The sequence below is a fragment of the Athene cunicularia genome (genome assembly GCF_003259725.1).
Source record: "Athene cunicularia isolate RWA chromosome 2 unlocalized genomic scaffold, athCun1 chr2_part1, whole genome shotgun sequence".
Lineage (NCBI taxonomy): Eukaryota > Metazoa > Chordata > Aves > Strigiformes > Strigidae > Athene > Athene cunicularia.
The window spans coordinates 73,900,307-73,972,395 of NW_020799095.1; the positions used below are offsets into that span (position 1 = coordinate 73,900,307).

The 72,089-nt window shown below is 41.1% G+C and overlaps 1 protein-coding gene across 1 annotated transcript; it reads left to right on the plus strand.

The window, feature by feature from the left end:
* The first annotated feature begins 12,928 nt into the window (after nucleotides 1-12,928).
* Nucleotides 12,929-59,586, plus strand: ANKH (ANKH inorganic pyrophosphate transport regulator). The gene is made up of 12 exons (XM_026841386.1): nucleotides 12,929-12,970; nucleotides 13,994-14,210; nucleotides 22,395-22,513; nucleotides 23,650-23,733; nucleotides 26,230-26,400; nucleotides 26,990-27,124; nucleotides 30,144-30,236; nucleotides 34,062-34,157; nucleotides 53,177-53,306; nucleotides 54,348-54,471; nucleotides 55,062-55,161; nucleotides 57,235-59,586. The coding sequence occupies exons 1-12, from the start codon at nucleotides 12,929-12,931 to the stop codon at nucleotides 57,349-57,351; spliced, it is 1,428 nt and encodes a 475-aa protein (XP_026697187.1). The 3' UTR covers nucleotides 57,352-59,586.
* The last annotated feature ends 12,503 nt before the right edge of the window (nucleotides 59,587-72,089 follow it).

Here is a 72,089-nt window from a genome sequence, read left to right on the forward strand (position 1 = left end):
GGATCATCACTTCCAAATGACCGTGCTTTGGAGAACCATCCGACAATACTCCTACAGCTCTTAGACTGCCGTTTCTAAGCTAGAGCACTTCTTGCATTCTAGAAGAATATAACCTGATTTTAGCCGCAGTTATAAATTTTCCTTTGAGACCTGTGACTAGTATGAACAAGTTTCTTATTTTAGTGTGCTCAGAACAAACATATTAGCTTATCAGCAGGAACATGACCAAAGGGAGTAGTGATTAAAACCATCACGTGGCATTATCTCAAAGAAATTTTCATTTTCCTTGCAAGCATACCTTCCAGCTTTTGTTATAAGATATCAGCCAGTGTTGACTGCTTAAAAATAGTTCAGATGTTTGCTCCCATTACCACTCTACGAGGTTTGTTCCAAAACCTCTTTCCCTGATGTCCAAAAGAACTTATTTGTCAAGACGAGCATAGATTAATTTGTTCCTGACCTGCACTTGGAGACTCAGGAGTCTTTGTGCCTTCCTCGCACTTGCTTCCCAGAAGTGTTCCACAGTGTCGGTGGATATCCTCATTTCAGTTTTTCTACCATGCAAGTAAAAAACCAGAGTTCTGTCAGGATCACTGTGTGCTGTTGGCTTCATGCATGCGTCTGCAATGTTTGTATTCTAGTATTACAAAAGCTTAAACATTATATTTGCCCCAAGGTGGTATGCCCATTGCATTCCAAGCTGGTGGCCTTAGCATCATGACATTTCAGAAGCTGTTTTGGGAGCACTTAATGCTTTTGCCCAACTGCACTCCAAGCCTTAGCAACAAAAGCCCAGCAGCCTATAAGGGCTAGTGTTTCACCTGCACAGAAACTGGAGTCTGTATGAGCAGAGCATCCACTGGTTTCTATCAGTCCATCTCATCATGCTTTGAAAAGAAAGTATCCACTGTGGATATTATTTTCAGTAGAAAAAGAGTACTTCGAAATAAACTGATGAATGAGGATAGAATATGTGTGCAAGAAGGGTTTTAAAACCCCAAGGACGAAGCCATTATAGTTTCTTGTGCTACACTTTTCCATGGACCTGCAAATACAACATAAGTTGTTTGCTGAAATGTGTCCTTTGTTTCCTGTTTTATTGCTAAGCCCTACAAGAGTTGTCAGTACAGTCAGAGAATGCAAGCAGTTTGGGTAGATTATCATAGAAAAATACCATGTTTAGGTTTGTGTCGTCTTCCCCCCCTCCCCTTCCAAGTTTACAAGTTTTGTTAGGGAAAATATAGCTAGTTACAGAGACCATCAACTTGTCCATACTAATGTCGGTCGTTTTATTACATGTACATCCAGGACTTTGCAAATTAGTCTTTTTTTTCTTCAGTTATTTTCAGCCTTGTACCTTGTGTTTTGTCCTCTGGCACTGAAGATTTCATCAAAGAATAAACTGTAATCTATTGTTCTTGTGGACAGAGAAATGTAGTGAAGACTTTGCTTATAGGCCATACTACACTATCAAAGCAAGCCAGCTCAATTTTTTGATCCCGACAACAGCAATAGTGTGACACTCAACTCTACTCTCTCCCTGAAGAATCTTGGCAGAATGCCCATCTGAAGTCAATTTTGTATTTCATATTAAAGCAGCTCAGAGATAAATTTTAGCTGTGCTGGATTAATGTTTTACATCCTGTGTACTTTCCTGCACATCAGCAAGAGGACAAAAAAAAAAAAAACAGGTATGGAGAAGATAGAAAAGAGATTGTGTCTCCTCTGTCTTTGTGGAAATAGGGTGTTAAATGCCTCAGAAAGCAGAACGAGACTGGTCTGGGGCTGGGGGTACTGTGACAGGAGGCTGTTCTCCCAGTGAAACCTCTGGACAATGTAGAGTACTACTGTGAAAAAATGGTAGATAGTCTATCTTCATTGCATTTCTTGCCACTTTTGAAATCCAGGAGTAAGGGAATCCATTATTTAAAACTGGTGACTCAGAGAACCTACTAGGCAAAATTACCTGTTGCACTATGATGTTCAGCATCAGTTTCACTTAAACTTCTGGGAATCCCTTGGTGGTTTTGCCAAACTTCATAAGTCAGGGTCTTGTGCTTGTATAAAACAAATTAAAATGAGCTGGTAAGTTTTAACTATGCAATTCCAGTTGAGGAGTTAGAGGGAGTGGGGTTAGTACAAAAATGTTAATTGCTATTGAAAGAATCACTTCTAATAAGAAGGGATCATTGAATCAGGTCATAAGGAATGCAAGAATGAAAGTCAGTAAAGACAATTTTAAGCCTGGAGTTAAGTGGTGTAGGCACAAGGTAAGAGAGCATTGTTCTTATATATCAGGTGTCTCATGACGGTGGGTCCTCTGTTGCTGAAGGTGTCTGCAGAGATGCTGTTGGACAGCAGAACCCATTTAAGAATTACTGTGGCACCATTTACAGTTCCTCAGTCAGTGGAGGAACCCATCCACTGTGTGTTGGATCACTTCTTCAGCTGAAAAAAAATTAAATGGTTTTTTTCTTTTAATTTAGATTTTGTGACTGAAGGGGTAAACACCTCGGAAATGAGATTAAGCTTCAAATTATACCACATATTTGGCATAATCAAGAACACTCACAAAGTCGCTGCAAAAGTGTGACTGCACTTCCCTGAAGAGAAGGCTGCCTAGATACTGCTTAAGGAATTCTGAGTAGAAGCATTAGCCAAGGATTTGGTGAAGATGTAATAGGCAGGCGTTAAGATGTGACTCTAGTGAACCTCTGGCTCTAGGATTTGTATGTTCCAGTATATTCAGAAAGAATGCTCTTTTGTGTCCCTGTGTAACTTAGGTGTTCCCAAGAGGTACAGAGGAAAAGCTTGAAGTGTTGCTACATTTTCCAGTTTTCCCTTTTATTACTAAATCCAGTAAGGACAGAGCCTATCTAGCCTGGTTGCATTTCAGATTAATTGGTGTTTTATTATAACAGAAGCAATTGGGCTCCCAGCTGCCATGAGATCACATAAGCAAGAGTAATCGGGTTCTCCCATGGCCTCCCACTCTTCTAGGTCAGAGAGTGTATTTTCAGCCTTGCTCATGTAGAAATGTTACTGTGCTTCCCCTCGTGAAAGACAAGGGGTTTAAAAAAGAGTGCATGATTTCAAGAGAAACTTCTTAGTTATCTGTGCTCTGTACACCCACACACCTGGAAAATCCCATGTGCAATAATTTCATTGTGAGATGACCTGTTCACTTCATGTTATTGGACACCAGGAGAACCAGTTGAGCTATTTTTAAAAGGAAATGTTAGCCAATCCTGTCAACACCACCTGCAGAACTGGGAGAGAAGTTCAAGGTTCCCAAAGCTTAGGCTGAGAGCACAGATTAGATTTTCTGAGAAAAAAAAAAATACTTTGGAGAAAGTTTACCCATTCTCCTTTCTGTCTTCCTCCACTCCTACATCTTTACCACCCACTTCTCATTTATTTTAAACGGATACATTAGGTCAAATTCTAGAGGCAGAATTACCAGTTTAGTGAGGCCATTGCTTTCTGCAGGTATTGGAGTATTGGAAAGTGCTGTAATAGCTGGAAGTGCTTCAAAACATGTTTTGCAATAAATTCACCAGCTCTAGATAAAGGAAATCACTGTCACTGTCCACAGTTTGTTTCCAGTTTGACTGCATAATCTCATCCTAATAAAGCTGGTACAGAGGATAAGAATGGAAGGGAAAGAAAAACAGATACAAGCGAAAGGTTTTCTTACCGATGTTATGAACTTTGTTTGCAATGGGTGTGTCCAGTAGCGGATACACCAACTTTGTATTTAGGCTGGTGATCTGGGTGCCCTCTATTTGTCTCTTCTAAGCCATTAAGACATGAGCTAATCTGGCAGCTCTGTACTTGCAGTCACAGACACTCACACCTAACAAACCCTGCTTTGTGTAGCCCAAACTCTGCTTTGCCTAGCCAGCAGCATGCTGGAGGGAACAGCTGCTTAATGATGGACCTTAACCAGCTGTGCTCCCTGCTCCTGACACAACAGCTGATGAAAATCACGGACCTCAAATGGTAACAAGTCCATGCTGGGCCACATGAGGAGGTAAATGCTTTAAGAGTAAGCTAATGGACAGCAGATAATTGCATAGTGCACTAAGTACGCGTAAAGGTAGGTCTGTACTACATGTTCAGGACCAAGCTCGGCAAGCTTCCACTTCTTAAGTCAGGCACAGAAGCCTTATTTGATGGTAATTTTTTGTAATCAAAGTAGCTTTGACATGTACTTTATAGATTGTTCTCTTTTTTTTTTTTTTTGACATTGTGCAGTACTGAGGAGGATGAAAGACCAAACTGTCATTATTTGCCTTTCTTGTTAAGTCCAGCCGTAGGAAAAGTCAAGAATTTTGTGCATTTGCTCAGCAGGCTTCTTACCTATCCTGTCTGCAGTGAGAGACAGAGAACGTTTGTTTACGCAGGCCGAGTGAACAAAACCTCTAGAGACTTGCTTCAGTTTGCTTTAGCCTTTCATCATGTACAACTACTGTTCATTAAATGGCAGAGACTTGGTTGCTTTACATATTTTGCCTAGCAGACATGTGTGATGACACTTCCAGGGAGCTCTGAATGACTAGGGGAGCTCCAGTGGCAACAGAAGGGTTGCAGTTTGCAAGCTACACTTACTTTGGTCTGCTGCTGACTACTGATGAATTTGAACTACACTGGGAGAGACAACAAAAGGTAGCCCCCCCCTAATTCTGACATTTTTGAGTGACCAACTTGCACTTTAGTCACATCTGAAAGTGATTTAAGGAAAAAGTCTGTATTTGCACAGTGACTGTCTTCCCTTAACAACCCCAGTATCTGAAACTGTTTTAGTCCCATCCTGTATATGGTCACTGAGGCTGAACTTCACCATCTTCTGCAATCAAAACAACCTGGATGTATACCACTGAACTCAGTGTCTCAAGGATTTACTTCCCAAAGAGATCAGCTGCTGATTTAACAGAAGGTTCCCCTTGCAGAACATTCATCTTGGGAGGCTCTCACTTCTTTGTTACACCAAGCCCCAGAATACCTGTTTGCATGGCCATAATCCAACAAGTAACCCACCTCTCCCAGCTGACTACCAGTTCTGGCTATGGCAAAATTAGTAAATAAATGATAGCAACAGTAGCATAGTCTCTAGAGCAGTCACCAAGTGGTAGGATAGTACGTGCAATGATACTAAAATATTCTGCTGCAGTATTGACAGCCCTCAATTTGATTGTTAGCTTTCAGAGTTTGCTGGGCATAATTATTACATCCCTTAAATTCCAGATGGAAAGGTAATAGAGAGGAAATGCCAATTATTTGTCTTCCAAGTAGGAGGACATGGGATCTTAATCACTAACAAAATGTGGAAAGTGTACAGAAATAAGAGACATGAAGCAGTAAATTTTACAGCTCTGGCCTCTGGGGTCCTTTTCACAAGACCTAAGATAGGAAAATAAACCACCTCACAATTCTTGAGAGAAAGAACTCTTAGTAGGGTACTGCAGCTTCAGTTAATGCAAAGAGAAATGCTCTCCCTTTTGCTTTGAGTGGATGATACTAGTGTTTCCTTGTCTCCTGTTACCTTAAGGACTTGGACCTATACAGTGTCTGTTGTGTGGTGCTTGACCTTCACTGCTCTAAGCTTAATGCCCAGGAGCACACTCAGCACAGCTGAAATACTGACAAGATTTCTGTGCAGTTACAGTAGTTGAACAAGTTCTACTGAACCTGTGCAACTCATACTTTGAAGATGCTTGACCAAGTTTTGGTCTGTTTTAAGGGCACTTTTGATAGCCCTTTTCAAATTTCAGAAGTTTTCACCAAATGCTGTATGCATTAAGATTTTTTTAAGATGAAAATTTTAAGGAAAATGGTTAAAAAAACTATAAAGCCAGGGAACAAACCTTATTAATTTCCCTTATTCTTGCAATTGGTAAAAGTATTTTTGTAGATATAGTAAAGTACCTGCTTGGATTTATTTTTTTTTCATTTTAGGACTTTCCCTAGGCTGATTTTTTTAAGGGGGAAAAATGGACTTACACTACATACAGGATCTATGAAAAAGCCAGTAACAGCAGAACAGGAAGGGTGAAAATGGGAAGGCAAGTGAAGCTAAATAATTTCTTGCCATAAGGGAAAAATACAGGTGAGTTATTGTCAAGGACAAGATCTTTGGTGAAAGTGAGAAGTGGTACAGAACATGTCTTTGGAACGGCAAGAAGTGGTACAGAGTGATGAAGCAAAAGATCTTTCAGGAAAGGAAGGGGAAATGTGTTTTAATGTGCAAGGGAGATGGCCATGGATCTTCAGATGCCAATTCTGGTTATATGTTAAGGTTCAGGGCGAGGGTGGCCTCTCAGGGTGGTTTCCCAGGGAAGGTGAATGGTCTTGTCCACAACAGCTTGGAGACGTTCAGCCCAAGGCAGTGCTCTCAGCTGGCCCCCAAGGGCCCCTTCCAACCCAAACCTGTCTGTGCAATTTGGAGCCTAGTGAGAAGGTGTCATTGTGGAGAAAGTGGCAATCTCCATTTCAGGAGGAGAGCGCAGTGAGGAGTGTTTCAGCAGAGACTGAGTTAATGCTAATAAAAAGGCAAGATGCCAGAGTTGTGGGAGACTGACAGGTATGGGACCTGTGTAGATTAAATTTGCTGTGTGCATACAAACAAGTCTTCTAACAGTCCTTGCAGAAATTTAATTTATAAACATGAGAAAATGTGATTTTATGAAATATGCAACTGATAGTAAATCAGCTTACTTTTTACTTTGGGGCATAATGTGAGGAAGAGAAGAGAGCCTGTTTCTGTAAGAAATTAAAATCAAAAAAAGGAGCATGCTGCAGATACTGTATCACTTGTGATTAAGGCAAATATTCTTTGTGTGTAGATACCTGTGATACACATTTGTATCCTCCCCAGTGTTTTCTAGCACTTAAAAGTAATCAAAATGGAATTTGGTGAAGAAATGATAGCTATTCCACTGGGCATTTTGAAGAGACAGGGAGCTGACCTTCTCCTAGTTTTATGTGTCTCAATTTATGTCTCAATTTTATTTGTCTATACTCATAGACTTAGGAACAGAAATAGCTTTTGAGAGAAAATGAGTCTCTAGCCTCCACGTGAAGAACAAATAACCTCAGCCTGGAGTTTACGATACTTCTGTAACGTAATCACAAATGCTTCTCACCTTCGTGGATGTGCTCCAGGGAAACCTGAATGAAAAGTTTGCGTACTGCTTTGAGAGAGCAAAGCATTCCCGTGCAAGTTTCATTTTAAATACATTTTGGACAATTGATTAGCATCACCTAGAAGATACCAGGAAGGTCACAATGCAGGGGAATATGACATGTTGCTTCTGTCCTGTGCTCCTACAAGTACTGCTTGCCTGAAGAAGGCCAGGAAAAGTTACTGGCTATGGTCTCACCTCTGGGGACAGGTTTCTCCACAGCCATTGGTGGGAATGGCAGTGGTCTAGGTCTCCTTCACACAGGTGTCAGCCATCCCCGTTCAGTAGGCACTACCTGGGGAATGTGTCCTGAAGGCCTTCCCACTGTCATGGCTCGTAGCTCTCTTGGCTTCAGGATCAGAGTTCTCCACATCACACAGAGAGGCAACCATCTGCAGCAACTGATTCACCCCGCCAGGATTGCTCCCTGTGATAAATACTCTGGCACTTTGTCAAATACAGTTTTAAATGAGGCACGTTTTGGCTTCATCCAGTGTTTTTTTTTTCCTGTGGTCCTGTGCCATTATCTTCTGAAGTCTCCCGTGGGTTTTGTATTATTCTCTGCCTTGTTGTGCTGGTTGTTGCTCATGAATCTACACACAGGCAGTACATGCTCTGAAGTAGTGTGCCGTAACTACTCTTCCAGCTTCTTGACATGTTGTCCTCTGCCTTAGTTCTTGCAGTGGGAAGGATTTCCCATTTTCACTGCTTTCACTGTTGCACTGCTGCCCTAATTATTCCTATACCTCCTGGCTGTGCCTGTTACAAAAGTGCTGTTCCCTGATGTATCCTAGGTCAAGGGAAAGCTGTGAGCTCTCTAAAATTACATTATGTTGGATTTAGATTCTGTATTTAAACTTCTCCCAGGACACACTTTCATAAAGCCTTGACATTGGATAATGAGCGGATGGTGTCAATAACTAAAACTGAGACCCTGGATCATGGTCACAGAGTAATAGGCTTTTCAGGTAAGAGTAGGAATCTTGAAAAAATGGTCATTCTTCCTTTTCTTTGCGGCTCAGTAAGATGAATGGGAAAAAATTGCTACTGATTGCATTCTAGATTTCATGGCTTGTTTTTTGTTTCCCTGCATATATGGGCTTTCTTCTAGGCCATATTCTCATTACTTAAGCAGGCAGGTTAAATTTGATTGAAAGTTTGGTATGCTGACTTTTTTTTAAGATAAAACCGTGACACCTGCCCTGCATTTGCAGTTTCTTTTGAATTCTGAAGCAGCAAGGGACAGAAAAATTTCAGCTCTCATTTTCAGGGCAGTCCTAATGCTTTTCCAAGGATGGTCTCTCCAGAGATAGGCCACATAACGCAGTGTGTCTAGGTGTCCCTCTGTCAGGATAGGCATCTCTTCTTCCTTCAGACCAGGGTTCAGGGCTGCGGTCTCTTGTTGGGGACTGGGATTATTTCAGTGGCTTGAACCAACTTGCAGCGCTGTGGACAAGGGATGACAAGCTGTTCTCTTACAGCCAGCTTTAGTAACGGAGCAGGGGGAAGTAAAGTATTCTAATAGTGGGCTAATAGGAATTGACCTCAGATGGCATTTTGGTCATCTGACTCATGTTCTACAACAGATGTTGACCCAAAATTCGAGATACTGAATTAGGGTAAAAGCATTGCAAAACAAACCCCCAAACCAGAAAGAAAAGATCCAAACCAATAAACACTCCTCAGTCATCATTTTAAAGCTACAAGATCAGACTCTTCTACCCCTTCAGGGCTGTCTCTTCATACACCAAGTTTGGGCAGTCTTCTTGAGCCAGAATAAATGTGCACATGCTATTTTTACACCATTTTCTCCCACCTCTATGTCTGTGTCCATGGAAGTCTTACACACACCTGTGTCAGACCACTAGCTATTTCCCTCAGTTTGCCTGCCAGTGGCTCTTGCCTTTACAAGAAATTCAGCCAGAAGCAGAGATGCAGATGCAGTAATGCCCATGTAGCACTGACACAGTGGTCTGATTATGCCATGCTTACAGAGCTTGGGATCTCTCTAGCAGTGCAGTTCCTGCAGCGGAGACAGGAGGAAGCAGGACAGCCAGAGCCCGTTGGTACATTTGATACTGAATATTTCAATGTGACAGGATTTAGTAAATGAAAATTCAGCCAACAATCATCGGGAGAGAGATTATTTGACATGGGAGAAAGACTGTCCCCTACGTCAGATTGCTTTTTATCTGGATACTTTGGCGCTCTTCCATTCTCTTAGGGGAAGGCAGCTAGGAAGAAAGATGCAGGGGGAGAGGGAACATGTTACAAATGTTTGCTGAACCAAACATACATTTGGCCAAGTTACTGCCAAATTGAGCAGGTTTTTATGTCACCCTTGGGTAGGTAACTAGCTAGAACAGACTTGAAAACATCTCAGGCAGAATCCCAGCTTCAAACAAGCCTCAGGAACATGCCAGCTTCTACTAGGTCACAGTCTGCTCTTCCAGAAAAAGCAAAATTGAGGACTGACAAGAATTACATTTCTTGGATTTTACTTGCTCTTATTTGAAACACATGCACTGGTCAATAGTTAACTTCAAATGAAGTAGAAAAATTGTCCTTCTAGTTAGATGTAGACTATTGAAATTCTATGCAGTACATGGGTAATAAAACATTTTTAAAGCAGAAGATGTATACAATAGGTGTGGCGTTCTCACTGGATTTTTTAATGCTTTTGTATGTCTAATCCAATACAAAATAAAACATCAGTCATCCAGTAGTCTCAGGGAAGGGAGGATCATATGAGAAATGGTCAAACTCTGTAGAACCAACTTAAAAGACAGACTTTGAATTTTTGACAACAGGGATGTGTAGCTGTAGATTGGAACTAAACCTTTTCTGCCAACAGTAGTGAATAGTGCTGAAAGCTCATGCAAAATAGGACAAGGTAGACCCTTGACATTCTTCTCACAATTGTTACTTTTTAAATCACTGACTATGCATGCAAAAGTTTGTTCGATTCATCCATTATGCATGTCCTAGAAATTTGATAGAGTTCTCATATGCTCCTTCTAAGAAAGAGGATAAAGACAGCTGCAGTACCCAATTGTAAAGATGTGGTTACTGGCTTGAAATGTCATTAAGTGTATTATTTGGTATTCCTCTGACTTGAATCATTTGGATGGGAATTTGAAAATGCTAATCCTCTCAGATTTTAGTGAACATTAGAGACAGCACACAATTATTCATAAAAAAGGCTCAAGGGGTTGTTACTGGATCCTACAGTAAAGATTTCATCTTTCTAGCACTAACATAATATGCTAATGAAAACATTGCATAGAAGTTAACTGCAGACCTTGGTGCCTGCCTTTTTGAGAAGTATTTTAGTATTACTTTAACTAACCTGTTCATGTACCTACCAGATCGTGCTCAGCCTGGAAGTATTCTGTGATTTCTTCTTTTATTTCTAAAAGAAGGGTCAGCAATGTCAGTGGATTTGTTTTAAGAGCGTTTGATGAATAGCAATTTTCTGTGACATTTTCACCTACTACCTAACATATTATGTTAGCTGTTCATTAAAAACTCAGGAGAAGGTGCCATCACCAATAGTCATTCTTCCACCATCTGGATTTCCTAGTTCCCCCTTTAAGTTTGGTGTGAATAAGCCAGCTGAAAGTAGGATGACCTCTGAAATATGTATGATCAAGCTAATGTCTCATATTATTTTCATCATCATCATTATTATTATTATTATTATTATTACCTAGTTCTTTGTGATTTTGTTGACAAGCCACACAAATCTTTAGAGAGATATGCTTTGTTGTATGTGAAACAAACATGGAATACAGATGCTACTGATAAAGTTTTGTTACTGATTTTTGTTCACACTAAAAGTCTACAAAATAGATTAAAAAATTGAAACCTTGCCCTTGTTTGTATTTTTCTTCCTTTATGAGACATTTAAGTGGAAATCTAACAGGAAATTAGACTGGAGGATTACTAACTGCAACTTAGGGCTGGCATGCCATGAAACATCAAGTGCTTGTGTCTTGCATACTGCACCCCAAAACAACTTTATCAAGTATCTGGGATTTCTTATGGATTTAAGGATATCAAATATGACATCAGCAGCTTCAGCAGCAAGAATATTCTAAGGGTCATGGAGTGGAAGAGCTACACAAGTTCTCATATAGTGTTTGGAAGTTGAGGATGAAGAACCTTTTGCATTGCCATCATAAAGTGAAAAGGGAAAAAGAAGCTAAACGATCTGTGCACAGCCCTATCGACTGTTCATTTCCTAAGGATCTTTCCAAAGAAGCATTTAGGAGGATTGCTTTTTCAGGGCTAATGTCTACAGTATTTCATTATGTCAGCCAACCATTCTACAGGAGTATAAATTAATGTCAGCATTACAAATTCTTACAAAAGTCCCTTTGCCAGTTATCTTACCTGGTACACAGTGTGTCTCTGGGGAAAATTACTCAGAAGTATCTACTTGGCTGTCATTTGTTCATACAAAAGAGATAAGTGTTCAGCCTGTAAAAGAGAGGGAGAGAAAGAGGAGTCCTCAAGTCTTTCTGTGTGTCCTGCTTAGATGGAAAACTTAGCTACCCCAGGACCAAAGTCACACAGAGTTAGTTTCACTGGCTTGAGGACTGTGTTTGGCAAAGATTTGTCTCTCTGCAGAGGTATCATAGTACCGTGCCTCTTGACAGAAGGTGGTTTCTAAGGCCACGTTTATCCCAGGGACCTGGTCAGAAGTGTATTACCATCCTCCATAGGCTCTGGTATTCAGTAGTTGTCCAAACCAGGAAGGAAGCACTTGTCCTGGACATAATTCACCCGTTTACATGTGACGAGAAGCTTTTAAACTAGTCTACCTGAAATTGGTTAACTGTTTCTCTTTAATTTGAAGCTGCCAGATTTATTTCACTGTTGACAAAATAAAAGAGCGGGCAAAAGTCATGATCAAGGAACCCTCTGTATAGCATAATCTAAGGCTATTTGCATGTTACTGGCAACAGCAATGGTGAGATTTAGCATCTTTAGGAAGTTTAAATTAAAACTTTATAACTCTGTATAGACCTTGATATCGATTACAACATCGTCGCAAGCATCATGACAAAAGACAGCTAAACTTGACTGTTTCAGAGGCTCCTGTCTTTTCCTCAAATTATTTGATATATTTTTATGCACCCACTGTTGGTTTTGGCATCTGCAGATTAATATAATTTGAAGTCTTATTGATGCAATAGATGGAATTATCTATACCCCAGAAAAGGCTCCATATAGCAGCTGCAGATATTCTGTATCTAACACATGGCATTTTCAGGAAGGGATGAACTGGAGACAGACAGATGAAAACATTTGGAGCCTCGGGTGTTCAGGTCAGAGCACGTCACAAGAGAGAAATTTGGCAGATACCAAGGATGGAGAAGTTTGTATTTTTTACAGCTTTTTGATACATTGACAGTGGAACTTTAGTTTGGTTTGGGTTTTTTTTTTTAATAAAGCACATCTCACAGAAAGAGTAGAAAAGAACAGTAGGGAAAATGCTCATTTCTGCTATGGCGATGCTGTGCCTTTTGAAGTCAGTGGGAGTTGTTGGTTATATGGTCTTTGAAAGGGAGAAGACAAAGTCAAAAGACTGCAACTAAAAGACTATGCTTACATTTGAAGTGGAAGGACTTCATCATGATTACCTGATGATACTCTGCCTGGTTTGTTCATTGAGAAAAAGCAGTATTAGAACTGCTGTTTAAGTGGATAGACTGAGATTTGGAGGGTGGGTTGGCGAGATGTTCCTGGTTGATCTCATTGCCATGGCCCTGTTCACGCACGTCAGCTGTAACCCATAGGAACCATAGGAACTTGTGAAAATAAGTTGCATTTCATCCTTTGTACTTTTTGAATCTAATCTTGTTTTAACATTTTGCTGGGTGTACCAGATGATTGATGTAGTCACACCCCAGATAAAATTTATCATTCTGTCATTTTTCTTCAATATCTTAGAAGCATTTTGGTGCAAGCTGGGATCTGAAGCAAAGTTACACCTTTTTTCTATGGTTCACCTTAGTTATAAAAATAATCCCCTTAGTTATAAAAATAATCCATCTAATTCTCAGTGATTCATTGACGGACATTTCCCAGATACGAACGTAGAATGAATTAATAGGTTAGTTGAACCTGAATATGTCTTGAAATAGATGTGCTGTATTTATTTTTTTTTAATACGCTACAAGGAGATATAAATGAACATAGGATCAGAACCTTATGAAATACATGAAAGGAGACCAGTTATATTTAGTCACATACATAATTGGCCTAGTTTCATAGTAAACATTCTAGGATAATATCAGCTATTCACAAAAATTACATGGGATGTAGTGAAAAGCTCATTACACTGAAACAAAAGTTTGCACTCCTGAAATTTCAGCATATGATAACATTAGAGTTTTTACTTTTAAAGATGTCCTGCGAGGACTGTGCTTTGTTCAGTTCAGGGCTGAGACCTCAAAGCAGCATTTAAATAGTCTTGTATCATCCATGATTAGCAGGTCATAAAATTGCTCTAAAAAGGAAAGAGAATGATTTTGATACAGCAGGAGTTCCATTATATACTTTAGAAATAGATATTTACCTTATCTTGAAGTCTACTTGACTTGAATTTACTGTCCATGAAATGATGAAGTTGCCTGTGTCAGAAGTCACAAGTTACTGTTGCTGAACCTGGAGAACTAAGGTCCAACTCAGATTGAAAACTGAGAGCTGAACGTGCTTCTTCTTCAGAAACCGGCTGCAAAAGGTTGGTTTTGGTACACTCCACGTGTGCTACAGTGTTTGTTCTTTCTGTGTTTCAACAGGCCTTGAATAGGGGCATCGCTGCTGTCAAGGAAGATGCTGTGGAAATGCTGGCCAGCTATGGGCTGGCGTACTCCCTGATGAAGTTCTTCACAGGTCCAATGAGTGACTTCAAAAATGTGGGTCTGGTGTTTGTGAACAGCAAGAGAGACAGGACCAAAGCAGTTTTGTGCATGGTTGTAGCTGGAGCTGTAGCTGCTGTATTTCATACCTTAATAGGTAAGGTCACTTCACATCTAATTAATGTGTCTTTTAATTTGCTTCCCTTGCCTGTTCTTCAAACTGATTAATCTGCAGGCTTAAGTACAACAGGAGATGCAAAAGAGATTAAATCTCTTGGGCTGGTGTCCTGCCCATCCATGCAATTTTTAATATTTTTTAAACAGGTTGTTAAGTGGCAAGTTCTACCCTCAGGATTCTCCTGCCTGGCAGCAAAACATGCTGCTGATCTCTTTCAGTCAGGTGTGTGAGCAAAACTTTGGCAAGGTTGACAGGTTGCATGAAGCTGATAGGTCAGTCTTACTGTTAGGGTAATGATGATGTACTCTGTACCTATCCCTTTGCTACTTATCTCACAGTACAGAACTCAAAGCAAGTGGGTGCCAGCATCCTCATTAAAATATCAGGTATTACTCTCCACTTCTGTTGAATAATTAATCTGTAAGAGAAATAGTTACTAAGAGTGCTTTATGCCAAACTGAGACCAGCTCCCTGAGTGTACTCCAAAAGAAAGAAAATACACAAGCAGATATGAACTGAATGTAAAAAGCAAGGCAGCCACACGATTTACCAGTTTCTGAGAGCCTGGAGAAATGGGATATCAACCCAAGCATCAGCCACAGCAATTTGACCAAGTGACCTGGAAGACTTTAACTTCATTCTCCCCAAGAAATGCACCAGATTCTCTGCACCTTCTGGCTCATTCTACAGAGCCAAGACCTCTGGACCTCAGCAACAAGGAACAGGAAATGCTGGAGGAAGAAGCAGAGAGTGCATTTCATTCAACAGGTAAAATCCTAAAAGCTGGGACCTCTAAGGGATGGGAGGAGGGAAGTAATGCAGCAGCTTATGGCAGCATGTGTTGATTGACAGGGAGTAGGGTTGAGTTGGATGACCAGCAATAGGGCATCATTCTTTCACAGAAAGATGGGAAATGTGAGTGTGATGGCACTATCCAGAATTGCCATGAAGTTACAGAGTGGCCTGAAAGTAAGGCACCATTCATCACCGGGCTGTTAATATCTCAAGAGCAGCGTGTGCTGCTGGTCAGCAGATTGGAATGGAATGGAATGGAATGGCATACAATATTTCAGTTCCTGCCCAAGTAGGTACAGGAGTGATCTGGTAAATACAAATGGCCCCTGGTCTTATCTTTTAATAGGCTGCCAGACATATTCATCAGCTTTATGTGCCTCCCAAGCAGTTTGTTTGACCATCATGTCTCTTACTCCACCACTGATAGGACAGCCCTATGCTGTTTACCTTTACTCCATATTATGGTCATAATAAATGCTTACAGAATGGCTCACTAGCCATGGCAACTCTGTGTCAGGAATAAGCTGTTGCTAATTTTATGGGCTGAATCCATGCATTCAAGTTAATATAATTCACTGGTATCAATCGGTCACCTCCTCAATATGTTTACAGTTGAGGCTGCTATATTGAGTCAGTATTATAAACTTTGGGCCATTTGTACATTTGGCTCTCATATTTCTTTGCTTGGAATGTTTCTTCAGCCCCCAGAGCTGCTCTTCTAGTTGCTCACTTGTTTTCATGCCAGTGCTGGTCAAAGTTTTGGCTTTGCCAGCTGGATAAAGAAATATCTTCTAGTCATCCAACATTTTATTTTAAGCTGTGATAGATTTTAAGGAAATTTAAGGTATAACTATCAAGTTTGAAAGACATAGCTGGATTTTCCATGTGGGACTTCTTATTGAAGGGGGGTGTTTGGGGCAACTGTTGGAAAACATGCCAGATTAAGTTTCTTGCCTTTGCCTGGAAGTAGAGTCCTGCTGAGTTCAGAACATCTGAAATGCCCTCTCTGCAGATATTGGGGGAAAAAGGAAAAAAAAAAAAGGCTGTATTTACCATGCTTTAAAGTCTGAATTAAAGGGCTTCACACAATTTTTCAGCTGGTTATGGTAGCAGACTGCAAAATATTGTTTAGTATTTTAACTTGTCTATGCCTGAAAATATGCAAAGGCCACAGCAGAGACTGGCAGAGTGCCCGAGAGAATAGAGTTAGTTAGATTCTAGCACCAATTGCCTGGGTGATGTTGCCAAGTTTTATGTTCCAAGTTTCCTTTGAACCTGTTTCAAATCCTGATTATTCTTCTCTGACCCACAGATGCACAACCTGCCTAGCAGGAGGAAGAGGAGTCCAGTGACAGGCAGCCTCCTAGGACCTGCAGCTACTCCCCAGCAGCTGAAAACCTATCACAGGGTATCTACAGGAGGCACAAATACAGGTTACTGATGCTTGGCAGATGAAAAAGAGAAACAAACAGCACTCAGGAGACCAAATTTCTTCCACATGCCATGTGTATGGGGCTAAGGAAGATGACATGACTGTCTGCCATGGACTGTCAAAGACTGAGAAGGAACAGGGAACAAAGCCCAGTGAAATAAGGAGGAGTACCAAAAGTCAGAAGGAAGAAAACAAGTGGTGGTAGAAACACAGTGACCACAATGAATCACCACGTTTCCAACTGTGATAGAGACTATTTGCAGTCTGCACACACAGCTTCTCACAAACAGCACCCTCCACTTATTTAAATTATCAAAACAGACCATCTCACCCACCTGACTCATGCTTCATTGCTTTCATCAGCTCCCCACTACTGCCTCCCCACTAGGGCTAACTCAGTCCTCTGTGGGAGTGACTGGATGAGCCAAACCACTCAAACTCACAGCTGCAAGCTCTGGGTCCCTAAGTCATCACCCCACCACATTCCCATGAACATCTGCAAAGTCCTCACCAACAGTTCCTATCACTTCTGTGTGCAGGTAGCCATAAGAACCAAGAAACAGGTTGACCTTGACCAAAGGGGTTTGAAACCATATTCTCATCCCACTTAAAATTCTGCTGCAAACCTTGGTCAGTCCAGCATTCCTGGATTTGCTGTTTCAGTTGCTATCTGGAAACAGAAGATAATATGCTGCCTTCCTTCCCTTGTGCTATTTTTGGGGGCAGCTACTGCCACCAGTTAGGGTGTCCTAGTGGGAAATTTGCTATGTAGCCAAGGTCTAAAACATCTCGTTATTTCACAGATTGGCTTTTGGTGGGAATATTCGGCTGTAAGAGAAGGGATTCAAGACACTAAGCCAGTCTGTGCATATTTTTGACATCTTACTGAATTGCCAGCTTGACAGAGGAGAGAAATCATTTATATAACTTTATGCTAACATAATGCATTTCATACTGTTGCTGGTAAGCCCTCCATGCTAAGTGGGTCCTTTTAACACCAGCATCCTGAAAGCCATGCACATTTATTTTAGCAATAAACCAGCATTGTTCAGCCTTTCACTAGTTTACTGAGAAATAGTATACTGAGAAAGTTTATTTCCTTTTGCATATGAATACTACTTTCCACAGCTCTCTGAGGTTCTCAAAGTGACAAGGCAGAAGTTACTTTGGGGAAACATCCTCTTTGCTTAAGTAGACATCCATAACTGGTGGCCACTACACCTGATTAAACACTACATGATGGATCATTTGTCATCACCAGGAGAAAAAGATTGGAACTTTAGTAACCAGGCAAACTTATAGCAGACTGGGTGGTCAAGACATGCAAGTGATTTGTTTTGTGCCAGTTTATTACTGACAGGCCAGTGGGCATGGGCCACTCCCTGCACAGATTGCACAGGGGAAAACTTTAGCAGTTGGTGGTAAATCCACTGATTCTTCTGAACTTCCCACATGCATGGTCACTGCATGTACATGAAAGATCTGCATAAGAAGCAAGACATAGGTGTAATCCCACCACTTCCAGTGTGACACTATTGGTATTTTCTAGAGACTGGGAGTTACAGAGTGGCTTATGACAACCTGAACTATTTTTTCCAGTCAGTCTTGTTCCAACGTGCCCACTGTACTGCCTCATACTAAATATTTTGCCCTGGAAAAAGATGATAGCACAGGAACGCAAATCAGAATATAATGCAGGCTTTCCTTTTTTTTTTTTCTTTCTAAAATATGATAAAATGTTACGTATTAAAAATGTGTCCTGTTTCACCGTCTTCAGATGCGTATTGCTAAAGTGTTAACATGCTTTCCCAGCTGCCCCAACCCTTCTTCCACAACAGGGGCAGTTTCTTATCAACAAGATATTCAGGGCAGAGGAAGAAAGAAGAAAACTTATAATCAAAGCAGTTGTGGATTTTAGGATAGAAATGATAGGTTATTAGTTAAAACAGGCTGACTTTGAGACTTGTGAGATGTTGGCTTACCTAAAATTTTAGAGACCAGTGGTCATGGATAGATTTGGGAAAATCAACTAATGACATTTTGGAACTAGAGCTGAGGACAGAAAAAGATGATTGGAGAAATCAATTTGCACTGAGATGCTCCTAAGCTGTTTTTTTAATATCATTTATTACTATAAGCAAAAGAATCACAAAGCCTAAAACACTGATCATCTGGGTTTTCTCAAGGGGGACACAGGCTTTTGCTTCTGCTTTAAGTCAGGCTAACCAAAGACATGAAGAAATCTGTGTACCCTGTGCCACCTCCAAATGAAGATTTGCCATTCAATTATCTTTCTTTATTTATTTTTTTTTTTAAATTGGTGTTTTCCTATCTGTCCAAGTCACTTAGCTGAACAAACTCCTGACCAGCACCAGTTTTGGCCATATGAGCCATCTTTCTGACAAGACTTTCTGACTTACTTCTCAAGTCTTCAGGTTCATTTTTTAAAATGTCAGTGAAGTATGAAAATGGAATGCATTTAAAAAGAACATGCTTTAACCCAAAAACATTTTTGGATTTCTTTTCCTCCAGTAAAGCTAATATTGACATAAGTAGCTCAGTGTCTGGAAGTAAATGGTATCACTTCCTGTGAGGGTTTCTTTTTGTTTTCTCTATGATGTAAGTATAACGTGCTGGGTAGTAGACAACTCCAGAATGACTGTGGTACAGCTTTTTGTTTGAGACTGCTGGCATCATTAAGAGTGTGTTCCATTGTTTTAAGGATGTATGATGTTCATGTGGTAGTAATTGGCTTGTTAGAGAAATCGGTCTAGGGAAGATGAGATCCAATTAGGTACGCAGTTTTCAGTGTCATTTCTTAGGCTTCTGGGTCTTAAAACTCAACTAGAAAAGCCAAAAGCAAAAATTCCTTCTTAAATTCTGTAGCAAAACTAATCCACAGACATAACAAAATAAATGAGCTATTAGAGGAGAGCAAACAGGCAGCTTGTCTTGGAGTTGGACTTCTCTGTTTTGATTGAAATGATGCAAGGAATGGGAAGAGCCATCTGCTTTAGATTCATGTAATACTCTTCAGCTCTGTTGCCTATGTTATTTTGTACCATGCTTCATAATAAGTTTGTAAGGTTGGCCAAGGTTAAGTTCTAATTGCATCAGCAATTGCTTTATTCACAGCTCAGAGACACATGCCTGTATATTTGTCAGTAAATCTCAGCTTGCCGAGTCCTTCTTTCTGAGGATGGAAACATTCATGGACATCAGCAAAAGTGATTGTGTGCTTTCATTGACGTGAAATAGTTGGCTGTTTTAAAACTATCTTTTAAGCTTAGCCATTATGATTTTAAAATCAAAATCACATTAAAAAGTGTGGTTAGGCTTTTTTTTTTTTTTGGGGGGGGGGGGGGGATGGGGGAGAGAAAAAAGAATCTTAAAGCTTACAGAGCACAGTGCTGATATCCTCAGAAATCTTAAAACTGTGCTGCTGTGGGCTATGGTGGTAAAGGTCCCTTGAGAGTGCCCTGCCAGTAAACTACAGCCATGTAGTCTGTTCCTAGAAGTGAGAGTAGTTCAGCCTCTGACCCCTCTGATTCTGTGAATTTTTCTCTGATGGTAAACTTTAAAAAAAAAATAAAATTAAACATTGCAATGGCTTTTAGAGCCCAAAAATTTATTTACTACTCACTTTCTAAACACTTTAAAAGTCTCATTTAAAGCAAGTGAAGCCAAGGTGAAGTGCACAGAGAGTGACTTCTGCATCATGCTGTCCTCCCAGCATTGTACTGCTCGTGGAAGCCCCTCCACAGAAACAGGTTCCTCAGCAACTGGACTGAGTCCCCATGTAGGAAATAGGGCTGGTGTGTTTCTGGCAGCAGTTTTTAAGGTTTTGTGCAGGAGAAGTGTAAAGTAACTTCAACAGAACCTAAGAGACAGCTTGATGAATCTGACCCTTGGACAGGTGGCTTGCTTCACATGCCTTCCAAACTTCTTCATTCAAATAAATTGATTTGGAAACATCCATGTGCTCCATGCCATAAAAGCACCTTTCCACAAGGACTTACCAGGCAAAAATCCATGCATAACAGAGTTTTCAACATACTGAGCGAGAATTGGTGTATGGGTATCATGCAAAAATAGAAAGAGGCCATTCTTGATGTGTGACTGGACTTCAACAAGCACATGAACGCTTAAAGAACTAAACTGGTCAACTGAGGAGAGGTTGGAGTCCTGGTTTAAAGTTCTTCCCCAGCCCCCTTCAAATGGAAACAAGACTGGGAGTGCTTCAGGAGGATGGCTAAGCAACTTGGGGATTACTGGGTGAACTGGGAGACTGTGAGTCTAACAGTCATAGTTCAGATGAAAGACATATAGATAGGGACCAGCATAGGGAAAGGGAGAGTTTGTAACATTTTAGCATCTTTGAGACAGTCCTTGTTATCTGGAATGAGGCTCGTGCCTGTTCCCAGTGCTGTCATGCCACTGCCTTCTGTTTTACTACCTTATTTACTCTGTCTTGTTCTGACTGAGAAAGTCTTTGCAGTCCTGTTAACCATTTAACTGCTGTATCCCTAAGCTATTACAAAACAATGACTTAAATTCCTCTTTAATTGCTTCCAAACACTGTTTATGAATTATGAGAGTTAGTTTTAAGCTAAAAAGATTGAATTAGATGACTAGTGTTAACATTTGTCAATCCAATTATGTGACTTGCATACATGAAAAGGATAACTTTCCTGAAATACCCTATATGAAGGTACAGTGATAATAGACTTGTTATAAATGGAAAATCAGATAGATATTTGCATGTGAAATAATTATCTTAGAAAAGACACAAATGGAGGAGAACTGAAGTAATATTCCCCAGACACAAGCAGTTCTCCCATTACTTGTATTGGGAGGTTGACTTTACAACCTAATAATTCTTTTAACAGCTATTACAAGTGTATAGAGGAAACTAAGGAATAATATGCAGGTTTAAAACATAGTTTATAAAAGGTTAAAAACTATATGAATTATTTAACTGTGCATATTATATAAACCCCCATAGTTCAGAGACTCCAGTCATAGCAAGCTCTTCATTATTCCTGGCCATGGGGAGGACTCTGGGATTATTAAAACAGCTGGATAACATAGGTACTAACAGAGACGTAAGCAGTTCTTTAGAGAGCTTTGTGATGAGTCCCTGCATCTGTGCTGTCTTCAACCCAGTGCCTTGGGAAGAGAGACTTGGCAAGAGGCATGTTACCCAACACTAAAAAAATTCTTGTCACAGGTTGAAACAGGACAGGTGATTGGAAGTGGCAACCAGTTTACCAGCAGTGCCGTTTTCTGACCTGTGGCTCCATACATGCTGGCTCTAGATAAGGAAGGAAACTAAGGCTGGTTGAGGCTGCTCAGAGACTGTACAGTGAAGGGCGCAGTGCCCTGACCAGTCCCAGCAGAGGTGATCATTAGGCAGAGTAAGGGAGGGGCATAATGGGTGTGATTTGTTGCATGCCTTTGCAATTCATAGTATCCTTTTACAGCTTTGAGCAGGTTTACAAGTAATGCCATGAGATTGCAGTGACAATAGATGGTTTCAGAATTTATAAGGTACTACATCCCATGAAATACACAATGCCTGGTGAAAACAGCTTTTATAACAAAAAGTCTTGAGTTAATGAAAGAGCAGTAGATTTTCTGGAGTACCCGTGTGTTCATTTGGCAAACAGATGTGGCATTTACTATACCCATCTCCCAAACCATCCATTTGTTATCACTCTTCTGCCAAAGGTTACTTGAAAAAGAACCATGAGAGCACTCCTTAGTCATAAACAGCAGCTGTTGAGGCTGTAATATCCTGAAGCCCCTGCAGCTGTTTGCTAAGTAGATGCGTGTCTGAGCTCCTAGGCGTCACAGTCTTTCAGGTACCTCTGAGTATCTCACCCAGGGTCCATATGTAACCTTTATTATTCATTCCTATTCTTGTGTCTCTACAGCATATAGTGATTTGGGGTATTACATTATTAATAAGCTGCACCATGTGGATGAATCAGTGGGAAGTAAAACTCGGAGGGCCTTTCTTTATCTTGCTGCCTTCCCTTTTATGGATGCCATGGTGAGTGCCTGATTCAGAACTGAATTTTAATATTTATGTGATTTTTTTTTCTTTGATGACCATAGTTCACAAAGTCTGTTATGTGATGGGAAAATGGAGGTGTGCAGAAGGAAGGTGTGTCCTTTGCAAGCAGTAACTGAATATACCTTGACACATCATCTCCTGCTACCTGGAAAAAGCATCTGGGTGGACTTTGAACATCCAGAAATCACGACAAATGTAAAAAACATCAGCTGCCTTGTTAGAGTTTCTCTCTGTGTATGCCGGAAAGCACTGGTCATTTTAAGAGCTGCACCAGTTGTCTGTATGTGTCCTCTCATTTCAATTTGTAGTGAAGGAGCTGGTTTTGCCATGGATTCCCAGATCACTTACAGAGCTCACAGGAATAAGCTCAATATTTTCTCAGAACAAATTTGTTGAAAAGATATTTCTTACCATCAGTTTTTTCAAGCACAACTAAGTCCACTATATCTCGAATGCTTGGGCAAGAGAGCCACACATGGGGTGGGCTGCTGCTTCCCAGATCACCAGGCTTACTGCTTGTGGCCTGCACAACATAAAAATATGGCAGCTCTCTTTAATACCTCTACTTCTGTGTAAAACTGGTAAAGGATAACCTTCTCATGGCATGCCACCAACACTTTCTCTACTATTTTGTTGGTTGAAACAGTAGCTGACAATAAAAAGAACTTGGATCATTAAGTTTTCTTTCCCAGACATGACTCGGTATAACTCAGTGGGCCAGTGAATATTGTGCTTCAGAATTGCATCCAGCTGGTGAAAGAGAACAAAGATTTTTTTCCCTCAAATTATTTACCATGGTAATGCATCTTGTGCAGCATCTGTTTTATGAAGAAGTGGCAGTTTCTTATTAATCTGCTCAGAAATTTCTATACAGTCTATAAAATTACTCACATTCTCCCTGTCTGCCCTGGCAGTGAGGAACTGAATGCAGCAGTGCTTTCTGTGCATTACTGACTTAACATCTGCCCAGGTTCACACCAGGTACTGCTGGTGGAAAAGAGCTTTATAAGTTATTTGTGTACAGCATAACAACCAGAAAACAGTATTCTGGGACCTGAAATGATTCACAAATATCATAATCACTTCCCAAACTCTTCTCTGCCTTTTTTCAGGCATGGACCCATGCTGGGATTCTGCTTAAACACAAGTACAGTTTCCTAGTGGGATGTGCCTCCATCTCAGATGTCATAGCTCAGGTAATGACTCCTCTTAGCAGTCACTGTTTTTGTTGTGTTAAGCACTAGATGCTTTCCTAAACAGGAACTCTCTTGCACAGAGACTGCCTTCTTTCTCTACCGTGAACAACACACCAGAGGAAGTAATCTTGTGTGCTGTTCTCTGGCTGTTTCCCTGTTGTGTGGAGGCTGTTTGCTGACAGTTGTGGTTTAGGCTGGTCTCACTTGACTGGATCAAATCAATCCCAAGCCATTGTCAGGAGAAGGAAACCAGGACTGTTTTGAGCCATGTCTTCCAGCACCTCCACAACCCTCTTTCAGAATGGCTGAGAAACAAGTTACATATACATCTGGCAAAAGAAAGGTTAGGCAAAGAAACAGATGGCTGCTACCAATCCTGAGGCTGATGGAGTGCTTTGAAAGAGACCTTTCTCCACCCTGTGCACTCTTCCCCACGCTTTGCACAGTTGCACTGAAATCCTGAGTGGGGCTTGTAGGTGGGGAAGTGAAGGCTTGATTCTCTAGTTCACCTGTCAGCTTTGCACATGCTGTCTAATCTAGTGAAATGCAGTAGTGTAAACCATCTTCTGAGTGCTAGTGTGGCACTACTCTTACTGCTCTAAAAGGTGATGGCTCAGAACTGCAGCAGAAGAGATCTGTGGTGATAGCCCCTGGGTGATGCAGAGAAGACCACATGCTTCATTTGCAAGGGAGGTGTTAACTATCCTGTTGCTTTGTACTAGATGCACTTAAAAAACAACATTCATACACATTGCTGATGGCCACTGTTGTAGCACTTGAGAACCAATATACAGCCCTCTTTTTAAAGCATATATAAAAATATTACAAAATTGAGAGTCTCAACACCTGTAAAACAGTAGCTGTACTGCCCCATTACCCACTGAATGGTGTAATGGCTAGGTAAGAAAGAGGATAATAAGAGTACAACATCAAAAGATATATGAAGTCAACAGCACTTAGTTCAATTTTCCATTGCATTTTCTTCCCACTGAATATGAGCGAGCCATAAACCGGGTTGAACCATTCAGTCAGCTGCTATTCTGTGTTTGACAGGTCTGCCCCTCTACAGTACTACACTAAATCCCTGAAGATAATACCAATTACTGTAAATGACTTTAACCCTCAGGATCTGCTCTTGTTCTGTGGCCTACGAAGTTTGCTGACACCGGATGCACGTCTGATCATATACAGCTAAATACAGAAACAAATTCTTATTTTGGCCATGGTACACATGCCCTTTCCACAATGGTTGGCAAGTGGCATGCCAGGGTTATGAAGAATAAGACACCTGTCATTTTCTCTCAACAAAATATTGTGCAGAGCAAGAGCAAATCCAGAAGACAAAAAGTTGTGACTCTTCGTACCCTAGAACTCTGTATACCTACATCTGCTCCCTGCACAAGTAATAGGTGTGCAGGCAGTAGCTAATTCTCCTTGGATAGCTTCATAGACACATTTTTGTGGCTGACTTTGCTTCTGTTTACTGAAAAACAATTCTTTTGTAAGGTTCAAAAGAGCAGTTTTGCAAATCCTTATACAGTGTGGCCTGCCTAGTACACATTTGCATGGTGTGATTTTTCTTAAGCTCTAAGATTCCTTGAGCTCTAGCAATGAAGGAGAGAATCTGCCCCTGAATGATGTGTTCTGTATTTCTTGTAACTCACTTGAATGCCAGCATGTCCCGGCAGGGTTGTCCTTGATTCTGCTGTTCACAGCACCAAACACAGTTGGCTTTGAAGTCATGCCCCCTTATCCAGAGACATTTGGAATTTAACAGGCACACCATCAGCTCTGTACTTAAAAAGAGAATAATATCATATTAATCAATTACATTACATTTTTTGGATTGAACATTTAATCTTATGAGACTGAATTATGAGCAGTTCATTAGCCCAAAAGTCTCCATTTCATTTACATCAGTATGGCACTCAGCTGAAGAGAGAATGATGAAACACTGAAATTTCACTAAAAAAAGTAGAAAATTAGGATATCATAAAACTTCCTGCTTCTAAATGCTGAAGTGAATATTTTAAAACATCTGGCTTTTAAATTGCCACTTCCTCCCCCCAAAAAAAGTAGGGCTTAGAAGCTGACCCTAGAGGCACGTCTCCAGCCTCAGTGTATATCAGAATAGCACATTCTCCTGGAAAGGGCAACACTCAGCCACATGCTTGCTGCCAGACCTTGCCAGACTTCGATGCTAACCTTCTCCTATTTATGGCTCCTAGTCTGACACCTGCCCATACCTTCAAGTACTGTTTAATAGAGCTTCTGTATGATGTTAACTCTCATTCTTCTCATTTGTATTACATAATGGAGAGGGAGTCCTGACTAAAGTTTCAAATGCCACAAAATGCCACAAACTCGATTGAAGTCACAGAGATACTGTAGTCTCACATGGTTGTTGGTTCAGACGGATTAGCTTGGAGTCAGATGGAAGATATGCCGGCCCTAAAGAAACACAAATTATTAATGATTTATTTGTTTGCCCTGCAGGTTGTTTTTGTAGCCATTTTGCTTCACAGTCACTTGGAGTGCAGGGAGCCTCTCTTGATCCCAATCTTGTCCTTATACATGGGAGCACTTGTCCGATGTACCACGTTATGCCTCGGATACTACAGGAACATACATGATGTCATTCCTGACAGAAGTGGGCCTGAAATGGGGGTATGTCTTAATACTTTGTGCTTTTTTGAATTCAGTAATTTTAAACTTGCTTTGTGTTATAGTACTGTATTAAACCATGGGAGGCATGAGGGGCCTCTTCTCTCTGTCTTGCAGGAAAAAACATTTTCACTTAAAGAGGCATGGTAGAAACTATTCCAGCAACAACACACATGAGGCAGTGCTTTTTGTGGTATGGATGTGATGTCTGCTGAGCACCTCTGTACTGAGCTGTAAAACAGCACAGCATGAACTAAGTGGGCACCTTATTTCACAGGGAAGAAGGTCTCAAAATTCCCCTTTTTCCTCGAATGTCGTACTGGTTTTCACATATCTTTGGTAGCCAGAACAAATTATTCAAATACATACCTTATACATTATTTATTGATATCCATGACACAGCTTCTTTTGAATCAGTATTACTAACATGAGTGAAAATATTTTAGGCTCCTCATGTTGAAATCTACTGAAATGAATGTATCAAACTGACAATGGATGGAAAAAGCAAAAATCTTTTCTCTGTACTTTTGGTTCAGTACCATGTTATTTTCCAAACTCACTTCCTTTTTTTATTTTTTCATGTGTGTTGCAGGGAGAGGCTACAATAAGGAAGATGCTGAGTTTCTGGTGGCCTTTGGCATTAATTCTGGCAACTCAGCGAATAAGTAGGCCCATTGTCAACCTTTTTGTCTCCCGGGACCTAGGTGGCAGTTCTGCAGCCACAGAGGTAAGAAAATCGGTGCTCTCCATTACTGCAAGTGATCATTTACATGTAGTTACCTCTGTGTTTCTCTTTTCACCCATGCTGACAAGTAAAAATTGTCTGAAGTACGTTTCTGTTTAGTGCTCTCTTTATCCTTGAGAAGAAGACTGCTTGGACTCTTACCAGGAGCTTTTCTGCCAGGCCTAGTGGGACCTCACCCTCAACAAGACCAGTAGAATTTTTTCACTGGACAGGTCCTGTATTCATAGTTTTCATGCTCCACACATAGGTGCATATGCTGTGGAGTATTCAGATCCCAGAGATTTTAGGACAGTCATCAGTAGTTCCATCTGTTTCCTGTCATATGTATTTATGTCTGTGCAAACTGATGTGAAACTACTATTAGCAGTCAGTGCACCACACAGAACTGGGTAGAGACATAAGGAAACATATAAAAAAAAATCTGTCTTCTGGTTGGGATGTGAAATACACCCTCATTCTCTTGAGGAATTTCAGATTACTCCAGTAGTCTCCTACACCTGATGGGACCTGGACTTCTGATTGTAATGCAGCGCCTTCACCAGTGCTCACCATGGGCTGACATATTCTCTCAAGAAGTCTGGGGGACCTTTCCTGCCAGGTTCAGTGGGAGGATGTCTAGATCCACATAGTCATTAGCAAATGTCTCATGTTTTTTCTGTAGGAAAAACAAAGCTGTAAGTTACTAAATGGAAAGGCAAATTCAAACAGCTGATGCCTAACGAACATTCTCTCAACACTGCTAATTTGTCATATGTGATACTGTGTATTTCACTTGCTCGGGAGTTGCCAGTGACTGCAAATAAACAGCTGTGGAGAGAGAATTTAGAAAATGTAACGCTTTTACATGTGTAAATCAGGGATCAGTCTATGTGTTAATAGCAGTCTCAGTACAAGGGGAGACAGAGTGAGTTAGCAGAGATCAGTTTTGCATTTCTTGGTGACTTGATTTTAGATGCATCACATTTCATGGATAGTCATTTGCATTTTGTTGCTATTAGGATGACTTCGAACACATGTCATAGCTGGTGGTTTGCTGGCCTTTTTGAACTAAGAGTAATGGTCATTTTTCAACTTTCTCTGATTTCTGAAATAATTGCTTCTGAAAAGGGAGGTGCTGGCAACACAGATTACATCAGTGTACAGTTGCGTCAGTATACACAGGAGTTTTATAGGTTCCCTGTTCAGTAATAGGAGCAACTTTCAGTGTGGGCAGAATGTCAGGGCTAGCCTGTAGCATCTTTATGAGGGCAGCAACTCTGCTTGCATTGGCCAACTCACCCTGCTTCTGTTTGAACTGCCAGCACAGTTATAGTGATTGAGGTAGCTTTTTTGGTGTTGGCTTTGAAGGAGGACTTTTTAATCTGTCAAAAAAAGGTCCTAGACATCTAGGAAAGATTTCATGCACATATTTTGGGATCCCACCAACTGAAGAGAAATACTAGAAGAAAAATAATTGCTAAAAACTTAGATAATTTAATCCAAGTGGAATCTATCATACAAAATGTCATAGTGAAATACTGTTTTCTTTAAGAGTTACTGTGTCTTTGCAGTCTTTTGGGGCTTTATGAAAATAAGCAAAATATCTTTTATATTCTTTATCAGATTTAACCTAGGTAGGTTTCACACAGACAGAAATTCTTCTGAAAATACAGTAAGGGGGGGGTGGGAATTGCAACTAAAAAAGATACTATCTTAAAATTCCAATTTTTTTTCTTAGAACCAATTACTTTTTCAAGGTATATTAAAGATTATTAAAGCTATCATTAACAGGGAAGAATCTATCCCACTTCCTTCCTCTCTGTGGATGTCACTACTTTCCCCCACTTTTTAAACAGCAGAGGGAACAAATTAGATTTCTACATGGTCCTGTGTTTGTATAGACCTTTTAACCAAGCAAGGACAGCAATTACATTTATAATGGGAAGATGGGCTCAGATAACCAAGAAAATGTACATTGAAAGTTTAGAAGTGAAACAGAGACAGCAGTAGTCAAGTAGTTCTTAACACTACTGTTGCCAGATGTGAAGTGAATCTGAATTTAGGCAAACTAATGGATCTGAACTTGCAGACAAAAAGCAGTCAAACACTTTGATTTGTGCAGTTAAGAGAGTCAGTTCTCAGTACACATGCACACTTTGGCTCTGAGGACTAGAAAACTTGGGGTGACAGTAGATTTCCAAGCAGTTGCAGGAAGAGCTCCCTAAACTTCCTGCGTGGAAGACATGAGTACATGTATTTGAACTTCTTGAGAAATCAGAACCATCAGCAAAATCTTCATACACATTAATATGTAGAGGGGAGGTTATGTCTTTGATGCACCTCTTGGATGGTACTTGTGAAAGTGCAAAAGGGCGTGGTTTTAAATTGCAGGCAGTGAGTTGTTTCTCAGGATAAAAATGGTCATCTGGAATTATTCTTGTCTGGTTTTTGCTGATGAACACCAAAGTGGGGAGAGGGAGTATTTTTGTGTTGTGCCTCCTGCCCCAGAGCAGTCAGTTCGATGTCCAAAGTCAGTCAGCCACTGAGGCCTACTGTTTTGTAGCTTGTCTTACTTAAAACTGTTTTACATATGAACAACCAAGTAAAATTTATATCAATTAAAATTATGAAATATGATCCAAAGTTACCATGAGGTGTAAGGCTTTCTGCTACTCAGGTGTAGGTGAAATAACTGAGAAGCAATGTGGGAGGGAGGTATTCGGCTGGCTATGGGGCATACACCAGCTCAGGTTAACCATTATCCCAAAGTATCAGAGTGATGGTGAAATGAATAAACTGAGAAACATAGCTTCATGGCATGAAAGATTTTGTAAGCCTAAAATGCCAGGCCAAATGATGGCCATTTTGATGGCCTTCCTGAAACAAACAGCTTCCAAGCATCTGACTGGTTTCTCATTGTGTCAAGGTCAGTGTGGTGATACTGGTGGGAAATGGCACCCTATGTTAGTTTAACAGTTCTGTTCAAAGATTTGACGTACATGTTTGCCTTCTCTTTTTATAGGCAGTGGCAATTCTGACAGCTACGTACCCTGTGGGACACATGCCGTATGGCTGGCTGACAGAGATCAGAGCAGTATACCCTGCTTTTGACAAGGTGAGTGCCCATGTTAGGGGTGTAATAAATACCTTTTGTGTGGTTTCACATGCATGGTCCTCCTCTTTCTTGCTGTTACAACATTCTAATTTAGGGGTGGCTTCTGTGATGTCAGAGGAATTTCTGCCAACCAAATATGAAGAAAGTTAGGTCATGGCTCCATAATTGAGTGTAATAGATTCATTAAAAAATAAACCAACCAGAGATTAAATAGGGCTGTATTAATGGCCATCTACTGTCTTGCTTCTCTTTACTTTTGCTTCTGATGCCTGTTGTTCTTTGTCCCACTGGTAAGATTTTCTTAAAATCCTAGTTAAAATGAACTGGGTTTTGGTGGCTGCAAGCTGTTGTCTGATTTACAATTTCAACCTTAGCTCTGTGTTACAAGGTATTAAGCTACCTTTTGAATAGATAGGTGCTGTATTTTTAAGGATTAAAAAGAAGTCCTCACTTATTTACTCACTGTGATGTAGCTGCTTAGCTAATGAAATGATTTCTCATGAAGTGTCCATCAGTGCCTGAGCAAGCTCACATCTCTGCTCCACATTCTGCAGTATCTCTCAAATGGGTTTGGGTTCATTTGCATATGTTAATATTTAGCAAAGGTTGTTTCACAGACTGACAGTAACACAAGATAGCATACATTATTTTAGTTGTACTGACTTAGCTGACCAAGGCTATGCAGATTTTTGTTGGCAAATCATGTAATTATGTAAGAATGCAAGAATGCAAGGACTGCTTCTGGAACTGAGCATTGAGCAAATATATAACAAAAAATTAATTTTATTTAGACTCTTTCTTTGTTTTAAAACTGGTACTCATTAGTCCATATGTTGTGCAAAGAACAGTCATGTCCTGTGACACTCTTAATTCAAATGCCAGATCCTCTGCTTCCCTGTATTTACCAATTAGTAACTGAACTTCCTAGTTCCAAATACTGATGAAAAAATGTTTGCTTGCTCTGGGATGTATTTAACTGAAGCAAGCCGTGTTTGATATGATCCACCATATTTCCAAGGACAATTTAAAAACAAAACAAAGAAAAGTCATATCGGTCATAACTTCCCAACCTGGCTGTGTACAGCTAAATTGAACCTGTCAGATAAAATACAACATGAAGGCTTTCTCAGAGGTCATGCTGCTGAAAAGGAACAGCAGATGCAAAACCAATAAACTGCAAGATAAAAATGGTTTGGGACAGGAAACACAGGGGCTGCTAAACTCATCTGTTACAAGCCACAATGAAATGCACTGTTGCCAAGCAAAATTAACATCAATTAAGACTCCTAAATTCAGGTCTCATTTAGCTGGTGGAAGATGTGCTGACAACTTCACTGGTGACAGGATTAGACCATGATTTGTCTGTTTGTTTATTTGAGTTAAAAGGCTTCTCAGAGAGCTCTTGTGGAACAAGTGTGAGGAAGAAAAAAACTAGGGTAAGGCACAGATAGGTACAGTTTATCTAACTGCCAAAGAAGTATATAATGGGGATTTTAGGTGCATGTTTTAAGAGCAATTTTCTTAAAATGGTCTAAGTGAGGTAGCAGCAGTATAAAGGGTGTCTCATCCTGGCAACCATGTGTGCAAATGTCTCCACTGTACCTTTCAGACAGTAAATACCAAAGCAGAAACCCACAGTGGGGTTTTTCAGATTGCTGTGAGAATCGCTTTACCCTCAGTCACATGTCATTCGCATGTCACCATGCCTATCAGAAGTTTTGTTTCCTTAAGCTAAAGCTTTCTCAGAAGAGTCCAGATAGAAGCACTTTTTATTTCGGGACTCTGTAAAGCCTCCATTGTGATTCTCAGATGCCGAAACAGTTAGCGTGCATGCAAACTCCCATTTTCTTTTGTCAGTTACTCAGAAAGCTGGCAATGCTGATGGCCTTCAGAAGCACATTTCATTGCCTTAACTGGCTGATGGGATTTGGAATCCAGATACTGTGCCCCTCTTCAGTGGCTCTGCTGGAGAAGTCAGATTCTTGTCTTCACTGGAAAATTGTTACCTCTGCTCACATTTGTAAGAGAGATGCAGGATCCTGCTTCAGTCTTTTATGGAGACTCTGTGTCCAGAGCAACCTCATGGCCTAGCAGTTACACTCAGGTTAAGGGTTACTACTGATTTTCTGAATGAACACAGACATAGCCTCATTCTATGCTCTGTTGGGTGTTCTATATGGTGATAATGCCATTACTCTTAATGGACTGTGATGTCTGATTCAGAGCAATAACATTGACTGAGAGGCCTTGTGAACAATATTTATCTTATTAATAGATGGGAATGGATACTCTTTTTTGCTCCATAATCTGCATAGTGCTTTGATCCAAGAACTAAACAGTGTTCAGGAGATAAGAATAAAGGGTACGCAGTCAAGAGTTAGAGCAAAGGGTGGAATAGAGCAAGGGCAGAGTTAGCAGCAGCAAGGTAGGAATGAATGAGAACTCTTTTTCTTCACAGCCTTTTTTGGATGGCTGGATTTGGGTGTGCTTTCCTTCCCCTATGTTATTTTAGCCTTGTTGGAAAGTTTCATGCAGCAGGTCCGTTTAAACACACCTGTGAGCAGTGTAAGCAAGGCCTGTCCTCACATATCTAAAAACTAACAGCAACACAAGAAATAAGAAGAGATGCATAAAAAAAAGTTTACAGAGAATTTTCATAACCTGTTCCCAAAAAAGGCAGACCTGCCAGTAGCTTCCTGCTTTAAGGTCTGTGTTGCCTACCTGTGTCTTCATGCACACACACTTCCAAGCAGCTACTTAGGCAGGAGCGTGGGGCTGTCCAGGTGCCATCATGGCACTGATTACCACAAAAGCTTTAAATTGCAAAATTCCATCAACTACTTGAATGCGTGTGAAATGGAGCACCCTTCACAGAGCTCCCTTTAGGTTTGTCCACTCCCAGGATGTTCCTGTTTCTCTTATGAGTAACTTTACTAAAGGAGGCTGTCTCTGTGACAGATACTGCTGTTCTACCTGAGTTACATCAAGGGTGAATAAATGTACTACATCTCATAGTACAGGTTTTATCAGCATGGGCACGTACTTGGGTATATCAGACAGTTCCAGGGTAAATGAAATAGGTGACCCAATAGCCTGTTTCTACAGGGCTCCTAATGGTGCCCTGCTTGTGATATTCCATCCTCTCCTTTCACAAACCATTTAGTTTGTTTTTATGTGTTCCCTGAGGGCAATTTTAAATCTTCAGCTTCATTTGCTATATTAAACACCTGGAAGAGGGTTTTTGTTGTTTTAAATAAAACTTCGCTGCCATGTGAGTACAGAGCCCATGTTCAAGGTGGAACATCTAATAGTCCTAATTATGTTCTGTTCATTAAACTGCATTAACAGAGCCAGCTGTTCCAGGAGCTTTGTTTATATTACCTACTTGTCTAATTGGATCAGTAAGGGTGCTTGCATTGGTGTATGGATTTGCTACCACTCTGTGGTAAAAGGGAATGAAACTATATTTTTCCTGTGAAAACATGCTACAGACTTTAAACTACAGTAAAAAAGATCACATGGAATTTCCTTAGAAAGAGCTATCACTCTTTTTCAAAGCTGAATTTGTTAAATGGGACTTATTCCTTAGAAAACCATGGAGACTACTCAGCCCTCGGTGACCATAGGAGTAGTTGGTGTCAGTTTAAGCAGAAAATATTCTGTGGTGGTACAAAGTACTCAGAAAGCTCTAGGTTAAAAAGCAAACAAGCAAAGGCAGACATGCAAGGGCATAGACAGTCAGGTCCAACACATGACCCGAGTGCTGTCAGACTCCCAGTAGCCTGGAGCCAAGCTAATGCTCGTTATCTCTTTGTTTTACCCTAGAATAACCCCAGCAATAAACTGGTGAACACCAACAGCACCGTCACAGCAACACATATCAAGAAGTTCACTTTTGTTTGCATGGCATTGTCCTTAACGGTAAGAAACCTTTGTTCAACTCTGGTTTTTCTCTCAACCAGAAAATTCTCTTCTCTACCTAATGCTAAAAGCACTAGCAGTTCAAGAAAGGTGAGTTGTCTTTTCTTATGAAGCTCTGCTGTTTTTATCTGGAAGAGTGAGTGTGATCATAGTACTGGAGTACTAAGAAAATCAACTATCATTAACTTAAGCTAGATATCTTAAGGGCTAGAGTTATTTATTTAATTCTCACTACTTTTCATTTCAACTCAGCCTCCATATAGGCAAGGACATATCAGAGATCTGCTTTTTTTTCTTTATCTTTTTTTTTTTTTTTTTAGAACAAAACTTCTAGTAACCAGCATGTCAGGAAAGTGAAAAACCACGTTTGTCTCATGTGCAGGAGCAGGGCAGCCAGGGGCACTGGGGCAGCCCCAGCCCTGGACAGGCTGAAGCCAGGCTGGGAGATGGGTCCATGGGTGAGCCCGCCTTGGAGGCGCCTATGGCCGGGCAGGGCAGGGCTGTGCGGAGCTGGAGACCGGCCCTGCTGAGGCATTGCTGGGGCAGGGGCTGGTGGCCCTGGGGGGCTGACACTGGGGCCCTGGTCTGTGGGCAGGTGGAGGGAGCCCCGAGGGCTGGGCAGGGACAGTCAGGGCCGGCAACGCCCTCAGGGCCATGACAGCTCCTCCGTCACCTGCATTAGCAGGACAAAAGCCAAGGGGAACCTAGAAAATAAGTTTCTCAAAGAAAAAGTCCTTCCTCACACTAGAAAAATAAGTGAGAAATGCTGCAATTGTTTTAGGAGGTGATGCTCAGAGTCCCTAAATTGATTCTGTTGATATCCCAGTCAGGTTTTGTCTTTATCTCCAGTGCTTCGTGCCTTCCATGGGGTAGCTGGCTGCTTTGTAACTCTCTTGTCCCCATGTTCACAAATCTACTGTGGAGTGCCAGAGGGCTGACATAATTTCTCTCTCCCCTTCTTTTTAGTGTAAAGCTTTTTGGCTGAGTCACACATGGCCTAAGCATAAAGGGAAACTCATTTACATCAACAGAAACCTTACAGTACTTGAGCCTGCAGCATTTGTAACCATCACCACCCTCTCGTCCCAGTCTGAGAAAATGGCATATGGTACTCCCTGTCTTATTTCATAGCTGAAAATGAAGCAACTTAATCCACCAGTAGTTGAATTAGGAGATCTCTTCTGCTCTTTGTTTCCTTTACTTTTTCCCTAAACAGATGGCTACTATCAGAAGACGTGATTGCATGAGCCAATGTGGCATCTTTTCACAGAATCACAGAATCATCTAGGTTGGAAAGGACCCTGGAGATCATCTAGTCCAACCATTCGCCTAGCACAGTTCCCACCTAGAGCATGTCCTTAAGCTCTAAATCGACCCAACTCTTGAACACCCCCAGGGATGGGGACTCCACCACCTCCCTGGGCAGCCCATTCCAACATCTAACAACCCGTTCTGTAAAGAAATGCTTCCTAATATCTAGTCTAAACCTTCCCTGGTGCAACTTGAGGCCATTCCCTCTTGTCCTATCACTTGTTACTTGGTTAAAGAGGCTCATCCCCAGCTCTCTGCAACCTCCTTTCAGGGAGCTGTAGAGGGCGATGAGGTCTCCCCTCAGCCTCCTCTTTTCCAGACTAAACCCCCCTAGTTCCCTCAGCTGCTCCCCATCAGACCTGTGCTCCAGACCCTGCACCAGCTCCGTTGCCCTTCTCTGGACACACTCGTGTCATTCACTGTCCTTTTTGTAGTGAGGGGCCCAAAACTAAACACAGAAATCGAGGTGCAGCCTCACCAGTGCTGAGTACAGGGGCAGGATCACTTCCCTGTCCCTGCTGGCCATGCTCTTCTGTCTATTAATTTCTTAGATTTAAGATTGAACTTTTCTTTCATGTGGCTTAGAGACCAGCAGCTCTTGCTCTAACTTGTATAACTTGTATTCCCTACAGCATGTAGGAAATTGGCCATTGAATTGGCCGTTGTCTGGAGACTTTCCACAGCTCTCATGATAGCTCCCATCACACACCTTGAGTTTTTCCTGTGTGCTGTGCCAAGCCACAGTTACATTCTCTACAGCTGGAGCCTCCCTTGAAGTCTGTCATTATTGTTAGAGACCCATGAAGGAGAAAGCCTTCCTCCTTACAAATTGTTCTGAGAATACTATTTCAGTCTCAAAGCTTTCTCTGAACTATTTTCTTAACCCTTCTGGGCATTTATCAGCTTACTTGTTTCTGATAGATCATGAGCTTCTCACATTACCATCACCATCCTCTGCAGGGTAATTTTTAATGACTGCAGTAGGCTTTTGTTTTGTAACTTTACAGGGTTTTTTTCCAAAAGTTCTCCCGTTCTTTCATAGACTCATCATGAGAGATATGTCTGCACTGAAATACCTGAAACACTTTTGAGGTTCATAGCTTTCCCTGTGCTGTTTCTATTTTTGCCTACTAGTGACAGATTCTTAGGATTGCTTGTCAACAGAGAGAGCAGAAAAATAGACACATGAGCTCTAAAGACTTAGTTTGGTTTGAGGGCCTGAGCCTGCAAATGCTTCAGCACACAAGCTCAGTAAACACAGGTATAACTCAAGTTATTACATGCCACAGGTTCTAAAGAACTGGACTTCATACTTGCCTCTGTTGCAGCCAGGTCAGATGGCCACTGTAGCTGAGCTCCCATCGCCATCGGTGATTGCTGTATTTTTCTGGAGGGGCTCTACCGCGATGAGTAACAGTCAGACTAGTGGCAACCACTGTTGGTCCGAATCAGAGGGAAAGTGGGAAACAGGCTCCCAGGCTGACTAAAAGATCAAAGCAAGTCAAGTACTTAGACATGCCATGTAAATACATTTTTCAGTGGATCATATATAGAAGGATTCCAGAAGATGGAAAGATAAAGGAAGGATTGAGTGCACCTTCATTTTGTGGTATGGTTGACACACTGCAGGGAAGGGATGCCATCCTGACAGGCTGAGAGGTGGGACCTCGTGAAGTTCAACAAGGCCAAGTGCAAAGTCCCGCATGTAAGTCAGGGCAATCCCAAACACAAATACAGGCTGGGCAATGAGTGGGTTAAGAGTAACCCTGTGGAGAAGGACTTGGGGGTACTGGTGGATGTAAAACTGTGAGCCAACAATGTGCATCTGCAGCCCAGAAAGCCAACCGTATCCTGGGCTGCATCAAGAGAAGTGTAGCCGGCAGGTCAAGGGAGGGGATTCTGCCCTTTTACTCTGATCTCGTGAGACCCCCACGTGGAGTACTGTGTCCAGCTCTGGGGCCCCTAATATAAGAAAGACATAGACTTGCTCAAAAGGGTCCAGAGGAGGCCACGAATATGACCAGGGTGCTGGAGCAACTCCCCTGTGAAGACAGGCTGAGAAAATCAGGGTTGTTCAGCCTGGAGATGAGAAGGCTCTGGGGAGAACTTACAGTGGCCTTCCAGTACTTAAAGGGGGCTACAGGAAAGACAGGGAGGGACTCTTTGTCAGGGAGTGAGTGTAGTAAGGGGACAGGGGGTAATGGTTTTAAACTGAAAGAGGGTGGATTTAGATAAGATCTAAGGAAGAAATTTTTTCCTGTGAGGGTGGGGAGACACTGGAACAGGTTGCCCAGACAGGTTGTGCCCCGCCCCCCCCCCCCCCCCCCCCCCCCCTCCCTGGAAGGGTTCAAGGCCAGGTTGGATGGGGCCTTGAGCAACCTGATCCAGTGGAAGGTGTCCCTGACAATGCAGGGGGGTTGGAACTAGATGATCTTTAAGGTCCCTTCCAACCCAAACCATTCTATTATTCTATGATTGTATAAAGTCCATTAACCAATGGAAAAAATAACAGCGAAACTTTTAGTATGAGCAGCAACTATTCAGGAAAGTACCCTCCCAATGTAAAACCCTGGTGTAAAACCTTGAGAAACCTCCCAGTCACTGAAGACATGGTATTTCATAGAGTTGGAAGAAAAATATCCTGTCCTTCCACAGACCAGTCATGCCTGCACAAGAAGTAATGTAAACCTACTACTACAGCAGAAGCACTTTTTCATCTTGTGTTGACAGTGGCAGTGTTGGGTCAGAGAAAATAAAACCCACAACATAGTTTGTTAAGAAACATAACTTTGTTTTTATTTTAAATCTTCATGGAATCTGAAAGGCTACACTTGAGCCTTCCAAGAATGACTGGGCAGCATGCAAGTGTGTTCTGCTGAGTGTGATCATAAGTACTGTCTCATAGCTTTGAAGCATCAGGTTGTTATTAAAGCTGCTTCAAAAACTGGAAATTAATTGTATTGCTTAGTGAAAAAATTGTAGACAAGCTGCAAGGCTGTAAGTAGAAGCTATTAGATTCCCAATATGTAAGAGAGTTGATGTGATTAGTTGTATTGATGTTTTGGTTGTAAGTAAGCAGTGACTCCTTCCAACAGTCCTGTTTTGTGGCTATGTAGCTGAATGTAAAATTTATATGGTAGAGGAGAGGAACTCAGCTGAAGAACTTTGTCCATACAGTTAAGAGACTGTGTTGGAGAACGGCTTGCAGAGAGCAAGGCCATAGCTCCCTGCAGGAGCTGGTCGGCCATAGCTCCCTGCAGAAGTCGATCCCAGCCACCTGAGGTAAACAAAGGAAAGAACCCAGGGTACAGTTATGTAAACAAGGATGAAGACCCAGGGCTCAGTTGTGCTAGCGAGGACTGTTGTGAGAACACAGAGATAAGCTGGGGCGCATTATGACCTTGGGGGTCAGAGGAAAACAGCCCTGGGAGAGAAGCAGGTTCACAGCAAGAAAGATGTTTATGCATACCAGAGATGCTACAAGGGGCTGGGATATTATAATGTGACCTTTTAGATGTACCCAATGGCTGAGATATTATAATGTAGTTTCTTAAATGTATCCAATAGAGTTGCAAGTAGTGTATTGTAGACTGCTTATATAAGGTGTGATTTCTATCAATGAAGTTGAAGCTTGCTCTATCATTCACATTGAATCGGCTGCTTGATTCCTCCGCCCGCCGCAAGACTGGTTCTGATTTCAGAAAATAAGGCATGCTTAATAATTTACTTTCAGCTTAAAGAGTGTGCATGATGTTGCTTGCCATTATTGTTACAAACATTTTGGTTAATGCTACACCTGTTAAGATGAACCTACCATTCAACCCTGAGATCATTGCATGGTTGTAAACTAAGTGAAGACACAAGATTCCCCAGAAAGAAAACTGGTGCATTTGTAGCACACATTCCTTTGGTTGTGGGATGTGTCAGCCTCATTACAGTGCAGAAATCCCAAAATAATTTGTCTGGGTGCTAAATTACTGCACTTCTCCATTGCAGCAAAGGTTTGCTATGTCAGGGCAGAGCATTAACTCGCATGTGAGGTGTGTGTAGAGGGGCAAGCTGTGGAAGGAGTGAGCTACTCCAGGGAACCCTGCCTTACCCAGCAGGAGTAACAGCAAATAGGACGCACTTCAGCCAGGGTCTTTCTTAGAATAGTGGTGGATCTCTGAGATCAGACACCACAGTGCTGAATTTAGGGGTTTTCCAAGTCAGACTGTAGGGCAGAGCTACTGCCAATTTACCGGGTTTTTTTCTTCTTTCTTTTTAATTCTGTTTCCATTTCCCACTTGAGCCCTTCCTCAAGTCTTCTGTGATGACACGGAAATTGCAGTCAGTTCACATCCTTTTTGCTGTCTAATATTAGCTACTGACAGCTTATGGCGATTAGCGTTTGGTCATCTGCCTCTGAGCTGCAAGGCTTTCCGGGTTGATTTCGTATATCTAGCAGGTTAGTGCCTGCTATATGAAAGTCATGAGCAGAGGGCTCCTTTGGAACTGCACAAGCTCTTTCGCTGCACCTCCTGCTGCCCACTCCCTGTGGTGGTCACAGCCATGCCCTCATGCGCACATCTGTGTGCAAACCCCACTCAAGTCGGTAAAGTCGGGTGCTGTGAACTGAAAGCAGGCCATCAATTGTGCAAGCAGCACTAGGGAAAGTGGGACATTTAACTCTCTGAGAGGCCTGGGAGTGGTGACATCTGTTCATGTCTCAGAGTCTACTTGGAAGGCAAGTGGTGTCTGACTTAACAAGAGCTCTGAGCACCTTCATTTAAGTCACTGCCATTGGGGTGAAAGCACAGCCGGCTTTATGTGGCTGAAGCAAGATCACTGCATGAGCAGCATACAAGATGCTGGTCAGAGAAAGCAGTTTCTCAGAGACCACTGTGAAAACTCCCTAGCTCACTGTCACTAAAAATGACCCAGAATAGTCTGTGCTTACTTGTTTGTTTATACCAGGGAGGGAGCAATCAGTTCTTATAGCAGCAGTTACTGGGCTACAGTTCAGCTTCTTCTTAAAGCAGCCCCACCTGCAACAGACCACAGTGCTTTAGGGATACATTTCCAAACACCAGCCCCTGTTAGCTGCATGGTTCATGTTAGCTAGTGTCAGCAAGACACGTGGCTAGTTTTATCTTCATATTTTTGAGTGCTCTATGTGTTACAACACAGGTTTTCCCTTACCAATAAGACAGGCTCAAGGTGCCAAGGGTGACATGCTGTGTGCACCACGCCACATTCATCTGTCACCAGGTTCAGGTACAGCAGGAGCGCTGCACAGTACTCCTCAGTTTTAACACGTGTTCTGTTATAAACAGCTCAAAGCTCTCTCCAGCTTTAAGTATTATGGTACCAGTGGTATTATAAAAAGAATGTCAATGATGCTTTGCTGGGTTTTTTTTAATGGACATGTAGTTACAGACAAACAAGGCAAATAGCAGTTTTCATGAATACACAGACTTCTTAAGGGGAGGAGCTAATTGTGTAGAATGCTATCTCATATTTAATTAGTGGATACCACTTAAGAAACAAAATCCAGATGTTGAAGTTTGCCCTGTGATTTTTCATTCCTTTCTATTCCAAAAGGAAACTGAAAGACAGTGTGGAGGGAAATCTTTCACATTTACATTCCTGCGTCTGTAGTTTATGCAAGGCTTACAAATTTAATGTACTTAGGAGCTAACAGCTGGTCAGTTTACTGGTTTATACGTTTGGACCTGAGAATTGAATATGTGTGTGTCAATACATGTCAAAAGGTCACCTTGCTTTACAGTCAGGTTTGTTCATAATTGAGGAATCTAATGGTAGCTTTAAAATGTTTCAAATACTTAAAATGTTACTTTCGATATCATATACTAGGCAAATTTTTATACTCTATAATAAAATATTAATTTTGTTAAATGTAATATTTAGATTCATATCTGAACTCACTCTTTCGGCAGGGTATAAAACACATCTTGATTTCTAAGGGCTCCTGCTGATGAGCATCTGTAGTTTAAGGAGTTACTATTGGCAGCTGTCTTGTTTCTGGAAGTTACCAGCACCTTAGGAAGAGCAGCACACAAGCATTGTGTCAGCTCTGTAGCATTTACATCTTGTAGCACAGCAGCATAAGCTCTCATCAGTTGGTAGTTACATTCATCTTATATATTGATGTATAGTGTATGTAATTATAAATATGTATCTGATAAGTATATAACCATATGCAGAATGTAGTTATATATAATTATAAGTGGGGTTTTTTATATTGTAACGATCAGAAGTTTTAAGCTGCAGCATTTAACATGTTTGCCTGTGCATCTCCTATTTCCCTGCAACCATGGGCAGAAAAGTGGGACAGACTGATGGGGACTGTAGGCTCTTTAACTGATCTTGCACAATTCACTAGAGGAACCCCATCACAGTCTTAAAACAGCAGAGAGGGCTCCAGAGTCACAGAGTTTGTTTTGCTGGGTCCCTGTGATGGGATAATTCGGTTTCAGCCTGAAAAGGGGAGGAGGAAAGTGTTCCTTTTGATGACAGTTTACTGCAAGCTGTCCCATCATTTGCCTAATCTTCAGTCATCATCTGCTTGGTTATCTTCTATAATAAAACATCAGGCACCTAGGAGATAAGAAGAAACCCCTGATCAAGAACAAGGAAGCCAGTGTAACAGTGAAAATTCCCTATATGAAAGAATTAAAGTACAGAATACAGGACTGGGTAGTTGATGATTTCTTCTTAATTCTGTAAGAGCTAGAGCCAGTCACTGTGGAGAAGAAGCAGCTGTGTTTCATTCCGGCTGAGAAGCCTCGTCTGTTTAAAAAGCAACTCCAGATGGCCAAGCTTTTGTGCTCTGCTTTGGATTTGGTTATGCCAAACTAGGAACTGCTAAGTGGATACCATCTTCCCCACTCTCCTCCCCTGTTGATCAGCAAGGCTTCACCAGCCAGTGAAATGTAGGCACTGGCAGATAAAATCGGAGCTTGTGCGAGTGAAGACAGAATATTCATACCACCTCAGGATATTATTGCAATAGCACTATTTTATTAACATATTCCCTGATGCTATGCAAACATTTTATACTCAGTAGGTTTTAATTTCCAGTTGAACTCAGCAAATCTTACTTCTCGGCCATCAGTCCAGCCGCTGATTTTTCCCATGGGGGCACCAAAACCTATCCAGTTTTCAGTAGGCCCCTTTGCTCTTAAATTTTCAATCTCTAGTCTAATAAATATGTCATTCCATATCACTTTCTGCATTTACCAATAAGTTCATTTTCCACATGATAAAGTATCCTGAGTAAAGCTCTTGCGTACATAAGACACTGATATATTTTATGTTTTCAGTTACTCTGTCCTGCTAAACAGCAAGACAATAAAGCAACTGTTGGTAAAGGACAGGACAGAAGTCAAAGAACTCTGCATCTCTGCAGCAAGACTGACTGCAGTCTTACTAGGTATCTTTAGCTTGCATTCAGGGTAATATGAATTAGGCTCGCATATTGAGAAATGCCAGGGAACATATTCCTGTTTCACTGATGAAACCTTTTGAAGGCAGAAGAAGAGTGTCCACAGCGTGAAATTACTGCACGCTGGTTCCCAGCTCTCACTGGGTGTCCGGAGTCCCACACAGGCTGACATTTAGCCATCATGAATGTACTTCATGAGTTGTGATACATAGAGAAGTACACTTTGCTTTGTTTCCATCTTTGGAGACAAAACACCTCAAGGGTCTTATTTCAAGGCTAAGACACAGTAAATTGCATTCAGGACCTGACAGAAGATTAGCTTTAATTTTTAGATGCCTTAGGAACTTCAGTCAGTATAGCCAGAGGGTATGCAAAGAAGTATTTTAAAACAGAATTTGCCACAAGCATTATATGTGAACATACTTTCACAAAAATGTAGTTAACTTTTTTCCCCTTTCCTAAAGAAAATGAGGTCAGTTACCAGTACTACTGTGAATTCAGTATTAGACTGTCAGGTACCAAGAAAATACAGGAATTCTAGAATTTATTTACACCCTCACCTTTATGCATTTGAGCAAACAGAGTGAGAAGGTTTCCGTGTACACATTTAATTAAGTTTGGTAAAGATCAACCTAGAATAGAGCAAAGTGATTTGCAAATTCTGACCAATGCAAGAGACTATCAAGGCTTTTTGTCCCTTATTCCTTCTCTGCCCTCACTTAAAAGGCCTTTTGCCATTTATCTGCCACCTCATCCCCATAGTTTCAAGTGATTCAGATGCTGGAAAGGGGAACGGGAAAAAATAATGTTTCTATTTCCTTGTGACTGATGCCACAGTTTTCCTCTGTGTATTGAGAGAGGGTTAATACCGGAGAAAATCACCCAGTTATTACAACTTGTATAGTTTTGGTAGCTATACACGTTCCAGGCTGCTAATGGCGGTTCTTTGCTCACAAACTGAAGAAAGCATTTTCAGAACAAAGATGTGATTTCTGAGGCCCTTAGGCATTCCTCTCTGTGCTTTACACCTAACCTGCATGCAGTGCCAAAACCTTCCCACTTGTCCATCTCAACTCTTACATAGATGACTGATAGCAGACACTCCAAAGATGGCCCACCAGAGCCAAGCTGGGAATTGGGAAAGGGGAGGGATTGGAGTTGGATGTGGTGAGACATGAGAATATTTAATGCTAAAGAGAGAGCCAAAGATGTAGTCTTTGTGCAGTGATGGTGCAGGAGAGCCCAACAGCTGAACAAGAAGTTACAAATGGACTGAAGTTAACAAAGCCTCATTTATTCATGAATTTGTTACTCATGGTCAAGGGAATAGCATCAGGTCTGAAAAGGACAAGCTGTACTTTTAACTGCTTTGGCCTTTCAGATACTCTACATCTTTCCTGTAAAAGGGGAATGCAATATGACACCCAGCTATAAAACTCATTAATCTCTTCTATCTAGAGGATTTGGCTACTGTAGCATTTCTACCTTACTAGGAGAAGCAGCTTAGCCACACTGTGGGAAACAGGATTCATTATGATGATATCTTTCATTTAAATAATGAAATCTGTGAGATTATCAGTGTTCATCTGCTCAAAGCATAACATTGCATAGACGAAGTTACTCTGTAGAAATCAGAAATTTGAATTCTGGATCAGAAAGGTAACATGACTTCTGATGGCAATAATGCTTTTTAGTTTTTGAGATGCTTGTGTTTTAACAAACATGGCCAGGGACATGAGCTAGAGTTTTTTAGCCTTGTAGTTCCAGCACATCAGTTACCAACTGCTGCACTAGAACTTATAACTGGGAGATTATTTAAGAACAAACTTTCTTAAAGTGGCTTGTGTTACTACATTAACTAGGGCAAGCCTTTCTTATTTTCTAAAGCTGAACAAGTCTATATGATTTTTGTATGGGTTTTTTGTTCATTTTTTAAGGAAGTTAAGTCTGACTGTGGAACTTTAGAGACTGAATAATAATTGACATTTTTCGATGTGCCACACAGTATAAAATCATAGATTAATACTGCCTATCCTCATTCCCCTTCCACCAAATTTAAAGCAGTTGTAATTGATAGCACCTTGTCCAGTTCATCCGGATTAAAGCAAGAGTTCATCCTCCCCTGTTCAAGGTCATGCTTACAGTTAGAGATTTTCCCTGAATATCTCCTTTTCTGCTTGTGAGAATAATCAGTTGTCCCTGTTTAGTGCTGAAGAGCTTCACACTTGGAGTAGCTACTGCAGTGTATCTCTCCATTCCTGTAATTTGTTGCTTGCTTTCAGGAATACCTTTTTGTAACAAAGAAGATTTTAGGCATAGCTAGCAATTGGCTTTAAAAAACAGTACAAACTGTAATTTCTTCAGAACTGAAGTACTGTATAGCATTTATTTAGCCTTCCGTGTAGTTTATCCTCCAAAGTTTAAAGATAAATGAAGGGAAACGTGCATGTGTTTTGCTGCTACCATATATACCTGTGAAATGCAGTGTCAGAGGTCAAAAAGCAGCCAGAAGTTTAAGCCATTGCAGAGGCCACTGGATTTGTGTTCAAGGTTCATTTTTTCCCTATCTTTTATTGGCTGTCTTTATTTTACATCTCTGCATTGCTTTATTACCAAAGGTTACAACTGGGCTTTGTTAGAGTCATGGGATAAGAGGACTGAGAGGCAGTAAAATCCACAGGAAGAAATGTCGTGGCAAGAAACCTGTCCCTCTCAGAGGACACCACCCCAGCGGCCAACAGTGCCAGTATCCGAAATTCCCTGGGTGACTGAGTTCAGTGTTATTTCTCATGAGTATACAAAGAAAGGAAATAAGAAAAGAGGGATAGATTTGCCCCACACTCCTCAGTCTGATTTCATCAATGGCTTCATTGCAGCTTCATTGTATTAAGGAGATTTCACAAGTCCTGTCTAGGATATACACATTTTTAAAAAGAGCATTAACTTTTAAGACTAAATCCACTTTCTTTTTACTTTACTGTCATATGCTACATGAATGCCAAGGACAGCTTTTAGAATAATACTACCCATCCAGAGTTTGTTTTCACTGCTTTGATTTTGCCTGTCTCTGAACTCACAGATTGGTTTTTTTAAAATCTTAAGGCTGCTGGCACAAAAATAATAATCGGAAAATTACATATTGGCAAACAACTGCTCAAGAAGCTTTTTACCTTTTCAAGGTCAGGTTTAGTTCCTGCTTCAGTAAAAATTATTTCAGACATGAGTGGAAGCATTCCTGCCTGCTCAGGAAGATGCTGGCCACCAGAGGCTGACTTTATGAAATCCTCACGAGGGCCTTGTCCCATCCGTGGTACTGCACTGAGCCTTTGTCCCAGAACAAAGGATTTCTGTTTGCTCCAGTGAGGTGGAGACTAATGTCTCCTTCATGATTGTTCAGGTTTCACACAAAGGGTCTATTCTGCATGAGTGGCTGGAGCAGCAGCAAAGGAAGAGTCAAAAATTGTCACTGCAGCATGTTTCTGCTCAAACTCTGTAATTGCAACAGAAAGCACAGGCTGAAGAAAACTTGGTATAGAAAAAAATGACTTAAGTTGTGAAGTCAACAATTTTCAAAGAGTCTAGGAATCTGCCAGCTTCGATTTATTTGAACTTTTTAAAAGTGAAGCATTACCCAGTAAAACATCCTGCTTTCTGTAAAAAAATAAAGCAACGTAATTCAATGGGGAGATATAATGACTATCTTAAATTAGCGACCCAACCCAGCCTGAAAATTACCACCTAAGTATTTTCAGCAGCAGCCAGGGGGAAAGCAGATGCGACACCATGTTGATGCTATCAGAGTCAGTATATTGGGCAGCTGCTGGATGTAGCTTTATTTCTGAAGAATGTTGTGCTCTGTCACTCTGAACTTTATGGGAAGCTGGGAACAGTGCGGGGAGACTTAGATCTGTAGAAACCAATTATTTCAGAAGATGTGAAGCTAGGGAGTTTTCCTTCAGGGAGTTTTCCCTCTTTTGCTCCCCCTGCTGCTTGGCAAATTTTATGAGGGCTGGTTTCAGCTTTACACCACCCTTTGCAGAACACAAAGTTCACAGAAATCTATACTGATTTGCATGCACCTGAAGGATAACTGCAATAAGAGAATGTCCTTGTGATTCAAGTCATCAGCAGTATGATAAACTGCTTTCAAATATGACTGCAGTCTGACATTTTACTGCACACAGATCCAGGGCATTTTGCTTCATAGGATCACAGGATTGTTCGGGTTGGAAGGGCCTTAGGAGTTCATCAGGTCCAGCCTCTGACTCAAAGCAGGGTCAGCTGTGAGGTCAGTGCAGGTTCCCTGAGGCTTTGGCTGGTCTGATCTTGAAAACCTTACATTTCCCACACGAGAAAAGAATCTGCTTTCTGCCCACTTCAGAATTCCAGGACACATGAGTACATCATGATCTATTCCAACAGAGCGTCAGGCTGTGATAACCTTCAACTCCTCCATTTGGACTGATCAACACTTTTTTTTTTTTTTCCCCCCCCATATCAAAAACTCCTCAAAACTGGGGTGGCTGTGCAAAGACTAGCCTCTTACATGATTCGCAGCAAAGAGAGCATAGGATTCTGCAGGTCCATTCTGGTGTGAACCAGGCTGTGGTGTGCAGTAAGCTTCCACAGCGAGCCAGTGATGCTGGCCTCTAGTGTTACACCATACCCAGCAATTCCTCCACAGCTTCCAAAGAACTTTTCTATTATTTATAGAAGTGTGCTTAAAAAACCAAAACAAAACAACAAAAACCAAAAAACAACACCCAAACCCTGAGCCTTTGAAGACAACAGGTTTTTCACTTGGTTATTTTCATGTTAAACTCACATGCGATTTCCTATCAACAGGGCATAATGTCTTTATGATAAAACTTTGACTTTTTGATTTTTGGTCCACAATAAAACACAAAATCCTGCATTTGTGTAAATTGATGAGTAGTTGGATCTCCTTCCTTCACAAGAACCCTGTTGAACATTTTCCATGTTGCTCAACTACTTGAGAGACCAGAGTGATGAATTCTTCAGGAGGTATCAGAAATTTTTATTCTGTTGTACAGCTATATGCAGCACAGAAAAACATTCCAACTGTAGTCTGAAAACGGGTGTAACTAATATCTATTCTATAGTTTCAGTACTAGTAGTCAACAGTTCAAAACTGTTGTTAGTTTTATTCTTCTTTATAAAAATACAGAAGTGCAGTTTCATTAATATGCTGGAGTGTTTGAGTGACAAGCCCCAGTACTACACAGTCATTTAGAGAACTAAATTTTCAAGGTCAATGAAAGCATGGATTTGGAAGACCCATAAGAACAGCACTAAATAATTCAACAATTTTTTTTCCTATTTGCAAAATGGAATGTTGAACAGAGGAGTCAAATTCCATTTTTCACACTGTCACAAGTTAGAACAAAATATTCTTTTGACTTGCAAACATATCTGCAAGATCAGTTTATCCTGTAAGTGTGATACAAGCTCTGAAAGGAGACAGAATTCTGGAAGTTCTTTTCATGTGAGAAAGAGGGAGGCCACGGAGATGTTTGGCATATCAGGAGATCAGACCACATAAGACTGAGGCTACTTTTTGATTTGTTTATTGCACACTTCAGTAATCAAAATCAGATGACTTATATTCTTCCATATTAACAGAAGCGATAAACTTCACTGATACTATCCCAAGATCTGAGGTGCAATTCAAAGCTGAGCTGTATAAGGTGTAAAGTAGATTTCCTCTACCCTCACCAAGTACTGTGTAGCATAAATGAGAATAGAGAGGTCATGAACAAGGCATGGGTTAAATTAGTTAACATGCAATCCTTAATACATACACAGGACAATAGTTTGAGGGTAAAACACCTCTCTTGGACAGCCAAACTTGCAAATATAGCAAGTTCAACAAATGATAGGAAACATCTGCTGAGAATTGTTTTGCACAAGAAAAATAGGAACTGCATTTCATCACAGAGGAACTTTTTAACAGGTTAAGGTACCCTTCCCCATGGTAAAATCTATTATTCTAGACATATACCAGATTGGAATGTGACTAACATTTTTAAAAACATCCACTTTGGATTCCATAGCTTCTTTCTGATGAACATAAAGCCATATTGTGTCTTTGTCATCAGGCAGTGTTTCCTCTAGCTGGAGACTGCACTGAAGTTTAGAAATGCTCTACTGTTGTTTATAGCTCACTGGAATACCCTTTCGTGCCTTTATATTTATCAATGAATGTCCCAAGACAGGCAGCTTTCTACAAATGGCGAAAAGCCAATCAGTCTAGCACCCTACAGATTACTTATACACATGACAATAGCCTTTATTAGCATAATGTATTATAATGCATTATGTAGCAGGTCTCTGAGGTTTAGTAATCCCTGTCAGCAACCGGAATAAATGGAGATGGAGCCTCCAGGAGATGCATTTAGTTTTCAAGAACTACTAGCATCCAAACTCACACGTGCAGCATCTGAAACAAAATCTCATGAACAGTTTTTCATCACGATCATCTATGAAAGTCAAATGCATGAAGTGTACTTAAAAGATGGAAGAGAAGTTGAACTGAGCACTAGCAGTTTGATACTTTCCCCACTAGAACAAAGGTTTGGTGCATTCTGTCAGGCTAGTCAACAGCAGAAGTTTTTGACATGTAACCTGTTAGTATGCCTAGGTGCTAAACTTGCTAGCTGAGAATAGCAAGGTCCACATGGAAGCAAGCACAGCTAACTGCAAACAAGAGGGCTTTTGACTTGTTTTTAAGACACAACCAGATTGAAAAAAAATCACTGATTTTTTATATGTTGTAATCACAAGATAATGCTGCATGGGATGAAGGTGCCCCACAGTTACTGAACTCCTAAGTGCCAGCAACTCAGACCATGAAGCCAGAGAAGGGCTTCTCTTACTTTGCACTTGCCCTGCTCTTTGTGTCTTTTCCTTCAGCAACCCCCAGTGACCTTTAGCAGGAAGATGGTACTAATCTAGCTGGGGCTTTGATCTGATCTAATACAGCTGTACTGATTTGCTTACAGTGCTGTAAATTATTGACATATTTAGTAAAGTCTTTCAAATTTTACTGCTGTGTAGATCAGTTAAAGGCACATTACTCAATAACACAACCCTTCAGATGAGTTCAAATTATTAAAACAATTCCAGAAATGCTTACGCTGCTGTTGTTTGTACTGAGATAACACCATAAGAAATATTACTGTCTTTATTCAGGCCTGTGTCTTTTCTGTAGAGTTCCACTCTCCCATTTATATCTTCATTTTTTCCTGTCTTTTTAAAGCACTCATCATTGTTCAGTTAAATGATCAAAGGCTTTAACAAAACTACCTAATATCATGCTGCACTCATACCATAAGATAACAGAAAAATAAATCAACTCTCTTGCTAGAATTCCACAAGCAAAATCCTTACTTCCAAAGCATTAAAATACTTCAGCCTCAGTAGAGGTTCCAAATACAATATTCATTACTGTATAAAGCCATTGCAGCCAACTGCAATTGCAACCTGAAGCTGCAGTGCCATTATGCATGCATGTTGCTAGCCTGTGCAGAAACTTTTACTGTTTCATCTTCACCTCTTGAAATAAGGTATAACTGTAACCCTACCCAAGCTATCTGCTCTATTTTTAACCTTGTAGACATGCAGAAAGACATAGGGAGGAGAGGGAAACAGTGTTGAACTAAAAGAAAGTTAGAAGACATACTGTAACTAAATCTATTTCCTAAAAATTTTTCCTCATCTGAGACCTGGGAAGTTAGTGCCACTTACTCCAATAGACCCCATCTCTAACTGTGTGTGCCACACCCCCCATTTCACTGAACTACTTGCATCATTTCATCTGTTACCGTCTTCTCCGGTCTCTTCTCTGATCAGTCTTCACCCTTTACCAAGGTAAATCACAAACATCATACAGACCACCCAGCATCACCAAAGAGCTGAGAGTTCATCCTACTTTTAACATACCTCATCTGTAATAAAATCATTACCCAAAATACCTTCCCCCCTTTGCATGTTTAGTGTTACTGTTTTCCTGAAGTAGTTTTTGCCACCACATTTCAAATTTGTGTTTGAACTAATACAGAAACTTCTCAAGTTGCAAGTACTCTAGAAGTTAAGTTGCAAAGGGCTTGCATGATGCAAAACATTAATTTCTTTTCCCGAGGCTTTGTTCCCTGAAATGAGAATATCATCTGCTCATGAGAGAGCAAAATGAAACTAGTTATCAGCATTGCAACAAAAAAGATAGAAACATGCTGAGACAGAAATAGAAGGTCCTTCTGCTGCCATGCCTCACCTCCTCAAGCTGCTTATTCTTGAGCCTAGCAGCCACTGCTGTCTTTACCCACCAGCTGCTATGTCAGTGCTTTTTGAAGCCATTTATCAGCACTGACTCTTTGCTGATGATAGGAGAGGGTGGGGAGGACCGCAGTTTGCAACAGCTGTGGAGGAATGACTGCATACCACCTGGGTATAAGTCATTACTCCTGATTTGCAAACTGATCTTCCTCCTGTAAGACCTGGATGGAGATTGAGCATGGTCTTAAGGCCAGAAACAAACTTTAACTTCAAAGTGAACAACATTGAGAACAATGCTTTTGGTCAGTCATTTGTTTGTCTGTCTAACCATGTTAGCATACTCTTTTTAGGTGGTTGTTGAAGAAGGAAAGATTGCTCTGTTTGCCTGTTACTAGTAGTGGGCAGACTTTGCTGTTAGCATAGATGTATGGAATCTTAAAGCAGCAGTAACTACACTGCTTAGTAGGATGCTAATGGCATTGTGCAGTACAACCAGTTTAAAGGTCTTTGCTTTCATGAAAACAGCAAATTACAATTGAAGAGCGGACATCTTCGCATCTTATTTTGTTTATTGGACTTTGAAGGAAGAGTTAACAAAGTATGCCCTGTATTGTTGCTTTACAGGTCATTTTCAGTGAGAGTACAAATCACTACAGTCTGCCTAATGGTGTCTGCAACAATGAAAAGAATTTGCTCTGTCACTGTACAGTTACTTTTTAATAACTGGAATCTCAGCCACACAACCTTCTCTGCTCTAGATTGTCCCCTCTGCTTCAGTTGTACCCTGTATAAGTAGTTTGTCAGGGAGAGAGAAGTGCTGGCTAAAAGAAAAAGAATCCATGCTTAAGTTCATTTGTCTTCTGCTCTTACCTTCCTCCACTTACTACTCTCTGTATAGGTGATGGATATACAGTGCAAGACAGCATCAAATTAGTCAAATAAAACATTCAATTGTGAAAAATAAATAGTGGTTCCTCCCTAAGAAGTGGAGAAGAAAACTGAAGATGAGCCTTTTTGCAGGACAGTGAAATGTTTTGTTCACCACAACAGGCAGTCAGAACGTGAGACCTCCCACAGGCCACTCTGTCACAGACCTTGGGAAACTTCTGTGATCTGGGTACTCGTAGGCTAAACAGAAAGGACAGTCTCTGACACGTAGCCAAAGAATGAGAGTGAAATGCCAGCTGTCTTGGAGGTAGTGGGACTTCAAAGACTAGCTTTAAGAGCCATCTGTACATGTAGGGATGTGACAACTGCATAAAAAGAGAAGAGCTAGATACTGTGATACTAGCTTGTAGGCTGAATTATAAGAGAGTGGTTATAGAGTCTTATAGAGCCATCAGGTTGTACAGCCAGTGCACATAATTTACCTGGTACACTGGTTTGTAACCTGATAAGAGGAGCTCCAGAGCATTTAAGGTCACAAGTTTTGCCCCATTCAGTCAGCTTGCTTCCTTAACATCTGCTTTACTGTGACAATAACAGGAAGAAAAAGCTTTTTTTAATCACAAAACCAAAGCTAAATAACAAAGTAGGTCAGATCTCTGGGTCTTGGAATACTTCAAACCTTTAGTTACTAAAACATTTGATAATCTGTTTAGGAATATGGGTGTCTTAATCAGAACAAGTTCTGTAAAAATCAAGTTTCTTAATGTTTTTGTAACATTTAGACCATTCACATACAACCATTTGCAGGCACCTTAAAAATTCTTTTTATGTGCGTCAGTCTTGGTATGTAAAGCACATGAAGAGTAGGAATTGTTTCTGAAGTTAACATGCCTCTCATGTACACTTACGTACTCTGTGTATTTGAATGCAAGCTAAGTATAAATATACTGTATATTTATATGCAAGCTAAGTAGAAATATACTCTATACCCATCAGTGAAATTTTAGACCAGGAGGGCCTATCTTTTGTTGTGCTTATTTTCTGAAATATAAACATTTCTTAATTTTGTTTTTCCTAGCTCTGTTTTGTGATGTTTTGGACGCCAAACGTGTCAGAAAAGATTTTAGTTGACATAATTGGAGTAGACTTCGCTTTTGCAGAGCTGTGTGTTGTTCCTTTGCGCATCTTCTCCTTCTTTCCAGTTCCAGGTAAAAAAAAATTAAAACTGTAACATCAAAACCAAACCAGCTGTGAGGCATGGTCAGAATCTGGCATTTCTGTACATACAAGAGTGGCTAAATGCATGCCTAGCATAAGTAACACCTTTTTATTGAAGCTGGTGTAGACAAAGACTATTTACATCAGTAGTCAAGATGCAAATATTGCAGTAAGAGCTGTCTGTCATTAGGTGGATTCCTGACTGTCAGAAGTAAAGCCTGAATTCTGTCTGTTGTAGTTGACTGAGAACACACACATGAATGGCAGTGTGCCAAGGCTGAAATTAACTATTTGGAATAGTTTCTAGGTCTGCCTCCACAGTAACATCACCTCCATTAGTCTCCCCTTCTGATGCCAGACTCAGCAGCTCTTTCAGATATCATCAGAGCATAAACAATATAGAATAAAGATAATGCCCCTATTCAAGAGAGAGACAAGTTTGACAGTCATAATCAAAATGTTTCCCCTCAAAAACTTTCTAACTTCCATAATTAAGTGCTGCATCATGTAGTGTTTTCTGCTTATATGACAAGACAGTTTTGTAATAAAGGTAAAGTACAAATACAAGAATAGGTTCATGTAGATACCTTTTTCTGTGCCTAGCTGTTACACCATGTACCACACAGGAACTAGAGGGAAAATTTTCCTTGGTATGCTTTCTCTTCAGGGAAGGGGATAGTGTGTTTTTAATGAAGAAAACAGAATGGACCATCTAACAAATTGGTCGTAAGAGAGCAGCTCTTAGGAGAGATTGCTGTCCATAACTGGCTTCTTTTTTGGTGTTTGGTTTTTTGTTGGTTTTGGTTTTTTTTTTTCAAAAACCAGTCTATTAAAGCAATTTGCATACAAGATCCACTTCGTTTCTAGTAGAGTTTCCCAATGTGCAAAGTTACCAGAAACAAGTTTCACCATGGTTATTTCTGAACAGTGCTCTCTGCATGAAAAAGCTTCATATGAGATGACTGACACTTTTTTTACTACTCTTGCCTCTCTTTCTCCCCATCCCCTCCCCTTCCCCTGTTTATGAACAGTGACTGTCAGAGCGCACTTGACTGGTTGGCTGATGACTCTGAAGAAGACATTTGTGTTGGCACCCAGCTCTGTGCTGCGAATTATCGTCCTCATCGCTAGTCTCATTGTGCTGCCTTACTTGGGGTAAATCATTATTCTCCACAGAGCTGAAGGGTTTGCTTTCCTCCTCATTCCTTTTCCCTATCACTTGATAGCTGAATTTGCATAGCTCAGAATATTTTCCCCAAATACTAACCATAATATAAAGCCTAAATAGCATCAATGTCTGGAAAAGAAACATTTACGGATTTACAAGTGTGACTGCTCTAGACAGGCACAATAGTGATGTCCCCTTTGAAAAAATACACAAATGTCAAAGAGGCAAAAAAATGTCCTAGAGGGAATTTATTTCCATGTTATAAAATGCACTGTTAAGAAAACTAATGGAAGAATATCTTGTTTATAAGTTAAATAATCTATTCTACAGCACTCCGTACAAGACTTTAAATTCTTAGTCCATAATTTGATTCAGAATGTGGTTCTTTTACTAAACAGTGAAGCCATTAAGAAACAGAAAATTTCTTTCAAATACCAGTTATTCTCTTTGCCAGAGTATTATGTCTTCGAAGGAAGTATTTCTAACAACAGATTGGTTCTATATGCCAGTGAAAATATAGTTATGAATTATTCATTCTCACACAACCATGACTACTTTCTTTTTATGCCACCCACAGAGTTCATGGAGCCACTCTTGGAGTAGGATCCCTTCTAGCTGGTTTTGTAGGAGAATCCACCATGGTTGCAATAGCAGCCTGTTACGTCTATCGGAAACAGGTAAGAATTGGGCTCTGCAGGATCTTGTGAAAGCAGTTGATAAATATAATGGATTTGAGTTCAAATTAAGAGTACACTTTTGAAATACAACTCCACGGCATCTCCATTTACTGAATTTGGTTAGCTTCCCTGTGCGGTCTCAAAAGTGTGCAACTTGGGAATTCTTTGGGTTGAAATAAAACAAAAAGGTGCCTTCCAGCTGCTAGTGGACATTCAGGCCATGGGACACACTGCTTTGAAGTAAGCCTCTTGCTCCTCAAAACATGTGTATCATGGATATCATGACCTTACCACCACCTATTTTGCACTGTAGATCAGCTACTACCATGCAACATGTCTTCTTTATGTAGACAAAGGAACCACTCATCCAAGCTTACTATATCCATGTGTATGTGTATATATATAGCTGTATGTATACTTTTATTTCTTTATGAAACCAGTTCTGCTGAAAATGGACAAAAGTACAGCAGGTTGGGTTTTTTTTGCCATCTAAAGTGGCTTAAAACAAGATATACTTCTGCAGCAGTAGAGGATAAGAGCTCATAAACAGGTGAGGATTTCTCATAGGCATACTTTTACATATGTCACACACTGCAGTCCTGCATATACATAAGACTAGTGAAACATGGCTTTCAAAGAATATTCCACTAAATTAAGTCAAACACAGGACAAGTATTGGCAGGGTGACTGGGTACATCTCAGTACCTGCATGTTGTGTCCTTCCAGTTATGTTTTCAAGGCACTGTATAGGGCACCAGGTCCTTTTTACTAAGTGAAGATGCCCACCACTTCTGTTTTTAGCAAAAAAAAACTGCGGAAGGTGGAGTATCTAAAAGCCTTATGTTGCAACAAACTAAAACTAGTTTTGATGTATATTGACAGTTCAGGCCATGGCAATAGACCAAAGTGTACAAGGTTCGTAAGAAAATAGAAGACCTTGATCTCTGTCATGTTTTTCTTGAGAACCAATGAGTAAAACCTGTAGGCACTGAAACGGCTGTGATGGCCTGTGGTTTCACAACATGTATCTGGTTGGACTAACCCCCTCACTGATTATTTGTTAAAGTGGTAGCTCATAGAGTGTTCCTGGCTAAGGACATGGTGCTTAATTTTTTTCAGTGATGAAGGCAGGTAGTAGGAATCGTAACTGTGCCAACCTAATTTATTCCTTTACCAGAGTTAGTATGTAGCTGACAGCAACATCTCAACAGACAGTGTGACAGTGGCAGAGCCAGCCAGTAGCTGTATACACCAACTTGTTTTCACCTACAGTGGTAATAAGTGGGCAGTGTTTGAGAGCTGCAAATCGAATGTTATGTAGACACCTCTGAAATTTTGAAACTCTGATATGCCCAACTCAGCTGAATCATTAATACCTGTGGGGGATTTTTTTGTCAGCTGTACAAGTGTTTTCTGTAAAACTAATCAGCCTGCTGAGAAATGGGTAACAAGGAACAGATGCTTCAACTTGTTTTGTAGTGAGGTTGAATGCTTCTTAGCTTTGCTAATCCAGGACATCCTGGATGAATCATAGGACTCTTGAATGCCCTCCTGCTCCTGCTAGCCAAAAATACTCTAATATTAATTGGTCTTGTTGGTGTGGGGAATCACAGTGGATCAGCAATACCAAGAAAAGCCAGAATGCTCACAACTATAAAATTCCTGGTTTGACATTTGAGAAATTAGGTTGTCACCTTTGTCTTCCCTGCCTAAAGCATCTTATCTTCTCTCATATTGTGTTTGCTTTTCTTTATTTTTTTTAATAAAAACTCTGTGATGTAAAAGATTCCAGATGCTCTCTTCCCTCCAGTCATGCTGGAGCCTGTTTTGCATGTTGCTTAGCATAAGAAATGCCTCTATTATTGGATTTATGTTAGAAAGGAGAAAACTGAACCCCAGTAAGGTTATGGAAACGTTCTGAGTTAAGCCAGTTTATTAGTGACAAGCCACAAATATGACACAAATATTCTAGCTTTTAATAACACCATCTCGCTTCTCCCAGTGCCCGGAGTTTGTAGGACTGTGTCCATGCACCACTTACTGATAGGTTTCTGAATGCTTGTTTCAATCTAGAAAAAGAAGCGGAATGAGAATGAAACAGCTACTGAAGGTGAAGACTCTGCAATGACCGACATGCCTCACACAGAGGAAATGACAGACATCGTAGAAATGAGAGAAGAGAATGAATAATAAATGGGATGCAATTGTTCTCTGCAGGGACGATTGGAGTGACACTTCAGCATCTTGTCGTCTCTCATATGTTTTTGTTTGTTCGTTTTTATTTTTGTAATAAAGAGGCCTTGATTTAAAAGGTTTCAGATAAATTCTCTAGCATACTGAGTATGCTCTCACTGATGAGGGACCTAAAAAGAGGTCTTTGCTTTTTTTTTTTTTTTTTTCCAATTGAATTTGTTTTCTCACTCCATGCAAACATAAAAGATACAATTGCATCACTGTAGAGTCTTCCTTACTTATGCATCCACCTTCTCTGGACAATCTGCATTTGTCAACCAAAGCCCTGCTCTCCGTGCGTGTGTGTGTGTGTGTGTTTGTGTGCGCGTGCATGCGCTTGCACGCTCACACATGCACACATGCCACTGGCTCAATGCTACTGCCATAATCCTATTCCCTCCCCTCTTTCCTTTTCCTTCCTTTTCTTTATGAGAAATGTAAAGGAAAAGAAGTTTGGAATACAGAGCTTTATTTTACTTGCTTGAAAATGACTTTGCTACATAAACTAATATACTATGGTGAACTATATCTTTTTGTTTGGCCTCATCACTAGAGATTATACTGCACAGGGTACAAGACGGAGGAATGTGTAAGTCTCCACATACAAAGTGGAGAAAAACAGGTTCCTCTCTCATGTTAAAAGTGTGTGGATGTGTATATACACACACAGGTACATAGACAGAGACATATATATATATTTATATATATATATGCGTACAATAAATGAAATACACACGGGACAAGAACTCTATTTAGCTTTCGTTCCATCAGAAAGTTAGTAATCTTTTGAAAATGTAGACATTTAATTCAGAATTGTCTTGAATCGTTAAGCCCCACCTTACGTATAATTTTTCTTTAGAAAAAAACCCATGCACTTTCCTCTTGTGAAGAGGGTGATGGCAACTGAAAGACTTTGACTGTATTTGAATTTAAAAAAATAAATAATGACAAGCTTTACCAAAGTTCTTGTCCACTGATTTAACTTTAATTTTAATGGTTGATTTGCTCTATATACTTATTTCTGGTGCCTATATATTTTTAAAAAATCAGATAAGGTATGCAGGATACCTTGGTATATCGCATTACTACACATAGCTCCATGAAATTTTTTCTATAAAGATGTACACATACTCACACACGTGTCTGTGTATATGTATATATACATATACACACAAACACACATATATGTATGTTTTGCTATAAAATATTTACCTATGCAGTAGATCAAAATCCATTTGGTGAAGCTCAAGTACTGATGGTCCTCCAAGTTGCTAATTAGGGACTTTGATAATGTGTTAGCTCTCAAGGCAAGAGTTGCGTGGAAGTGGGAAGCTGCTCCCATCAGTCAGCAAGTGCTGTACTTGGAGAAGGCGGCAGATGCTGTGTGGTTGTGGTTGGAGTGGGCCTTAAATAACAGGGCACGAAGTCGGGTGGGCAACTTGTATCAGGTGGAAATGAAGCCTGTATAAGAGATGACTGAACCAGAGAGATTTTGGGTGCCACGGCGATGGCTGCAGCAGCAGCTTGTATTTCTGTGCTGTGTTTGGCTGCGGGGCAGCATTCGTTACTGGTCTGTAGTAGCTTGGTTTCTTTCAGATTTAACCATGCCAGAGTCTAGAAACCATTATCCTCCATGATATATCCATAAGTCAGTTAATTTAAACCTTATTTAGTAAAAGTATATTTTTATAAGTTATGGAAATGATTATTTAATTGTGGACAAATTCTGTTTCTAGATTTATTTGCCAGGTAGTCCCAGCACTCAGAGAACTGATAAAACTAAACATTACTTTAAATGTTATATCAATATATGTGTATGTAGACATACACATGTGTATAAATATATATATTGTATATTATGTACATTTATTTTAAGCTACAATACATTTCCTATTTTTCCAACTTCAGCTAAAAATGTCTCTAAAAAACTACGGTTGGCTAGTAACCAGTTACGGCCATCATGAAAGGCATTGTATCAATGAACTTTACATCTTACTGTAAACATTTGTACCAATTTGTTACATGTACAAATGCAATCGGAAAAAAATGTAGAAATTATTGTGTTGAATGGCAGATTTGCAAAATCAGTCATGGTTAATGAGCAGTGGCACTAGGACGGTGACTAAATCCAGCACCCACACACTTTCTGTGCCACCACAAGGTTGTTCTCCTTGTTTCTGATGGTAGTTTAAATAAAACCCCTCAGACAAATTAACTTTGTGCAGTATGTAGACTGTACACATTCATGAATACAGGCTCTCAAACAGTCATATGTATATAATGTGTATATAGACTGTTACAGATCGCAGTGGCCATTTGAGGTCTTCTCTGTTCACGTAGTTTCGGTTTCTCCAGTACGTTTGTATCTAAGTCCACAAGATGCAGTTTTTCAGGAACTGTAGAGATAAAGCAAGAAAATATTTTTGTGTAATATTTCTTTTGGTACATGATTAAAATTCAAATGGCAGTATTTTTGAAGAATTTTGAGCATTACTGATGTAGGTTTCAAGGTAGTAATTGCACCAAAAAGTAAAAATTTAAAAACAAATTATATGAAACACTGAAGCTTTTGCTTTAGATAGAAAAGGAACAGATATAAAAAAAACTGAATTATTGGTCATACAGAGTTAAGCTAATGGTATTGTAAAAGGTAAATCTTCAACTGTGTGGGTAATACTTAATAGTCCCTTACTTTGCAAGATACCGAATGAGCACAGGAGTGGTGGGATTTGGGCAAGAATTTGAGCAGTGTCATAAGGATGCACACATCGCATCTCTTTCTGCTTCCTGCAGGTCGTGTATTTCTTTACCTTGCTCTACTGGGTTAACAAAACCCGCCGATGTTTCTGCAGTAGGTGAGTCCCAGCCAGCCCCTCTTGCCGACCAGGGTCCCCCCTGCGTGGGCAGGCAGGGTGCTCGGCGGGAAGGCGCGTGTCTGAGGAGCGTCCTGTCCCCCACAACCTCTGGCTCTGCTGCTGGGCCCTGTTGTCGGGAGCTTCAGCGACTGCCTGAAACCTCACTGCTCTGACTCCCAGCCAGTGGCAAAATCATCTGGGCTGGTGAAGCAGACAGTCTGGTGGGTTACAGGCTGGGAGCGGGCAGCTGTCCTCTTCAGCTGAAGCCCCAGTCCGCATCACAGAGACATTCCAGTGGCTCTGTCAGGCAGATGCTGGGCACGCCCTGACCTGCACCTCTTCCCAAAAGGATTTTTTTGAGTTCTGGTAACATGGCTTAGCTCTCTTGTGTTATTGCTTATGAAGTGGCTATCTGTGATAAATAGAAACGTGTTCAGTTTCTGTGTTGGAGAGCCAGAGCACACTCATCTCAATGGATTCACATAGACACTTGGTCTTTCCAGACTTTCTTAAGAATTACTGAATTATACAGCTGAAGTTACAATAAAAAGAGGAACAAAGTTCATCTGCATCCTACATCTTACATTTCAGAACAGCTCACACAGTAAGAAATAAGAACAAGACACCAATAAGCTGTGAATTAATGTTCCTTGGCTTTTAATACATACGTAAAATTGTGTTAACTTGTCTTGAGTTTTCCTTTTGCAGAATTAACAGAAAACAGTGGGGACTTTTTCCCCCCTCACTGCCCTAAGCAGGTCTCTCACGCTTACCAAGCAGTGGACTTGATGGAAAAAGCTCTGCATGTCCCAGCCAGTGCTTGAGGCCATTTGGGCTCAGCTGCGGGTTCCCAGGCGTGGGGCAGCCCCGCTCCCCGTCCCCCTGGCACAGCCATGCTGGGCAGGAGCGCTCATTTGCCTGCTTGTTAGATAGAGCCACCCTGAGTGAGAGGATTGGGTGAGTAACAGAGAAGTCTTTTGTTTTGTACTCATTTTGCTGCTAAATATTTCCTTTGAGGGGGAGAGATTTATATCTGGCTCTTGCTCGGTGTTTTGCCGAATCTGCAGCCAGAGAGGGAGCAGCCCAAGACTGAGGGCGAGCTGATGAATGCAGCCGATTCAGGGCAGGCCACGACGCACGAACAGAAACCTTTTGAAGGCGAGAGCGCCTTCTTTTGTGGGATGGCGCCTCGTGCTTAAAAAGAAGGGAGAAAGGATGCTTTCAGGCCAGGGTGCCCAGAGTCTCCAGGCATAGTTTTGCCTTGGGCTGCAAGGTGGCAACAGGAACAGGGCATCCTGTGGCTCCAGCATCCCGGCCCTGCCAGCATCATCCTCGGCAAAATGCAGGACAAGGCAGGGGTTAGTGAGGTGGCAGTATTGACTCTGTCTGTCACTGAGATTTTGTGGTTGTGGCACGGTCAGCATGGGTTTGAGTGCAGCTGGATGTAACCTGAGCATAGTTGCAGTATCCATTAGTGTATTGGAAAGCCATGCATATGTACATGAGTGTGCGTATGAAAGTGTCACATAGGCATTTTTATTACGGCCTTTATATAGTTCATTGGAACAAGGATTCAAGTCTAAACATGATCTTAATGTGGGACTAATACTAAGCAGTTAAAAAAAAAACCCTTGCAATTTAAAGCTACATAAAAGAGTAAATAAAACACAATTTCAGTAGGCCTTATACCAGTAAGCTAAAGCATGATTTAGATCGGTAAGCTGGAATGGGAGAGGACATGTTGAAAAGCTTATGGGTCTTGTATATTCATCCTAAAGACAACATTGCATGGCATGGAGACGAGTGAATCACAGGGTAGAAAACCAGAGCTGTGGCTGCTGCCATTTCTCTTTCAGCTGCCCTGGAGAGGGACTGAAGTGTGAGGAGCAATGAGTCCATAAGACACCACTTCTAAGTATTTTGGTTTCTGAGTGGTGGAGCCATCAGAGAGACAAGTATGAAACATCTTGGATTATTCAAGCATAAATAAACCAGCATGCAGGTTTTATAACATGCAGAGAGAAGGGACTACATAGCTTGCTCTTTCCGAGTAACTGTCAGGGCTGCATTAGGGAAATGTCATATAAATATTACTTAAACACAAAATTATCACAATTTTGGAATCAGACTGGCATTTCCCAAATAGTAACATAACCATAAAATGTTAGGATTCCCTTTCCTCATTCCTGTTTGGTTTTTTACTAGAATTCAAGTGCAGAAGCCATAGTTTGGGAAGGGAGCAAGCTCCTGTGGAGAGGGGCTGCGGTACATAGCAGGCTATGGGGACTCATGGCAGAGCCCTGATGGGAAGAGGTGCTCCAAATACATTCTGCACCTTGCAACACATTGTATTCAATTGCAGCCTGACAGTGTCATGAAATAAGGCAGAACTGTCAGTTTAGCAGCAAACTCAGTCCAAGCGTGGTCGTGACCTGCAGCATCACTGCAGAGTAGCGGGAGGATGTGGGGTGCAGGGGGAGCCCTGGCTCTCCACTCGGGTTTGGACAGCTTGTGTAGATTTGCTATGGAGAGCCAAGTTCAGTTGTCGGTGAGTAGATGCACTCCTCAGCAAAACCATTGCCAGAATTCTCAGTAATTGGCATCTTCTGAACAAAAAGGCCAGAGACAAAATACGGGGGCAAAGAGATCAAGCTGTAAGCCCGGCTTGGAGTGCATACTCACACAGAAGGGCATTTTGGCTGCAGCTTGTGCAAGGTAATTGTACGGTTAGAGAGCAAGCTTCAGCCTCGGCATTTCATAATCAAGATACCCACTCTATCTCAGAACAATTGTGGTATATTTTTAGGTGCTCTTTTGTCTTTGTAACCCTGAGGGGAAGGTTTTCCTCAGTATTCCCAAGCCTTGTCACTGCTCAGATCAATTTATTAATTTTACCTCATCATTATTTTCTGTCATTCCTAGTTCAACATCTTCAGACGTTTCCTTAATTTCTTCTAAAGGCTCCTGCTAGGCTTATTTTGTCTGTTGACATTTTGAGAAGGAAAATGTAACCGTCATGCTGACTGAATGTCAAGTAATGCCATGATTAAAAAGTAGCTTCCAACAAAACTCTTCTTTGACGGACTGTTTTTTACTTTCCATTTGCTAAGCTGAAAAGGAGAGTCAAGAAGAAGAAGGAATTGGGGGGTGAATTTATTTAAAATCAAGAATTAAAAGAATTAATTCATTACTTAACGCCAGCTACTACTTTGTGACTTTCTAATGATCCATAAGACCACGACCCAAACGTTTCCAGCAAAGTTAGCACTGCATCCCCAGGGCAAGCACAGAATAGTTTGAAGCACTGGGAAACAGATTTCATGTATTTCACAACTAAATATATAACAATGAGTTGGAGAGCCTGATTAACAGGGACAGTCCCTTAAGTTTAAACTTCAGCTGGACGTGAGCAGCCTGATCCAATGTCTGAGGTGGCCGTGCTTTGAGTGGGAGGGCTAGATGACTGCCTGCAGTCCCCTTCTGACCTAAACTGTTCTCTGATTCAGTCAGGAAGCTAGAGAGGTCCCTTCATCTGAAGGGACTTGAGACTGCTTGCCTTGTTCAGGCTTTCAGTTCAGGGTTGAGAGACAGTGCCTCCTAGGGCTCTACTATGTAGAGCAAAAATCTGAGCTGCACAGATTCTTTTGCTGATGACAAAACTTTAATATTGCAGAGCCAGCTGTAAAGTACCCTCCCACCCTCTGGGAGCCCACAAGGAGGGCAAAGCGAAAATAAGCTATTGTATCTGCAGATGAAATATTTGAGTACTGTCCTGCACTTTTTCAATTAACTCTCTAACCGCCTGAAACCAGCAAGCAATTGCAACTATTACCTGCTGCCTCCATTTCCATGTGCATCATTCAGCATTTAAAAAAAAAAGCTACCCTATCTAATAACTCCCCTTTGTAATCAAGGTAATGCAAAGTAGATACTTACATTTATGTAATGAAACAGCTTGGCCTGTCTACAAATGAGCGCATATAAATCCTCTCTTAGGAGAGGATGTATTTTTAAATTGGAACAAGAGCTTTATCCATAATTCAGCAAAAGCACAACAGAAAAGCAAAGAAAAAATTGCAGAACTGAAAAAAAAATAATTGCAATTGCATTCATTTTTAATATGAATACTGCCTGGGTGAAAAGTGTATGGTACACATGCAGAAAACAGCAGAGCCTGCATTGCTGAACTTTGTAGTTTGCTCTGCAAAGCAGCACTAATGTAACTCTGCTTCTGTGTCATATTATGATAAACAAAAAATCCTTCCTAAGCTATAATGAAACAATTGGGAGGCTACAGGCAATAAGCTTTCTGGTTACTTAGGTCAACTGATTTTTATCTGCAGAGTTTGCAAGCATCTCAAAACTGCAAAAGCAAACCCTCCAAAAAAGTTGAAGATACGTACGCGTTTTTGTAGATGACATGCTTTTTACATATTACCATCAACAAGCTCCTTAAAATCAATCTAATCACTCTTTAAGTAATATAGTTCAAAGTGCGCTTCACTTACTTTAGGTTTAATAAAGATCTACTTGCAATATCTTGTATATTTTTAAAAAGCAAACGCATGATGGAAAATTCAACCTGTTTTTAAGTTTGACAGAAACCCCCACCACTGTCATAAGGCAATCAAGCTTAGATCATGGCAGGTTTTGATCTTCCAGAACATTGCTCTCACTGCTCCATTATTTTAGACCAGCTTTGGGTGTTGTTGCTTTTGTTTGCTCTGCCTTTGTTTCTTGAAGCCAGGAGCCTATGGAGGGTTTGTGGTAAGAGACACAGGCGTGGCTGGAGGACCCCAGAGCTCCTCTGCTGAGAGGGAGGATGGCTTGAGGCAGGAAGCACAGAACTCCTTCAGAAAGATGTGGTTTGATGCCTTGTCACTCCATCACTGGGCGTGAGCTGGCGGCAGTGAGTGATCCTCCCCAGAGCTGGCTGTTGGGAGGAGAAAACAATAGATGCTGCCCATTGTTGGTGGGCTTGAAGTTGGGATTGCAGGCAGTGTCAGAGCCTCTTACGCTGCTTGTGTTACTTGTTCTGCAACACTGGCAGAGCATGTTACTACCACAGGCCTCAGAAATCCAAACTGGAGACCAAGGTCTTGACTCTGTGTGGTGGAATGGCTGAAATGTGTTTAAAGGTGTTTGGGCAGCACAGCCTAGCAGCGTTCCCAAAATCTGAGAAAGCCTTACTTCGTCTATATTGGACATAAAGCTGCTGGGAGTGCCTAAGGAGGAGCACATGTGAGCAAGGGAGTGTGGAGGAGTGAGTGTGTCTGTGTGGCAAGAGAGGGCAACATAGCCACAAATCAGTGAGTTGAAATATCTTTTGCAAGCACCCTGCACTGCATTACCCTACAAGGACCATGCTGGTGGGCAGAGAGAACCATAACCCCTTCATTTATCTTCTTTAGTGAAAGGTTCATTGGCCTTCAGAGGTTATCAGGCAGCATTACTAGATAGTACTTAGTGGATAAAGCTGAACTTCATAGTGCTAGGAGCACAGAAGACAGCAAACTTTGCCACACCTTTTGCAATGAAGAAAGAAGCAGGCTTCACCATCCTGCTCTCTCCATCTTTGCATTCACTCCAGAAAGAAACTACAAAGTTTGAGCAAACCCTAAAGGGCAGAGCAGAAGATGAAGACTATTTTGTCTTCACAGCAGGAAATCATCATAGAAGAGAACAAATTTGTGTAGAGGTAACCCCCAGAAAGTCTCTCAAAGAAGATACAGTTTCTGAACAGAGGTTCAAGATAGCTTTGACCACATCATGTGAGGTCAGACTGCACCATTTGTAGAGTAATACTACAGGGATAGCAGGTTCTCCAATTTCAGAGAGGTGCTATCAGGATAAAATTCACTAATGCTGATGCTTGGATACTACAGGGAACAGTGCCACAGAAATGCCTAATACTAAATTCATGTTTGCATGTTCTAATTGTGCCTTTGGGTTCTCTAAAATTGACTTGTTTTTAGTTTCATGGAAATACTTTTAAAAATGGGAGTGGGGAAGTAGTGTCTGGAAGCAGCATCCTAGAAAAGGGCAGCCCAAAGTCTGAAGGCTCTTGCTCAGGAAAGTGGGGAAAGGATGTGGGGGACTCATCTTTTCCTGACCTGGCCCTCTGACAGGACAGTGTGTTGTTTTGTTCTCAGCAGGTTTACAACACTGAAAGAGACAAGAGCCGTAGCTAGCCACACTTTAGGACATGCTGCAGTGACATTGGGGATTAACGTCAATTCTCTAAACACCTTTCTGTAGAGAAAAAGTCCCAATTTTTCAATTCATTTCTGTAACTTGAAGGTAAATCTGAGAGCTAGGCAAATGCATATTTCACCTGAGAGGTACAACTTTTTAAAAATTTCTTTCAGCATATCTTTCAGTATCAGATTCAGATTTTTTCTTTTCGGATAAAGCTGTCTTTATGCAAAAGCAGTGTGCCTAATAGCCATCTTCAACTACTTAAACAAGTCAATTTTGCAAGGACTGTAGGTGTCAAGCCAGAGCACCATTTGTGACTACAGTACAGGGATCCTAGATTTTAAATGAAATGTTACCTCATGTATAATTTTCTGTCATACTTGTAGAATTCCAGTTGATTTATCTCAAAATAAGTGTTGCTTTCTGTAATTTGTACACATGCTAAAGCTACTGGTTTGGTTTTTTAATGACCGTTTTCCTTTGCTTTAAACATGTGGGTTTTCTTTAAGCTCTAAAGAAACCAATGAACATTAAAAATTTGTACATTTTTAAAATGACTGCTAAGGTCAAAAGTATAAAAGTACATGTTACATTAAAATTCAGTGCTGTTTATGTATTTAACAAATGTATGTTTTTGCGTTGTTAAAAAGAATGATCTATGCTTTCTTTGGGAGGGGATTTGTGCTCCAATATTGTCCAATAGCTTTCATATTCTAATTACTTTAAGTAAAGTTCTAACAATTTGCATACGATTCATGATTCTGATTGCTTCTGTTTTATTAGTTCTGATAACCTGACATGGTCTAAAGTGCTCTTCTCATTTGGAACAAGCAAAATATACCTCCTGGCGAGAAATTAATCCAACAAGCAAATTGGTTTTGAATTATGAGCATGATGCTGCCAACTGCAAGGTCTTAACTTGAAGTTAATGAAATCCAAGGGTATCTATAAAATGGTGCAAGACAAGTTCTTTATTTCTACAAAGCCTCCAAGTGTTGTGGATCTGGAAATACCATGGTCAGAATACTTTTTCCATACCAGATCTAAAACTTCTAGCATTCCTGTTAAATAGATACTTAGTACTTAAAAGGAGAGCATTATTCTCATCAGGCCAGTGCAAACTCAAATGTCATGAGAAGATGCTTCATCCATCCATCTGGCAAGCGACCAAAGCTGTTCTTATGAAGCTGTGAAAACATTCCTTAACCAAAAATGTTTAGTGTTTGATAGTGAACATCATGTCCCATGAGTACTTCCAAATGACCAAATCTGAGCCACCCAGAGCCAGTGAGAAGGCTGACTATGGGACCACAGCCTTAAATGTCTCTCCTGATGTGACATTTGAGCAGCCACTCTTTTTAAAAACGTGTTGAAGAGGTAAGATGGTACATATCTGTGACTGACCCTTCACGACTCTGCTGCCTCAGCTCTTCTCACACTGGCCCACAGCAGAGATCCAGACACTGCCCTCAGAGAGAAGTCCAGCTTTTCCAGCCCACAAAACGACTGCCTCACATACTGTTTTCTATTTTCAATTTTAGGCAGCCTGCAATCTCCAGCATCCTGTATCCCTAAAACCTGCCCTGACTTAGGGTGCCCCACGCCTTGTCAGCCCTTGAATTCCTGCCTGCTTCATCTTGTCTCTTCTCCTTTGGGCTTCCCCATCAGGAATGCTGAGCCGGGCCGGGAATGTATTTAGGGAGTCTACATCAGCAAACAGCAACTCCCTTAGTCAGCCACTCAGAGGCGCACGCTCGATAGCTGCTGGCACCCACCGCTGCCTTCCCATGGCCGCTTGCAAAGAGCATGGCCTGACCTTGTCCAGCTCTCCCTGCCCAGAGCACTGGCCTGGCAGGAGGCCATGCTAAAAAAAAAAAAAAAGAAAAAAATGTGGGGAAAAAAAAAAAAAAAAGGAGGGGGGGAGGGTGCGAAAGGGCTCAGAAAAAGATACTGCCTTTGTGCCTGCCAGTCCTCTACACCTGCTCATGAGGCCAGGAGCAAGTGAGCCAACATCCCCATGGCTTGGAAGGCCAGAGCCTGTTTAAAACCAGGTATGAGGATTACTGCCACACTGCTTCATTTTGAGCAGATTGAGCAAGGCCAAAAAGTGTAAACAGAGTCACATACTGTGAGTTTGACTTTCTCAAACTAAGCTTTCTTTTCCAGGGACCACATAGACTTTATTTGTCTCTCCTTCAGCAGGAAAAAAGCCAGATTGTAAGCAGGTAAAAAGTAAGACATGCAGTATGATGGCAAATAGCATTATTAATTCACCTTCTTTGCTTGGAGTCTTGAAAGCCTTCTCCTCCTCCCTCCCCTCCAATCAGCAGACCCTCCTCTGACTCTTCCTCCATCAGTCATGAGGAAAATTAGCTCTTTCCTCAATGAGGTATACTGAAATATAATCCAGTTTATTTCCCCAAAGGACACGCATGGACCTCAGACAAGAGAATGCTCAACCGCAGACAAACCTTCCTGCTCACAGACAATGCTGTACAGCATTTGCTTTTGTGTCCGATAATCAGTGATAAAAGGGGGGAGGAAGGCGTGGGAGAAGGTGGCTCTGCTGGGAGTGTATAGAGTAGGTGCTGTTGGGCGAAGAACTGCTCTGTGCATCAGAACAGAAAAGGGTTCATTACCATAGACAGGTGAAAAAATCCTGAAACTAACAGAGGTGCAGCACAAAGAGAGTAGAAGCACCGGCATCATCTGTCTGGGCTTGTCTGTACAGGCCCGTCTGAGCAAGGTGTCAGATGAACCACGGGGAACACTCTCCTAGTCCCTGCGACACAGCAGAGCAACCCACAGGAAGGAAAAACAAAGCCTAGGGGTGGCTGCTGAGGAAGATACTACCCAGAATAAAGTCAAGCAGTAACTGACTCTCTACACAGGCTGTTCTATAGCTGTGAAAAGTGAGACTCCGTCCCCTAGGTGACTTAGCAGCATATTTCCATGTGTCAGAAGCAGAGAAGCGTTTCCCCAGCAGCTGGAGCCAGTGCTCCCAAAACTTCAGCCACAATGGTTTGCTCCATGCCGAGCCCACCTACCACAAACGAGCCGTTAATTCACACATCATCCAGTGCAGCATTTCTTTGAAGAACCAGGTGTTTTGGTGGCAAGCCCCACTGATAACAACATAGCCCCTGGAGCCCAACAGATCCTCCTTCACAACCGCAGCTCTTACACCTTTCATCCTAGTTCTTCAAAGGAAATTTCATACCATTATTTCATTTGAATTTTCCATGTTGCTGTTTTCCATCTTCTTGCTGGGAAGGCAGACACGTTGGAATGGAGGAACCAGGGAGGTGGGGTGAATGGGGGGATGTAGTAGCAGCTGGACCTTTCATTGGTGTTTTACGAACCTAGTGATTGTGGAAGCCATCACAGATTTGCTTTAAACGACCTTAAGCATTGCTCCAACAACTTTATTTTATAAAAGTATGTTTCTAATCACCTACTACCTTTAAAAGGGACTCACTTATTTTGTTTAATTGAAAGAGGGTTTTTTTGTTTGTAGCATGGTTTGATGAGACAAAACCCAGCATGTCTGAGTAAAGAGAACTCTACACAGGGCTCATCAGTAAATGAACGCTACAGAACCACTTGATAATCTAACATTAATATTACATGCTAAAAGCTAGTACTTAAGCACCATGTGCCAGCCCCTTGGGGTAATACCTGCAGGAGGTGCTGGAGGCCAGTGACACCCCAGCTGAGTGTTTTCTGGGGACAATCCTAGGAGGCCTGAATGGAAGATGAGAGTCTGAGGCACACAGCAGGAGACAGCATGGCCTGCCACTGTGCAAGTGCTATTTAATGCAAGGGAAATAAACTGTTAGCGCCCTGCAGTTTGGGGGATTTCTTATTGGTTTAGTTGTAAAAATCCCCTTCTCTCTCTCTTTACAACCCTGTTAGCCAAGCAGCTCAACTATGACCCCAGAGAAAAAATTTTATTATTGGTTCTGCCTCCCATTCAACAATATAAATTCAAAAGATACATTCAGGTGAGGGAACAGAAACTGCTGTTAACTTCTACTTGCCAGCTTGCCGAAAGGAACACAGTCATCCAAAACGCAAGTGCACTCACAATGCAGTTTGTTACACCCCAGCATAGAAGCCAAACTTTGGCAGCAGCAGATGAACCTGCCTAGAAGTGGCAAGAAGCAGGCTCGCACTCAAGCTCTTTTACTTTCAGCTCTGCAGGACCATTCTTCGAGCAAAACACCTAGATCTTCTGCTGTAAAACAAAGGCCAAAAAATCCACTTATAGAAGGGAGCTCTAGAAAGAATTTGAGTGAAGCGGCTGCAGTTTGCAGGTTTATGGCCCATCCTGTACATCCTCCTTACTCAATATAATTTATTATTTCTCTTAACTTTTCATGAAAAAAAAAATAAAAATCCTACAATGGAGAAAACGTTCAGAAACATGAAGGGAGTAGCAGTCCAGCAAGTGGTCCACCTCTAAAGATACAGCCTGCTACAGTTACATCTGTTAGTCTATAGTTGCAGTGTTTTACACTGAATATATTTATTTCAGCCAGAAATAATTTTTGACATCTCAGCAATTCAGGAACAGTATAGGCAGTAATATAAGATTATTATTGTGCTTATTCTGTTTTTCTAATCACTTTAAATCTTAAAAAAAATCATAGAATACCAGGTTGGAAGGGACCCTCAGGGATCATCTGGTCCAACCTTTCTTGGCAAAAGCACAGTCTAGACAAGATGGCCCAGCACCCTGTCCAGCTGAATCTTAAAAGTGTCCAATGTTGGGAAATCCACCACTTCCCTGGGGAAAGTGATTCCCAGTGGCTGACTGTTCTCATTGTGAAAAATTGCATCCAATTGGAATCTCCCCAAGAGTAGCTTGCACCCATTACCCTTCATCTTTTCCATGTGACTCCTTGTAAAAAGGGAGTCTTTATCTTTGTCGCCACCCTTTAAATACTGGAACATGGTCATAAGGTCTCCCTTAAGCCTTTTCTTTTCAAAGCCAAACAAACCCAGTTCTCTCAGCCTTTCATCACCTGTCAGGCTTCCCAGTCCCTTGATCATCTGTGTGGCCCTTCTCTAGAACCTCTCCAGCCTCTCCACATCTTTTCTGATTATCACGGACCAAAACTGAACATAATATTCAAGGTGTGGCCTGACAAACAGTGAGCAGAGTGAGATAGTGACTTCTTGGTCTCTGCTGGTGATGCCCTTGCTGATGCAACCCAGCATCCTGTTGGCTTTCTTTGCCGCTGCAGCACACTGTTCACTCATACTGAGTTTGTAGTCCACCAGGACCCCCAGGTCGCTTTCCAGAGAGCTTCTCCTCAGCCAGGGAGATCCCAGCCTGTGCTGCACTCCTACAATATATTCTCCCAGGTGCAAGACATTACACATGTCCTTGTTGAACTTCATAAGGTTCTTGTGAGCCCACTCTTCCAGCCTATCCAGGTCTTCCTGCAGGGCAGCTCTTGTGAGAGACGAGAAACCAGGCCTGCGAGAAACTAAGAAAAACAGTCTGGGAAAGCAAAAGTTGAGGCTGATCAAAGAAATGCCTCAAACACTCGCAAGACAAAACTATGAGTCACAGGGTGCATTCTGTGGAGGTCGAAGCTGATAAGGCTGCCCAAATAACACAAGATGCAGCTGAAG

Excerpts from the sequence above, each read along its gene's own strand:
- ANKH (XM_026841386.1), top strand. The coding sequence starts at position 12,929 with ATGTTCCTGGTTGATCTCATTGCCATGGCCCTGTTCACGCAC. Across the intron at positions 14,211-22,394 it reads TGTATTTCATACCTTAATAG|CATATAGTGATTTGGGGTAT; the intron begins GTAAGGTCACTT and ends GTGTCTCTACAG. Across the intron at positions 22,514-23,649 it reads TCCCTTTTATGGATGCCATG|GCATGGACCCATGCTGGGAT; the intron begins GTGAGTGCCTGA and ends GCCTTTTTTCAG.